At 47.9% G+C, this 70,574-nt stretch overlaps 1 protein-coding gene across 2 annotated transcripts; it reads left to right on the top strand.

Annotated features, from left to right (window-relative positions):
- Positions 1–13,194: 13,194 nt before the first annotated feature.
- On the top strand, positions 13,195–56,053 carry IGF2BP1 (insulin like growth factor 2 mRNA binding protein 1). 2 transcript variants are annotated; one of them, XM_037491859.2, is made up of 15 exons: positions 13,195–13,694; positions 14,857–14,917; positions 35,955–36,003; positions 36,478–36,529; positions 38,576–38,639; positions 40,278–40,559; positions 41,368–41,502; positions 42,061–42,183; positions 43,201–43,336; positions 43,915–44,037; positions 44,410–44,526; positions 45,255–45,329; positions 46,059–46,190; positions 46,676–46,789; positions 49,287–56,053. In XM_037491859.2, the coding sequence occupies exons 1-15, from the start codon at positions 13,520–13,522 to the stop codon at positions 49,377–49,379; spliced, it is 1,731 nt and encodes a 576-aa protein (XP_037347756.1). In that variant the 5' UTR covers positions 13,195–13,519; the 3' UTR covers positions 49,380–56,053. The 2 variants fall into 2 exon arrangements, with proteins under 2 accessions (XP_037347756.1, XP_037347755.1); XM_037491858.2 differs by having other exon boundaries at positions 44,407–44,526.
- Positions 56,054–70,574: the final 14,521 nt, after the last annotated feature.

Here is a 70,574-nt window from a genome sequence, read left to right as displayed (position 1 = left end):
GCAACTGTGGGTGATTCTTGCTTGAACCTATCTTTACTGTGGTGATGGAAAAGGGTCATTTTCCAACTCCCCATTCCCTCTACAGTGCTGGGATTCTATTTTTCTTCTTTTTTTTTATGTTTCTTTTTTTTAAGATTTATTTATTTTTATGCATACAAAAGCTGGGGTACAGGACAGAGGTGCAGGGGACTATTCCTTATTTGACTTATAAAAGGTAATTTATCTAAATATTCATTAGACTTTTAAAAAAATTGTTATTAAAATATGATAGTCTAGAATAAACTTGAAAAATATTGAAGAAATCAAAAGGTTATATCAATTCCTTTTAGACCCAGCCTCTTGCTTATATGGTGTCTTCTCTTGGAGTTGTACTTTATTTCATTCCCAGTTTCATCACCAGAAAACAGAACAATTCTGCTTTTGCTGTTTTGGTCAAGGACTGCTTGATCCTGAAGGTCTTGTAAGACATGAGGAGGAGCATGAACCATAATCACATGAACCACAGCGGTGGAGAGAGGAAGAGAAGTTAGCAGTGGAATTTTGAAAAACATCATCATTGAGGTATAATTGACCCATTATTAATAGAATACATTTAATTTTAAAGTCTACAACTTGGTATTTTATTATTTTATTTTTTTTATAGAGGCATGTTCTCTCTCTCTCTCTCTCTCTCTCTCTCTCTCTCTTTTGTTTATACATGCACTGGGTACAGTCAGAAGCGTGGGAGGGTGAGAGAATTCACCAGAGCCAGAGCGGGGAGCAGAGCAGGCAGAAGGACCGAAGTACACTGCTGAGGGGAGCAGCGGGCGGCAGGAGAGGTCTGCGCGCCATGTGGGACCCTCCTCTGGTGGCCGGGGAGCAGCCGGGGATCGAACCGGCGCCGCAGAGGCTGCTGGCAGCTTCGCAACCCAGCGCTCAACCGCTGCGCCACCGGGGAGGCCCATTTTATTATTTTTCAAAGGTTTATTTATTTATGCACACAAGAGATGGGGTGTAGGCAGGTGAGAGGATTCACCAGAGACAGTGGAGAGCAGAGCAGGCTGATCTACTGAATGTACTGCTAAGGGGAACAGCGGGTGAGACAGGAGAGGTCTGCTGCGCCATGTGGGTCAGCTCCCTGGCAGGGATCAAACTCCTGCTGCAGTGGCTGCCCATAGCTTGATAGCACTGAGATTTAACCCCTTGTGCCCCTGCATATTTAACATTTTTTTTTTTTTTAATAGAGGCATGTTTTTATTTATTTATTTATTATATTTGTTTGTTTGTTTTGTTTATACATGCACTGGGTACAGTCAGAAGCGCGGAAGGGTGAGAGAATTCACCAGAGCCAGAGTGGGGAGCAGAGCAGGCAGAAGGACTGAAGTACACTCCTGAGGGGAGCAGCGGGTGGCAGGACAGGTCTGTGCACCATGTGGGATCCTCCTCCGGTGGCTGGGGAGCAGCCGGGGGTCGAACCGGCGCCGTAGAGGCCGCGGGCAGCTTCGCAACCCAGCGCTCAACCGCTGCGCCACCGGGGAGGCCCTGCATATTTAACTTTTAAAGAAACTGCCAGACTATTTTCCAAAGTGGTTGTAATGTTTTTGCATGCTGACTAACTGTAGCAGAGTTCCAGTTCCTCCAGTCTTCCCAGTGATTAATCTTTTAAATTTTAGTCATTGTAATAAACATAATGATATTTCACTGTGACTTAAATTTACATTTCTCAGCTGATTAATGATACTGACTATCTTTTAATGGTGTTATTTGCCAAATATATATCTTCTTTGGTGAAGTGTCTGCTCAAATTTTCTGCCTTTTTTTTTTCTAGTGGGGGGGGCGATGAGGTTATTTTATTATTATTAAGATTTGCGAGGTCTTTATCAGATATATGATTTACAAATATATCCTTCTGGTCTGTGGTTTGTCTTTTCATTCTTTTAACAGAATCTTTTGAAAAGCAGAAGTTCAAATTTTTTCAATGAAGTCCAATTTATTGATTCAGCTTTTTAATGAATCAATATCTATCTTTGCCAAGCCAAGGTCACAAAAGTTTTCTCCTAGTAGAAATTTTATAGTTTGTTTTTTTTTTTCCCCAAAGATTTATTTATTTATTTATACAAGCACTGGGTACAGTCAGAGGTGCGGGAGGGTGAGAGAATTCACCAGAGCCAGAGCGGAGAGTAGAACAGAGAGAATGACGAAGTACACTGCTGAGGGGAGCAGCGGGCGGCAGGAGAGGTCTGTGTGCGATGTGGGACCCTCGCCTGGTGGCCGGGGATCAAACTGGCGCTGCAGAGGCTGCGGGCAGCTTCGCAACCCAGCGCTCAACCGCTGCGCCACCGGGGAGGCCCCTTATAGTTTTTGTAGTAGTAATTTCACAGTTTTTCATTTTACTTTTAGTATTATGTCCTAAACAATTACATTTAGATATTTGATTGAGTAAATTTTTGTATGTAGTATAGGAAGGAAAATTTTTATATGTGTGGGCTGCTTTGAGATTTTAAAAGGTCCTATTGGTGTAAAGACAAGAGTGAAGACTTGGACTCCAGATACCCTTGGGTTAGGTGCCTGGTCATGCCACCTCTCTGTAGTATAGTTGATGTAGAAGGTAAAAACAATGATACTACCTCAGGGTGCTTATCATGTTTTCCAGTATTCTTTCTACAGCTCTTTTACCTATTCTTCCAAACAAGGTGCTAGAAAGTTGGTTCTGAATAATGTTTCTAAAACCTTAGGGTGTCCAGATCCAGGGCTCTTAGAAGGAAGGTGGGTGCAGTGATATGCTTAGGATATTCTCAACCTGTTATGACATCTAATTCAAACTAGACATTTGCTCCAGGAGAGGCCATATGGGTAAATTTCAATTCTAAGTCCCCTTGCTTTTGCTGGAATTAATATAACCTCTTGCCACTTGTATATAACAGAAGCTCTACTTAGCCACTCAATAGGGAACAATTTTTTTTTATTATTTTACCAATGCATTTTTTTATTTTGTTTTATCCCAGTTTCTATTTTTAATGGAATTTTTTGATAGACAATTTTTTTTTAAAACGTTGGGCTTGTAGAGAAATAAATACAGGCGATCTTATGTGGTGAAAATAATGGCAACCACTCACATATAGAAAGAAAGCAACATGGAGCCTGCCCTGTGGTTTCTAGTGTGTCGAAAGACATGATCCCACAGCAAGAAAATATCAGATTGATGAGGGAGAAATGGGTTTCACCGTTAGAGGTTTCTAGTGAAGGCAAATGAAAACGAAAATGACTCAAGCATGGGAGCTGAAAGGAACAATGTTTCTGCAAAACTCAGGACAGACAGGGCAGGTGTGAATCTCAGTGCTTGCTTCCTCTTGTTTACTATGCTGGTCCTGCGTTTCAGCACATACCATCTCAGTTTATTATGAATACATATATAATTAATCAGACCTTTAGCTAAAGTCAAGCCACATCCGTGATTGATCAGGGTGAGCTGCAGTTAACCCTCAACCCTGGTTGCTAATGGAAGGAGAATAGCGGATGATCCAAAACTACTCCCTATTTGACTTATAAAGAGATGATTTATTTAAATATTCATTAGACTTTAAAAATTTTTTGTTATTAAAATGTGATAGTCTAGAATAAGAATCTTGGAAAAAAACAAAGAATTAAGAGGGAGAGAAATAGAGTCACTAATTCCTCAAAAACCAAAGAGGTACTGTTAATTTTTTTCAGACTTTCAATCATTTCAGTTAAATTTGATTATGAAATATTCATACTTAACAAAGAGTATAAAATTTTCACAAATAGTTTTAAAAATAATACACTACGTAACCATCACTCAGGTTAAGAACTAGAACATCCCCAGAATCTTTAAAGGGCTCCCTGAGCCTCTCCACAACCATCCTGTGCTACTTCCCAGGATGAACCACATCTGGAAATTTATTTATCATTCTTTTTCTTCTCTTTAAAGTTTTGCCTCTTCTGGATGCACCCCTAAATAATATTGTTTAGTTTCTCCTGTTTTTTGAACTTACATACCCAGAACCATGAAGTGAATATTCCTGTCTCTGAGTTTCTTCTTTTTTTTTTTTAAGATTTATTTACTTTTTTATTTATGCATACAAGAACTGGGGTGCAGTCCAGAAGAGAGAGAGTGTGTGTGTGCATATTCACTAGAGACAGAGTGGGGAACAGAACAGGAAGATCTACTGAAATACACTGCTGAGGGGAGCAGCGGTGGGCAAGACAAGGAGAGGGCTGCTGTGCCTTGTGGGTCAGCTCCCTGGCTGAGGATGGAATTCATGCTGCAGTGGCTGGGGAAAGCTTGATAGCGCTGAGACTTAATCCCTGTGCCACCAGGGAGGTCCTCTCTGAGTTTCTCTGATGTGCATCGTGAGAATCACCCCTGTTGGTACCCACTCCTGTACCCCGTAACTGTACTGTCATTGCTCACTAGTAGTCCCTTGCATGATTATCTCAGGCTTTCTTTATCCTTTCTCCTGCCAAGACTTTTGTATGGTTTCTGGGCTTTGCTATTATAAATGATGCTGCATGAACATTCCTGTATGTGTCTCCAGGTGTCCGTGTGCAATAGTTTCTGCAGGGCAATTTCTACTTTTTCCACATTTTTTTTTTTTTTTTTTAGATGTTTCTAAGCATTTGGGGTATATGAGACCAAATACTCAGTTATGTTTTTTTTTTTGAAAGATTGATTTATTTATACATACAAGAGCTGGGGTACAGACCAGAGATGTGGGGGGCGGGTGAGAGGATTCACCAGAGACAGAGAGGGGAACAGAACAGGCAGATTGACCAAAGTTCACTGCTGAGGGGAGCAGCGGGTGAGTCAGGAGAGGTCTGCTGTGCCACGTGGGTTGTTCCCTGGCCGGCTGGGGATCAAACTCATGCTGCAGAGGTTGCGGATTGCTATATAGGTTGCATCTTAACCCCTTGTGCCACCAGGGAGGCCTCCGAATACTCAATTTTGAGATGTACATTTTTTGAAAACATCCTCAAAGTTTTTCTAAATCCTTAATTTTAATGGTTACGTAATATTTCACCTAGTGGTTGTTAAAACTTACTCAAATATTCCCCTATTTTTAAACACTTAAATAGTTAACAGTTTTTTCTTCTAGACAGTTTTTTCTTCTAGATTTTGAAAAAGCTCATTTGTTTTTGCCTTTTAAAAATCATGGTGAAATATGCAGAATATGAACTTTATAATTTTATCCCTTTCAAGTGTAAAATTCAGTGGCGATAAATACATTCACAATGTCTTGCAACCATCTCACCATCCATCTTGAGAACCTCCTTGGGCCTCCCCTGGTGGTGCAGCAGTTGAGCTCTGGGCTGTGAAGCTGCCCACAGCCTCTGCAGCGCTGGTTCGATCCCCGGCCACCGGTGAGGGTCCCACATGGCGCACAGACCTCTCCTGTTGCGCCCACTGCTCCCCGAGCAGTTTATTTTGTCAGTCTGCCTGCTCTGTTCCCTGCTCTGGCTCTGGTGAATCCTCTCACCCTCCCGTGCTTCTGACTGTACCCAGTGCTTGTATAAATAAATAAATAAATATATATATATTTTTTAAAGAACCTCCTCATTATCCCAAGTGGAAACTTCACACAGACTCCCCAAGCCTTCCCCATCCCTGGTAACCATCATTCTACTTTCTCTATGAATTTGGCTGTTCCAGTTATCTCATGTATGTGGAATCATATTAGCTGTCCTCTTGTACCTGGTCTGTTCTACCTAACAGAAATATTTTCAAGGTTCTTATATGTTGTATCACAATTTCCTTCCTTTTAAGACTGAATAAAAAATTTCATATACTAGATTTTTGGTAGAAAAGTTACTCAAAATTACACTTTCTATGTCAAACAGCATGAATTTTTAAAGGTTTTTGTTGTCTTAACATTGTTCCCCCACACAGCCATCTGACGTGTTTTCTTTCACTATATTCTTGCTAGTAACAAGTATTATACATTAAAAACAAAACAAACCGTTTGCTATTTTCATGATCTCCTTAATTTTTAATTTAGCCTGCTATAAAAATTGGTTTGTTCTCCTTGAGTGTTACACTTTAATGGCATAACTGTGTTTGCTAGCTGGGACATGCAAGAAACATGTGCTATGGACAAAAGGCTGTCCCAGGCATCCTGGAACTACTGGGATGGAAGGTTATCTTCTGGTGGCATACAAAGTAACAGATCTCTACATGGATAATGGAGGGCTAGTTCCCAGAAGGGAGATCTTGAGAGCTCCTGGCAGGGGTACATTGGGGCTTGCAGCTGGAGATGGTCACCCTGGTTGTGTGGCATCAAGAGAGATGGCAAAGGGATGTGCCAACTAACTCTGGTGGATGCTTTAAGTCCTGAGTTGCGAAGAATATGAGGCTGTTTGATCAGATACAAGGGATAGACTAGGATGCTCATCTGTGGATATTGAGCACAGAACATTCACAGGCACAAGCCAAGGGAGTGACAAACGCAGAGCTACCCACTTTGGTTGCTATTCTTGACATAGACCAGTCTGCCTTATGAATGACTGCATTTACCCAGATTTCACTGATGACTGTGCTGTAGCATATTTACAAAAAGAAAAAAATAAAGAAGAAACACAGGCTGAGCAAGATGTTTCATCTGATCACACTAACCATTTCTTCTTTTCAGGTACCCTCAGAAATTAGGAGAGCTACTTACTTAATCTATATTTTTGGACACCTATCAGTACTGTGTCTGTGTTGGACTCCCTGCTAGATATTCTTTGCCCTCAAGGATTTAATGCATAAAATGCTAATAAAAATCAGTTATAAGCAAAATGAGACCCAGAAAAATGACACAAAGAAGCAAAGATGTCTGGTAAATATTCAGACAATAAATGTTGGAAGCACAGTGGGGAGATGTAGGGGCTGAATCACCTTGGGGTTCTCCTAAAAATGTAACAATTTTTTCATTTTGGTGTATAAAAGAATTCAAGCATCTCTGCATCCTTCCCTTCTAGCCGAAAGAAAAGAACAGTTTGAATGATAACAAACTAGTGATAAAGGAAGAGGGAGAAGAAAAAGGGCAGGAATGAAGAAAAGGATAGAAAGTTTGGATAGGTGTATTGATTAAAACGAGGGAAGAAATGGGTTGAGGGACAGAGGAGCCAGAGGATGATAAAAAGGGGAAGACGAGTAACAAAGAAAAAGAAAAATTGAAAAGAGGGTAAAGGTAAAGGGGGAGGAGGAAAGGAATTGACAGTGTCGGGAGAAGGAAGAAAAATGGAGGAACAAAAGGAGGGGGCAAGCGAAAGGGGGAGGGGGAGGGGCAGGGAGGAAGAGGAAGATAGGGAAAGACCATGAGTCTCTTTTCAAAGCAATTTAGAAATCACTCTACTACTATTTGTTTACTACACACTTTATAAACACATTTTAGAAAGAAAAGAAAATCATACAATTTTATTCAATAATTTATCATATAAATGCTGATCAAATACTTTCAGGAAATGTTTAAGAATGTAAGTTGCCTTAACAGTAATTCTTCAAAAAATTGAGGGGGTTTGTGGAAGAGGTGGGTGGACCCAAAGTCTGTCTAACTTGTTAACCCATGAAAATCAAATATCACTTTTAGAATTATATGTTTAGTCAGCCAGTTTTGAAAAAAATAACACAATTAGGCTGGGTCCCTTTTCTTTGTAAAACTAGTTTGTTTTACAAAGGCAGACTGAAGTGGTTTTAGTGTTATGAAATATTAGTGAAATGGTATATATATTAATTTTTTAAACTTAAATATATATATTTATAAAGAACTCTTAGTGGCACCACCTCTGAAGCACTCAGAAATATTTGAGACAGCTCCTGAAAAAAAAAAATCCTAAGTAGAAACAGGAGTAAAATCAATTAATCTTATCAAGGGTAAAATGTTTAGCCAAGTAGACAAAAATAATTTACTTTTCAGCTCGAAAAATTCTCTTAGTCTTAAAAAGCATAGATGTTTTGTAATGAAAATCAAATGAATTCCATGCAGTTTGATTTTGTAACTGATTCATTTTGAATTAATATCATTTAAATACTTAAAAAGGATATGTAGATTTCAAGTACAAAATTGTCTTAGTATTGATATCTCCACTGTAAATAATATTTGGGTGTGGAGTCCCTCTTTTTGTTGCTTTACAATTTGTTTTATTTTGAAAAATAACATTTACATCCTTGTCTTTTCTTGAAGTATACAATTTTCCCCCAAATGAATGAGTGATTCATTTTGCATTTTGTATAAACTAGGGACAAAACAAAGTTGTTCATTATCTTTTAACCAAATGATTTTGGAGTGAAAAATGCAAAAGACAGGAATAGTATAGTGTGAGGAATGTCATTGACTACTTCTTTTACATGTGTTAATAGGGGCTAGTGTAGTGTAGCTTAATTTACGAACACATTGAATTTGGAAACATCCATTTTATAAAAGTGGATTAAATAAACAATTCCCTTCCTAATCTGAAAGTTTCTAGACTGCAAATCTGAGTCAAAACAAAAAAATTGAACAGTTTTGTCACAGTGTAACCCATAGAAAAACAAATGCTTTTTCTAAAAGTTCTTTTTTCTTCTTTAGTCTCTTCTATCTCTGGAATAAACACTTTTCCTGTTAAGGTTTTAAGCAGTGAACATTTTTGAGTGATAATTTGAAGGAAATTTTCCTTTTCTGCTTACAATTGTCTTATATATTACAAGTTATCTTAAACACATAATTATCCTTATTTATTTGACAGTAGAAAATGCTGCATGTGTTTTAAAATGGGACTAGTTCACACTTTTTCAAAGTTTATAGGCACTTAAAGGACTACACTAAAACTTTAAGTTGCAGGAAGAAACAAAATATCCCAATTAATAACAACAACAAACAAACAACAAAACAAACAAAACCAAGCAAATAAAAGCAAATTCCTCCAAAAACTTTGAAGTCAAAGAAGCTAAATGTTAGGAAATATGAAGTTTCCTTTTTCTATATTTCATAGAAATCACACTCTTATTTTAAAATTTGATTCATTAGAAAATAAATAGAAAAATTTCATGTAAATATATTTTCCTCTTACTTGACTTCCAATTTTTGTGTTCTCTTCTGTAAAACAGGCTAAACTTTTAAAATAGCAATTCATCGATAAATATTAGATTTAAAAGGCAATATGTATTCTGGGGATTTATCCAAAGGTACTAATTTAAAAGGGAAAACAGTTATATGTCCCAGAATATCTACTCAGCACTACTGACAAAAGTAAAAAAAAAATTTTTTAATGTAACCTACATATCTAAAAAAACAAGTAATTATTCGTTTATATCTACTGGACTAAATATTAACACTTTTGCTAAGAAATGATGGTTATGAAAACTTAGGCAGCTTGGGAAAACAACATCAAGTTAAAAACTGAGATATAAAAATAAGATGATAAAATACAGAACTATAATAAATGGACAAAAATGGAATGAAATACCTAAAAATAAAATTAACTTTGTGTGACAATGATGGAATTGATATTTTCACTTTGTTTCCAATTTTTAAAAATTGTGTTTTATTTAAAAGGAAAATGGATCAGAATTCCATCTTTAAAATGGAGTAAGCTTTCAGTGTTTCTGAATTCAGAGAATTGAATTCTGTAACCAGACCAAACACTTCACCAGGAAAAATGAGGGAGGAAGAGGAAGAACAAGTATAACAACAATAAAAGTAATCATTATTTAAGTAAGCAAACAATTTATCCTTCGGCTATTTTACTCTCACAAACTAAATTTAACTCTGCACTGAAGACTTATATTTTCCAAAAAAGTTGTGTAGGAAAAAAAAATACAATGTTTATTAGCTGTCTTTAATATTAAAACAACAACAAAGAAAAGGAAGATGCTAAATTCTGGCATCTCCAAACTGCCCATTCCTCTCCCTAACCTAGGAATGTGGGTCTTGACAAGACATAAAACTTCTCAAGTTAATTTTAGTGCTGGGCTGGCTCAGAGGGAAGAGATGAAGCACCAGCCACATCATTCAGTTCCCCAGCCCCAGCCTAAAATAGCCAGGTCACTGAGGCAAACTGATTTGGGGGCTACAAAGGTCTGCATATCACCCCAGCTGTCTCCTCTCTCTTGTGTTCTTGCAGCCTCTAACTATGCATAGAAGCCCTGGGGGTGAGGGGCAACAAGAATTCACTGAAACAGCTGATTTTTAAAAAGAACTAATCAGTTGCAACTTACCAATAGTTGGTACATTTTTAATTTAATAAATTTGTATTTTTTCTCTACTATCATTGTAAAACAGAAAAAACAAACCCAAAAAAAAAAAAAATCCAAACAAAAACAAAAACCAAAACTGCCTTGATTCATTTCAAGTAACATTTGTATCTATTATATTTTTAAATGGAAAAATTCATCCTAAAAATGAACTGAATTCGATTATTATTAAAATTTTTGTTTCCCTTTGACCAGGGTAGGAAAAAGATACAGCCATTTAGAGATCTGGATGGACTTTTATTTGGTGGTGTGTAACTTGCTTTTGTTTTAGGAATAAAGAGATAGTGTAGTGGATATATTTCCCCAGGGAAAAAAAACCTGAGAGATGCTTCTATTAATTCCTAAAGATTTCAATGAAATGAACAGAATTCAAAGTTTCTGGGAAATGGAATGCCCTAGTACTCTCTTCCTTGGACCCCAATATGACAGAAAAGATTTGAGGAGATTGGGGCTCCTGTTTAGCAAGGGCCAAGGCACACAACAGCCTTTCTGAGACCTTCTTTTTGCTCTTTCAGTAAAGTCCGTACAGATCACCCAGAGAAGTCCCTGGGCAACAGACCCACACATTCTGGCCAAGATATCCCCCGCCCCCACCCGCGACTCTTCATTTTCCTCTGAATTCTCTGTGCTCTGCAGTTTATGTTAGCTTGTTGCTCTTTTCAAAAATGTTTACTGAAGGCCTACTATGTGGCAGGCTCCGTTTCCAACGCTTCGGTTTGTTTTAAAATTATGTTTATGGTCAGGAGCTGACTAGGGATTAAGAGTCAGGACCGGGGGAGGGCTGGAGGAGCCGTGGGGGTGGGATGCAGATGTCTTCCTCCTTGGATAGAAAACATTTTTTTTTCTACCCAGCACTTAATAGCTTATAGTATTTAAATTTGTCGCCCCTCGGGAAGGACAAAATTCACGAAAACAAAAATCCGACAAACACGTGGCTGCTTAGAACAAAACGCGGATCTGGAGGGTGGGTTTTGAAGGTGGTGGAGATGAAGAAAGGGAGTTGGAAGCCCTCCCCCGCCCCCCATTTCTTTTCTGCGCGCGGGGAACACGGGGAGGGGGACAAAGGTGCTGCGTGGAGTCTGCAAGTCCCGACTTTGGGGACGGTCTGAAACAGCCCGGCGGAGGAGCGGTGCGCCCAGGGCGCAGTCAGTGGGCTGACTCTGCAAACAAAAAATAATACTACGGGAAAAAAAAATCCAAGGCATTCATATCGGTGTAGCCAACACGTGTTGCGGAGTCTGTCCGGGCCGCAGGCGACTGAGACAATGGGTCGGGGCCCGGGAAAGGGAGAGTGACCCCCTTCCTCACCTGCCCTCGCAGCACACGTGCCCCCCGACACAATTATTTCTCTTTCCCGAAGAACCTGGAGCCAAACTGAGCTTCCGCCCAGCTCAGGTAGCCGGGCATTACGGGGGGTCCACCCCACTCGCTCCCCGGCTCGCCGGGCGGGACGGCCCCGGGCCGCGCTCTCCGCCCCCCACCCCCCGGCGCGGCCCGGGCCCGGCCCCCGCCGCGGGAAACTCGTCGGCCTCGCCCGCCACGGCGCCGGGATCCCGGCTGCGCGCGGTCCGCGCGTCCCGCTCCGCGCCGCGTATCCGGGACTCCGAGGCGCGCGGCGAGCCGCCCCCTCCCCCACCGCCGAGACGGGGTGCGACCGCCCACGTGTCGCCCCTCGCCCAGTCTGGTCCGTCCCTGGGGTTCCCGGGGCCGGGGGATCCGGAGCGAGTTGGTCAAAGGCGAGGGAAGGGACCAGGGCGGATCCGCTTCCCCCTCCCCAGGAGCGGACGGGGGAGGGGCTCGCCCCCTCCCCGCCGCTCCCGCCCCTCGCTTCCCCGAGCGCGGAGCGGAAATTACCCCCTCCCCCCGCGGGTCTGACCTGGGGACGGGGGCGGGGCCTGGCGCGCGGTCCCCCGCCCTCGGCCCCTCTCGCGCCTTCCCGCCCGGATCCGAATCCTGCACCCCAAACAAAGTTCCGGGGCCCGAACCCCGCGCCGGGAAAGCGGCCGTCCACGCCCTGGGTGGGGCGGGCGCCGGGACTCCACCTGTCCGCCCCCGCCCGGAGGAGCGGGCTCTCCGCGCGGCCACTCCCTGCCGGAGACCTCCCCTCTCGGGCGCCCGGGGCTGCTCGCGCGACCCCTCCTCTTCCTTCTCCCCCGCCCTGCCCCTGGGGTCATCTTGGGCCGGAGCCGCGCGTCCCCCCCCGGGCCCCCGAGACATTTTCTCGTAACAGCCGGACCCCGGGTGGGAGCCACCCTGGCTCCCGTGGGAACCCCGAAACAGGCTTTCCTGCGGATCTCGCGTTCCCAAACGCGACCCCCAAGGCTCCCCGTTTCCCAGTCCCGCGCGCGCGGGGCCCCTGGGTCCCGGCTACCAGGGGCGAGGGAGTCTCACGGGGTTGGGGCCGGAAAGGCTGGGGACCCTCCCCACCGCCGTCGCCCCGTCACAACCGAGGGAAAAGGCGCCTTTCTTTTTAAATCCCTGGCTCGCGCGACCACCTCCTGAAGACCCCAGAGTCCTCGGCTTCTCTTTGTCTATCTTGGCGGTCCCCCGCCTGTCAGTCGCTAGCGGGGAACCGGGGTGGGCAAATCCCCCCTCCTACCACACGATTAAAAAATCACCGTGCATTTCACCCCTGAAGAGACGGGAGAGTCTGGCCCCGACCACCCTCCCCCAGCCGGGGCGGGGGCCGCCGGGCGGGCGGGTGGGGGCGGGGCGCCCTCCCGGGGGCCAGATTCTCGCCGAGGGGGAGGGGGCAGGTAGCGCTCCGGGACGGCGCTCCGGGCTGGGGCGGTTCACCCCGAGGGTGCGTTGCGCGCCCCCCTCCCCCGCGGCGGGAGCTTGGTGGGCCCGGATTAGGCTGCGGGGCGGACGGGACCGGCGGCGTCAGGGGTCTTCCCCTGCAGGGTGGGTGGGGGCTTTCACCACGTGGCTTCGTCCTTTTTTTTTTTTTTTTCCGCTCCATTTTTTTTTTTTCCAAGTCGATTTTATTTAGAGGCGGCGCCAGGGCGGCCGCGGAGAAACGTGACACACCAGCCCGCTCGGAGGGGTTTCGGACTGAAGGGAAGGAGCTGCGCCGCGTCCTCAGCCTCCCGCGCGCCGCGGCCACTTCTCCGGCCTCCCCAACTCCCCCGAGACCGCCGCGCGCCCGCCGGCCGCCCTTCCCGCCCCGGGCTCCGGACAACTTCAGGGGTGGGGTGGAAAGAAAGTTTGCGGCGCCTGCTGACGGCCTCCCGCCTCTCGGCCTAGGAGGCTCGCCGCGCGCACCCGCCCGCTCGGCCTTGCCAGGGACGCGTCCTGCCCGAGACCGCCACCATGAACAAGCTGTACATCGGCAACCTCAACGAGAGCGTGACCCCCGCGGACTTGGAGAAAGTGTTCGCGGAGCACAAGATCTCCTACAGCGGCCAGTTCCTGGTCAAGTCCGGCTACGCCTTCGTGGACTGCCCCGACGAGCACTGGGCGATGAAGGCCATCGAAACTTTCTCCGGTAAGAGCGCGCCCACCTCCCGAACAAAACACCGCGGAGCCCGCGAGCGGCGCGCGGAGCCCCGCGTCCCCGAGCCCGCCCGCCAACTCCGCTCCCCCAGACTCGGGGGGCCCAGCCTCCGTGCCCACCCTCCCTCGACGCCTCCGCACCCCGTGCAGAGACACTGGAGAATCCCTCGCCCCCTTCCAGCGCCCAGGAGCTGGCGCTTTAGTAAGGTGACCCTCTTGTTCCCCCCCACTCGCCCCCCGACGGGGCGGGAACCCCCTTGGGCAGTGGTGGGGGGTCTCGACTGTGGGTCCGGCGCCTGGGCGTTATTCCCACGTCAGCCCCTCCCTATCCGCGGCTGGACGCCCCCCTCCCTTCCAGGGCAGCTGGGACACCCCCGGCTCCCCTTCCTCCGCCCTAGGCCTTTCCAGGCCCGGTAGGGCGACCCAGCTGCGTTTCCCATTTCCTGGGTTTCCGTGGGTGCTGCGGCCTTCGGGGAGGATTGGGGGTCCCGCCTCCCGCCCAGGGCCTGGGTCTTGAGCCATTTTGATTTGAAAGTGGGGCGTGAGCCGGGTGGCGCGGCGGCGCGGCGCAGGGTCGCCATGCTGCTTCCCGAGACGCCCGGGCTGGGCCGAAAGGAGCGCGCCGCGGCCGCGAGGGTCCCTCCCTGCGGGGCCCCCCGCCGCTCCCCCAGGACCCCTCCTCCCTGCCGGCCCCGACAGGTGACCACCCCGCCGCCCCCAAGTCCCTTACCCTGGCTCGACGGAAAAAAATAAAAGTTTCATTCTGCACCCCCCACCCCTGGTACACACTTTCGGAGACATGGGGCCCCCTTTTTCTCGCGGCCCCTTCTCCAGATATCTGGGAGCCTGTAGGCGGCCGGCTCACACAAACGCCCCCGCACCTCTCCCTAATCAGGCTCCCAGCGCGATCCACAATTCATATAGCCTCGGTGAGAAAACAAAAAAATTAAGGTATAATAATGAATTTATAGATTTCCACCTTTCCGGTAGCGACCTTTTTCCCTGCCGGCTTCGGAACCCGTTGCCTGGATTCCCAGGAAAGGTCTCAAACCCCAGGAACTCCTGAATTACCCTAATATACCGTCTTTTTCCTTCTTTCCTCCCACCCCCTTCAAGCTCTCATATTGTCTTTTTTTTTTCTTTTTAATTTTTAGGGAAAGTGGAATTGCAAGGAAAACGCCTAGAGATTGAACACTCGGTCCCCAAAAAACAAAGGTAGGAAAGAGCTCTTGGGGGGGGCAGGGGACGCTGAGGGCCAGTCTTAGGGGTCCATAGAGTCTCCAGTGGAAGAAACCCTTTGCTGGCCTTCCTACCCCCAACTCCGGATGTTGGGGGCAGGGAGGGAAGGTTGGCTAAGATCTTGTAATGGGTGGTTTACAGCTTGTAAAAAAATAAGCTAGTGCTGGGGGGGGGGTGTGCTAAGAGATGTGACTTGGAGAAGTGTAGGAAAAAATCAATAGGGGAGAAACCTTGTGGAGTTTGTTCAAGGTGTGTGGGGCCATTTTTGTACGGCAGTATGTAAATCTTTGAAGAGTTCAAACTCCTGGACATTTCTGCAACTTCCTAGCAGTCTTCCTTTTCTTTTTTCTTTTTTTCCTCATCCATCCCTCATAATTCTTACATGGACTTGGGGAGTGTCTTTCTAGACTCCCTAGAGGAAATGGAATGAGTTCCTACCTCCCAAAGAATCCTCTCACACTTGTGCTTTATTTATATTCCTGCAACCCGCAAGGACATTATTATTATTTTTTTTCCATCCCTACCCCAAGCCCTCACATGGCCTGGTTCCCCACAAATAGATTTTCCAAAGAATATGCTTTGGCTGTACTATTCTTTCTGAGCCCCCAAGCCCCCACTCCTTCAGTCCATTGTTAGAAGGGGACCATCTGGGGTGAGAGCTTTGTGTTCAGGCTGTGAGCTGGGGCTCTTTGGAGGGTCTACAACTCTTTGGATGAATGGTGTGTGTGTGTGTGTGTGTGTGTGTGTGTGTGTGTTTTCATGTTTCAGTACCTTTCTGGTACCTCTATCATGTTATCTACAAATCTGATTTCATGTTGTATTTCAAATCTTTAATTGAACTCTGGCAGGGAAGAATAATGGCAGAGTCTTTCTGATTTTTCAAGTGGTATTTTAAACATATTGACAGTGCAGAGTTTTCTCTCCTGTTCAACCTCCAGTAAATCTTTGATCTTATCCCACCCCCCTTCCTTCATTTCAACTGGTAACTTGCTACATGCATTTCAGAATAGTCTTTGGCTTTTTCTGGGGGGAAGGATTGGGGTGGGTGGTTGTGCTCTTTTGGGGAGTAAAGATCTGGAAAGTTTCATGGGAGAAAAATCTGTGCAGTGGTTTAGCTTGAGATAGTTCAGTAACTTGGAACTATTGTATCTATAGATGATCAATATGGCTTGTAACTATGTTTATAGAGCTTGTGATTTAATCTCAAGGGTTTGAAATACTCTTATTGGAAAGGCAATTAGAGTTAGGAGTCAAGCAGCAGTAAAATTGGAAGGAAGGACAGAAGTCTTATTATTTTGAAACATTTTCTAGAGATGGGGATAACAGAATCATACAAACGTATACTGACACCACAGTAGATTTAATGAGAAGATTGTAGAGACTTGAATCGAAAACTTCAGTGTTTGAAACATATTGATGAGAAATAACCCAGAGTGGAATTCTGAAATATGTGGAAATTTTTTCTTGTGCTCTTCTGGATGGTTTAAATTTTAAAGGGAAGGAGGGAAAATGTAAGAGAAAAAGCAAAATGTGATGAAATGGAACCCCAAACATTTGTATTTTAATTTTCATGGTGCTCTGTATTTATGGATCTTTTTTAAAGCCATCTGCTTGCTTTCAAGTCATTTCTAGGCTTCTTGTTCCCTCCAAAATGCATTACCGAGGGCTCTTTTGAGTTGGGAAGGGGTGGGGTTTGTGAGAAGAGTGGGTACAAAATCTTCCTTTACACACCCATATTAAATTAGATCTTTTGTGTTCTCTCCCTTCCTGAAATCATTTTGGAGCACAAACATTGAGTCAGTTGTGCTCAGTTTTATTTTATTTTTGGGGTGGTGGTGGTGGTAAGGCACTTCATTTTTCTAGAATGAATCAATTTTTGAAGTTTTAGAATTTAAAAAAAAGTTTGTTTTCATGAAGTTAGTTTGCTCTATCATTTTGTGTTCTTTGAGGCAGCCTGTTGTGGTATGTGTTTTTAGTTATGTCTGAAAAATACTTATTCAGTTGGTTCGTTACTGGCTTTTCAATCTTTTGACTATAGATTAGGGACAAGTTTATTAACTGATATATTTTAAGCAAAATGAACAGATTATATATATTGTGTATGTGTACTCTCCTGTGTTTTCACTCTTTAAAATAGGACTCTGATTCACTAGGTTTCATTCAAGTGAATTAAGATTTTAAAGATTTCTAAAAGATTCATAAAAATAGGACAATCTCAGTGTTTCCTGGAATGTGGTGTTTTTGTTTTTAAGAGGGGGAAATCTCAAAAGAGAAAATTATCAGTTACCTGAGCAACCCTGATTTTGGAAGTATTATATTTTGTTTTAACTTTGTATCTACTTCAGACATATAATTTAATTTGTACCTTACTAAGTACCCAAGAAATCTGAACAGTGTATAAATGGAAAACAAATTAATTTTAATTTTTCAAATGAATGACACTAATTCCTGAGGTCACCTTCCCTAGCCCCCTCACTAAGTGTTGGAATTTTGGTTAATATTTTGGACTTTTTTTTTGTTTTGAGAATTTGTGTATATTCATTATCAAATAGTGGGACAAAGGAGAAAAACTAAAAGCTTTTAAAAAACAGTGGGAGCAAGGATTTGAATATATGTTTTATTTTGAGAGACTTAAGGGTAGTTAAGGTAAAAGGTGTACGTCTTAAGACTTGTTTACTTTAGGAAATGACTTGCTTTTTAAGAGAATTAAACTTTTGTTTCATTTGCCACTGTATGCCTTTTTTCTAGAGGAATGTGACCTAAAGATAGCATACCTACTGTCAAACTGGTGTCATCAGAATAAAAGTTGTTTGCTGTTAAAAAAATGAAGAGATATATTGCATTTCTCTAAGTGAAATGTGTTCAAGTTAAAGACTTGGGTTTTTTAGGCTGGCTTATGGTTGTTTCTTAAGTTCACTTAAAATGATGTGGACTAATAATTTTTTTCCTTAAATTTCCAAGTATTAAAAACCAAACCAATGTGTGAGAACTCTCAGGACAAAGTGTTCAAACTATATTAAAGTTGCAGTTTAATATTCTAAAGCCAGCAACTTTCAAAATCTTTGCAAAGGGATGTCCTGTAAATAGCAAAAATATTTCTAATTTTAAATGATTCCTGGAGGCTCTAAAATAACTAGATCACTAAATGTCAAAAGAAGCAAAAAGTTTGCTTTCAGGAATTGGTTTGCTTTTAGTGAAAATTGTTCTAAGGCACTGAAAATGAATTGGGTGTACTACAAAAAAAACAAGGAGTGGGTGTCTTGAACAGCCAAGGAGTATAATAAATATTGGAGAATTTTTAGGCACTTTCAGTGGTTGTGATTGAAAGAGAAAACTGACTTGTAGTCAATAAATAAGTCTGAAGTAGAAACAGCTTATGACATTTGGAGTAAAAGGCTTTTTATTATAGTTTTTGACTTTAAATAAGTAAAAATGTTGATTCTTAAATGTTTCTGTACTGTTTGGAGGAGGATAGGAAATCAGGATTCCTTCTCTTCATTTTAATTTCCACCTAGAAATTAAACTTCATAGACTCATAAATTAAGTTTTCTTTGTTGCTAGACAAATCCTTAACTTGATGTCACTAGTGTTTCAAGATGACTTTCGTAAGCCCTGTGGTGTTTGTGCCTTGCAAGAGTGGTGGGTTACCACAGCCCCTTATTTTCTGACCCACAGTAGAAAGATATTTGCTCCAGTGGTTTCCCAGATGGGGAACTTTTTAGTAAAGAGGGGAAGAATTATAATTTTCATCACTAATTTATTCAAAGTATAGTTAACTGTTCCAAATGTAAAGTTTTAATGGCACCATTTTTGGTGGGAAAAGAGCAAAACATTCTTGTAATTATGTTTGGAGATGAAATGCATGACATTAGTAATTGGAAGATACTTGATTCAAAGGTTCTGGGCTTCTAATCTTTTAAAATTACCTTAATGTATGTTATTTGGATCTACTTTGTGTGTTTGGATATTTTTAAGACTTTTTATTTTGGGGGTTTATTTTATACTTTAATGTGTAGCAGCCAGTTGACAAAGATATCATTGAGATGGACTGATGAGTATACAATTTAAGACTTTAAAAAAGTTCAGATCTGGTTTAGTTGAGTGAAAAGGGGGAGAGCACGTGCTAGTTGTAGGGGTTTAAGAATTTTTCGTTGAAGGGATCTGTATTGGATTATACCTGTGTTGGTTTTTGGAGTGGTAGTAATGATGTTGGCCTTAGAATCAGTGTATAAACCGAAGGCTTTTGAAGAACAGGCATTTTTGCCAGCTGTTAAAATTTAAACGTAGTCTTGTTCGCTCCCCATCCTATTAAAAGATTTTTAAAATATGGCTAATGTCTTCCAGAAAGTGCAGCTTAGATTTTGGGGATGGGGGTGTTAGGGAGAGAAAAGGGGAGGAAAAAAGCAGCAGGGGAGACTGGAGAAATCAGACGAGTTAGTCCTGGATTGGAAATTCCAGACAGGGAAAGAGAGAGAGAGAGAGAGAGAGAGAGAGAGAGATGGGGGTTGGGGTGGATTTCCCGCTTCGCTTTTAAAGAGGAGAGCGGCTGGAGGCGCACAGCGACCCACGGAGAGGAGGGGGTGGCAGACGCCGTTTCCTAGACGGATGGTAGATTCGGCAGATTCGACGAAGGACAGGCTATTTTTGCTTTCCTTCCCTTCCCCTTTTCAAAAAACAGAGAAAGTCGCCGGGCGCTGGAGGCGCTTCCTGGAGAGCCCGCGCCGGCCCTGCTGCCCCAGCCCCTCCCCGCCCGCCGCCCCCCACCCCGGCCGCGCAACCTCCGCGCCCGCTCCGCGCCGGGCCCCCCCCCGCCTTCTTCCTTTGAACAAGCCCCTGCCCGAGAACATCCGCAGGCCTGGGTCTCTGAGGAAGGCTTCCTTTCCCAGAGTCCAAGACCCCAGGCTGGGGCGCCCCTGCAAACAGCTTCACCTTAGCTCTGGGAACCCCCAGGCCCCAAATCTCCCTGCGGCTTCCCCACGTGGAGAGTCCCCCTCCTGCGCCTGCTGGGGCGCAGACCTCTGCAGAAGCCCCCCCCCCCCCCCCCCCCCCCCGCTGTCTTAAGAACTCTCCATTCATTCTAAGGCAGAAGCAGAAAAGCCGGTGGGGGCAAATAAAGTGAAGAGGCTGAGAGAGGAAGGGTGGGTAAGGGAAATGAGGGTGAGAGAGGTGGAGAGAAAATGGAGGTGCAGGTCGTCCTTGCCTTTTCCCAGGGGCTGAGGCACCTTGGCCATAGGGCAGAGACTTGAAGAGTCAACAGTGTGAGATCATCTGTAATCTTGAGAAATGGACTGTCCCTATGTCCCCAAGGCTGGCTGAAACAAAAACAAGGGGAGTAAGAGTAACCAGAGGGTCTGCGGTGGGTTTTGTGCATGCTGTAAAAAATTAAACAAGTGTTCCAGTTAGCCAATGGCTAGACTTTGAAGCCTTCCTCAGGGTAGCTCCAGGGTTTGAGTCCATGTTAATATCACATTTGCACCCATTTCCACTGTGCAGAGCACATTTCTTCCCCTTCCCACACCTTTTTAAATGCTCATCCAAACAAAAGCAAGCAAAGATTTTGTTCTCACAGAATCATGCACCAGAGAAAGTCCATGCTCATTAGCTTTTTGACAAAAATTTGATTTGGCTAGAAAATGGTGGTCCAGGAGAGGAAGTGCCTGTGATAACTCACTCCATTGCAAGGACACACAACAGGGGCGTTCAGCTCCCTGTTTGGTAACTTCACTCAAATAAAACTTGGAGAGCGGCTCAGATTTTGTTCAGAGGGGGACAGTTTTTTAGTGGGTGGGAAGGAATCATCCTACTATTGGAAAAGCAGAGTCAGCTTTGTAAGCCCTTCTTGTATTTGCAGCACAGTAGGTGTACAAGAAATTGCTGAGGTATGAAGGGACAGCCAGCTTGAACAAGCTTTCACCCTACACACAGACAGCTTGAAATAAATGTGTTGGTTATGGGTAAAACCCTCAGGAGAAAAGTAGGTCCTGATGTCATGGCTTTAAAATCCGATTGCAAAACACCTAAATGGAATTGCGTACAGAACAAATGCCACCAGACGGCCCCCTGTTCCGGGGGCCCAGGGTTTGATGTGCTTGTCTCAATGGCAGGGCCATGGAGCACGCTAGCCATCATTGAGCTGCTTTTTGAATGAAGTAAAAAACAGCTGGGTGATTAAAAGGTGTTGGGGACTGGATTGTCCAGATATTTTCAAGATCCCTCAGCACAAGTCTGACTCTTAGTGCCATCTCGGTGGCATATAAAGGACCTGGCAGGATGGGTGGGAATTATGCTCACACTTCAGAAAAGGGATGTGGAGAAAATCTTAGAAGGCAGTCATGGAGGCTTCCTCTTCATTTTCTCTCTCCATGTCTCTCCACCATGTCTGTTCCTTGGAGTGTAGTCAATCCTCACATCTTTTCTTACGGAAAGAGGATTAAGGAAAACTTCAGTGTTTCAGTTAAAAAATTAGCCCTTCATTCAGATGTTTTGGCCACTTGAAATGGAAAATGTTAAGTCTGAGTGAAATTTGATTGGATAGTTTAGTTTAGTTGATTGGATTTAGTTAGAATCTTTACGAGGAGAAATCAGAGAATCCGAAATAAAAAAAAAATGTTGTGTATAAAGGTTGTTTACGGGGTCTGAGTTCTTTGGCAATAGGAGCTGAAGATGAATCATTTGGAATTCTTGAGTCTCAAGGAGGGAGGAAGCTCTGTAGGTGACGTCTCAGGACCTATCCTGGGTCACTCCTACCCTCCAGCAGAGAGTGGAGGAAAGGTCTCGCCAGTAAAAAGTTCAGTGTTTAAACAAGAAACTTTGAAGTCAGGCACTCACTGGGGAACTGGAAAAGTTCCTTAACCTCCATAAGCCTCAGTTTCTGTTACTGTAAACTGATGCTGTTACCCATCAGTTGTCGTTAATTATTTGTTTAAGGTATGTGCCTCTTGCTGCCTGTCTTTGGGCGGTTGAGTGGCAGTCGGGGACATCTATCTAGGGCAGTAGGTTAGGGGTTTTAAGTACCTTAGTGAGTTGGGTTTGTGTTTTATGTGGACAGCGATGGTGAGCCATACCAGGGGGCTTTGTGTGTAGGCTGCCTTGATAACTATTTGCATCCTGAAAGGAAAAGGTCACCTTTTGGGTGGGGGGAGGGACATGAAACTCACCAGGGTGACCTCCCAGAGTCCCTAGTATGTTGTAACCACCACCGCATCTCTTATCCTCTGAGCCAAAGGCTTGGAGAGATGGGGAAAGCACAGTGGAGACTGAGGACTGTCCTGAGAATGCCAGCTTCTGAGCTTAAATTTCACATTTCAGGGCTGCTGTCATAGTTTACATAGGGTAGTAACACGAGTGGGGGAACCACCCAAATCCTAGAGATGGGGGAAGGTGTAAGGATTCAGAATGAAGGGGACGGGGACATTGTGAGCCCTCTTGGGTCTCAGGAAGGAAGAAACAAGAGCGCTTTCCTATCTGATGGGGAATGGGCAGGTTTTCCTTAACATCCTGCTCTTGGGAAGCTAACCCCGTGGACCTTCGGGGTCTCTGGACGCCTGGGAAGTAGGTGCATCCACTGCCCTCTTCCAGTGCCCTCTTGGAGGGCAGAGCCGCTGTGGCTTCCCTTTTTCTTCCTGGTCCCCTGGTCTGGAAACAGTCCGCAGAGATGTGCTCAGAACTTACCTACTGGTCCACTTCCTCCCTTCAGCCCTCCCTGTTAAAGGGTGCTCAGGCACATCTGCTCAGCCCCTCAGCCCCTTCCAACATCTCAGTCCAGGAAGTGAAGAGTGAACTTTTTCTTAGTGGGGTGAGGAGGGGAAGGGCTTCCAATCCGGAGGTGGTTTTAGCCATTTAACAGGCTTGTGACTTTAATCAGTTACTATAAAGGGTTTTACAATTACTTTATGCGGAATGATGTGTGTTTGCCTCTTTTCTGGAGTAGCATTTGGGATTGCTTGGGGCTTGTCAACTTTCCATTTAGGTACTCTGAGGAGGAGAAAATGAGGGGAGACAGGAACTAAAGTGGGGGCTGTTGGATGGAGTAAACTTGTTAAGGATATCTACTCAGTTAGAAATATTTATTCTACTTCCTCCTCCAGGTCTTTAAATGGCTTGGGAGGAGAAGTCCAACTGTAACAGAGAACAGTTGCTTTGGCAGGATTTAGAGACAGAGCCTTAAATTAAAGGGCAAAGATGATCCTACACAGACATGGCTTTTGGTGACTGCAACCAGTGTTGGGAGCAGGGACTAGACATAATGGGATGTTGGCTGAGAAGGCCCCAGGGCTCGAACAGGAGAGTACTTTATTCATTCCTCTTATAGAGTGTCCCATCCAGCAACTTCTTACTTAATGTAAAAAAAGGGGAAATTTGTTGCCTGCAGAGGTTTTTCCTCTGCTTATTACTGAGACAGATGCTGACTTTTAGAATAAGGTGGAATGGTATCTGTCCAGAATAAACTGGGGGTCAGCAGGGGTGGAATAAACTGATCTTCACAAGTATCCTCTTATCTCTGTGAGATCATTTTTCTTTCCTATCCTTGGCTCTCACTGATTTGATGGAGTAGTTTCCTTATAAACCAACAAGAAAAAGGAATGCAGTCTGTCCAGGTCCTTGTATAACGCCCCATGGTCAGCGATTTCATAGAGTATGAGTATGTGTGTGTGTGTGTGTGTGTGTGTGTGTGTGTGTTCTTTGCCATTCAATCATTTAGCCATTTCTAGGGGGATGGGGATGTTAAAGATATATGTTTATAACCAAAAATTCCACACAAGAAAATATTTAACAAGAATGGTTTGCTGCAAATTTAGTACCTCTAATCGTGCATTCATTCCTGTGTGTGTGCATTCATCCACTCATTTTATTTAGTCAGTTTATTATGGCATGGCATGTCTTTTGTGAGGTACTAGAAATACAATGAGGGAGAAAATGTAATTTATCAGGTAGTTTTTCTCCAGCAGCTTGTAGATTTTTCACTTTATCTCTTACCTTGGCATTGGAAAAAATTATTTTCAATGTGGTAAAACACATGTGAAATTTACTATTGTAACCATCTCCAAGAGTGCATACAGTTCAGTGGTACTGAGAACACAACATGCACTTTGTTGTGCAACCATCTTTATTTTGCAAGACTGAAACTCTACCCATTAAACAGTAACCTCCCAGTCCCACCCCCACCCCATATTTAAGCCACTGACAGTGGGGCTTTTTCCTTGGTGGTCACTTCCTCCACTATAAAATGATAGTCTTTGCCTGGCTATGGAATGTAAATTTTTATTGTTTTTATTTAGTATTATTGGGTCTTTTAAGGGTGGGGAAGGGAGACATAGGGGCTGAGAGGGAGCTGCCCTAAAGGGGTAGAAAGTAAGATCCCTGCCCTGTGCCTGCAGCATTTTCACTTTATATCCTGGAAGGGCTGGGGGAGGTCACGAGATAATGTGCTGAAGTGGGAGGCACACAACCTCAGGAATTAAACAGGATGGAGGCTTTGAGCTAAGCTGTAGTTTGGAGCCTAGGCAGAAACAGGAGTGGATTAAGGAGAGCATTGTGGACTGACAGATGTTTGTGGGAAGGCAAGTCATCTTAAAGAGGGGTGGCATTCCACTGGGGAGAGCTCTCAGGTCTACAGGACCGAAGTGCCTGCTTATTGCGTCTTTGCTCCAGAACACTGTGCAAGGCGATGAGGGTCCTCTCTACATTATTTGGGGGAAGCATTCGTTGAGTTTCTTGTTCAGAGCTTTAGGCCATCAGGCCCCTGATCTCCTAAGAACCCTGCGAATATTACCTTCTACAGAAGAAGAAACTGAACCTCTGAGTGGGTCAAGTAACTTCGCTAAGCTCACACATTGGATCAACAGTAATGCTGTGATTCAGACCCAGACCTTGCTACCCCAAGTCTGAGATTTCTTAGAGGAAACAGGCCATTCTCTAACAGAAGTTGAGTCATACCTTGAGCTTTTTTGGGGGGTGGGGGTGGGGGATGGGAGGTGAGCAAATAAAAACATGCCCAACATTAATTTCTTCCTACTCTGAGCCTTCTTCCCAGGTGTTTCAAACCTGCTGTGCATTTTGTTTTCCTCTCACCATGGAGAGTGTTCAAGCAATTGTTGAGTGCTTAAGAAACAAAATTCTCCACTTGTTTGGGCAACTTAAATGAGAGAAGGGAATTCTCTGGGAAGGAAACTCATGGAGAGGGAGGTGCATGTGAGGAAGGACTTGAGCTGGGTGAGAATTCAGGCGTTGCTCTCAGCCTGTCCTTTCTTCAGATGTGGAAACCGTAGGACCTGGGCTCAGTTTCTTTTCCTGGGCTTTGTTTCCTCCTCTCCAGAAACCCCATGAAATTAGCTGGATAAGTGTTTTTGTGTTCTAAGATCTTCCATCCTTTGGCACTCTGGTAGGCACCCAGACTGGAAGCCTTTGGCTGATTCTCCCCCAACCCCCCCTTCCTTTTGTTTGGGTTCAACCCTGGGGAAAATGGGAGCTTGGGGGGAAGGGCAAGAATTGAGTCGCTTCCCTTCCCATCCCCCCTCCTGGCTGGAAGGCACAAAGAGTTGACCTTTGTTACATGCCTACCAGAATCATAATTCATAGTACATACATGTTTTGGCGGAGGGAGAACCCGGTTACCCTTTATTCCTGTCAAGCAGGAGCAGGCTTGGGGCATCGTGACCCTTCTGGCTGGCGTCACCTTGGGCTAGTCACTTAATCTCTGAGCCTGGTTTTTGAACTACAGAATGAAATGAAAATCTTCTCAATTGGCTCTGGTTGTTTAGAGGCTCAAATCAACCTAATGTTACTCTAGGTTCATGGGCGAGTGTGAGAAGTACTTCGTAAACTCTATAAAGTGCTGTAAAAATATGAGTTATTAATAAGATTGTTATTTGATAACACCCCAAAAGGGCAGACAAAGAAGGTTGTTCTCGCCCCCAGACAAATGCCCTGGTGTGACTCTTGAGTTCTAACTTGAATGTAGAGACTCCCGGAGTGACGTGGGGACCTGCCCTGGGAGGAGGGTCTTTTCTCTGCAGGCCCGGAAGGCCCCTTAGTTCCATGCCCCACTCCATCCCACTCCCAGGCCTCAGTTCCTGCCTTCTCAGTGGGAGGCCTCCCCAGCCCTGTCCTGCCTCCTCCCGCAGCCCAGCCGAGGTCTCTAAGGAATGCCGCCTCCCGGGCCATTTTCTCCCCTCCAGCTTCTGCGGCCCCACTTCCAGCCCCCTCCCGGCCCCCTACCCCCAACTGGCTCCCACTTAAATGCTTGCAGGCCTGTTTGCAGGCGGGAAGCCCCCTCCCCCACAGGACCACCTCAGTCACAGCCCTGACCACAGGGAGGTCGGGTCTGGATTTACTAAAGGACCCGGGGGGGGGGGGGGGAGCCTGCCCCTCGCTGGTTGCCTGGCTCGCGGATGGGGTCGGGTTTCGGCCGGTGGATCTGGAGAGGGAGACAAAGGGCAAAGTCCTGGTCCCCACCCCCACCCGGCAGCCCCCGGCACGGGTCCCCTCCTCCTCCGGGCCCTGTGCGGGTAGCTGAGGGCCCCTTGGGCTGGGTGGGACCCGGACAGAGCAGTAGGGGTACACAGAGGCTCCTGGCCGCAGAACATTCTAGACTGTGCCGAGTCCTGCTGAAGAGGAGAGCCTCAGGGCATTCCCTGACCTCCTGCTTGGCTCTTCCACCGTGGCCCACCCAGGGGCAGGGGTGGGAGGTTGAGGGCTCCATTTTCCCCGGGTTAGGTGAGGGACTGGGAAAAGGGGTCGCCATGTGGGACATAGGCCCGGCCGACGCCACCCGGCCGCTCAGCTGCTCAGATCTTCTCAATTGCTGGTTCTTGAGGACTCCCCTCCTCCCCCCAGCTGCTGCCAGCCCTCCCCCACCCTCAGCTGCTGCCGCCCTTCCCAGGCACCTCTTTTTCTCCTCAGTTGCCCTGCCTGCTCTGCTTCCCACTGCCCTCCACAGTGAAAGGCCCTGCGGTTGGTCTAGGTCTCCTTGACTGCTAGAGACCTGGCCCCCATGCTGCTGGCCAGGGGTGCCCCAGCTGTCCTGGAAGGCGCTTTTCCATCTTCAGGACAGAATACCAGGACTTAGGAGCAAGACCTCTACAGAGAGGGTGTTTTGCTTCTGCCCCAAAGCTAGGGCAGAGCTCAGGATGGGCATCCAGGTTGAGGACAGAGCTGGTGTGATTAAGAACCATCCCATTAGGAAGAAACAAACTCGGGTTTCCTGAAGTTTCTGACCTCCAACAGGTCTTTGTTGGCAACTGGAGGGGGATCCGCTGAATCCCTCGAGGTCTCTAACCTCAAGTTAGAGACACTCAACCCGGACTTCTATTTATAATAGTATAAATTTGTTTTTTCAGTGAATACTGGGGTAAATTATCATCCTTTCATAGGAAACAATAACAATTTCAAGAATTTCTCCAACTCTCAGTGTAAGGGAGTGCAGAAGGCTGATTTCTTTTTGGGGGTGTTTGCTTTTATTTTGCTCCTGAGACCTTGGCCTCAAAATCTTTGCACCACATTGGGCATTCCTTCCTGAGGACTCTCCATTTCTGAGGCATGCCTTTTCCATTGAGAGGCAGCTCCATCCTCAGCCAGTCCTCTGGGCCCCAGAGTGCTAGAGCTTTGGCTCTTAAGCTTTCTGGAAGGATGCCGCCATCTCCACTGGGGGGTAAGAGCTACCCACCATCTCCAGTGAGGCTGGGGCAGAAAATGGTATTTCTAGAGTGTGCCCCCCCCCCCGCCCCGCCCCGCCCCGGAGAACTACCACTGTGAGCCTGAGGAGGGTGGTGAGCAATGTCGTCCCCCCCTTAATCTCTTCCCCACACCATTTCTACCTCCACTGATAAGGCTGCACTGCTCATATAAGTCATCTCTTTTCCATTTGTCCCCACATTTTAGGTTTTGTCTTTACACTCCCCAATCCTCAGATACTTTCTTCCCATTTTTCTCTGTGTAGTTCACATGGCCGGGCTCAGTTCCAGGAACCCCTCAGGTGACAGAGCCAGATTCCAGGCAGAGAAAGCAAGGTGCAGTGAGGGAGTGGCAGCTGGCCCGAGCCTACTTGGAATTGTCTGGAAACAAAGTCAGCTCCAACTCCTCTGTCTAAAAATCTCCTGTTTCGGTTTCCTCTGGCCCTGCCCAAATGAGCAAGAAAAAGACGAGCACTCTCTTGTCAAACCATTCATTTCTGTGATGAGGAAAACCGGCAGTGAGTTCATCCTTGAGGCTTACTTGCTCTGTAATGCTAGTTAGTACCACCCCCCATCACTTATTTGCTTCCCTGCCTACCCCAAATTTAGGTGAAATTTTGCAAGACAAAAATTTTGGGTGACTGCCCTTCTAGCCTGCTAACAAATCTCTCTGACAGTCATTCAGCCGTATTATAGTGCAGTTAGCTCTTCTGCAAGTTAAATCTTATGCCCAAATTGGAGCCGCATGCAGTGAGAGCCAGTTGGCGTGCACTTAACCATACAGAATATGGGCATTTTTCCTGCTGCTGACATCGGGGCTCTACAAGCTTCCGTGTTAACACTTGTCAGAGTGAAAGCAGTGAGCTTTGGTGAAATGAGCGTAAACATGCCTAGGAGGGGAATTCTATTCCTACCTCAAGTTGTCAAGCCTTTATCCTTTCTCTGAGCCTCAGTTTCTCCAATTTAGAATGTGGGTGACTGTTTAGGACCCTCTTTGGCTAGGGGCTTACCCCTCTCCTGCCTCAACCCCTTTCATCCCTCCGCATGGGAATCTGATTTCCTTCATTCGGACTTTTAGCATGTGTATGTCTGTCGCTGTGCGTGTGTCCTTGTCATGTGAGAAGCCTAGCAATGCCCTTCCTCCTCCTTGACTCCAGGTAGGCCAGGAAGCTTATTCACAGGTACAAGAACAAATAGGGCTCAGACCAGAATCTGTCCTGGAGGACTCCCTCCCTCCTGCTGGTCCCCAGTGCTAGCGCATGAGTCAGCACACGTGTGAACGTGTGCGTGTGCCACATGGATTTCAGAGACCTTGTTCGCCGGACCGCGGATCCTTCCCAAGGGTGTCCCCTGCCTTCCAGTCCCCTCTGCACTCAGGATTCTCATTAGTGGTGATGTCTGCTCTGCCTGGTCCTGCACCTCCCAGTAGGGCAGTGTTTCCTTTGGACGGACCTTAACCCTGCCCATCAGCCCGCCCGCCTGCCTGTCTGACTGCCTTGCCTCTGGATCAGCCTGGCACGGTGCCCAGGGCACTGAGCCAGCTCCTGCTCCCCTCCCCGGCCCCGCCCCTTTTCTCAGCTACTACCCTGCCAGGAGCGTGCCAGGCCCGCCCCCTTCAGAAGCTTTCCTGGACAATTATTTTTTTCTCCACCTCTCTATCCTAGAGGGATGAGGAGGCAGGGTGGGGAAGAAGGACCATGGAAAGGCAGAGGTTGGCACTTGAAGAATATCTTTTTTTAAAAAAGATTTATTTATTTATGCATACAAGAGCTGGGGTACAGGCCAGAGATGTATGGGGTGAGAGGACTCACCAGAGACAGAGTGGGGAGCAGAACAGGCAGACTGACTGAAACACACTGCTGAGGGGAGCAGCAGGCAAGACAGGAGAGGTCCGCTTCGCCATGTGGGTTGCTCCCTGGCCAGCTGGGGATCGAACTTGTGCTGTAGAGGCTGCGGATTGCCCCATAGTGTGGTGCTTAACTCCTGGTGCCACCAGGGAGGCCCTGGAGGATATCTTTTACGTGTGACTTCCAGCTAGGAGAAAACAACTAGGAAGTGGGCCTATAAGCTTTGGGAGGTTGAGGGTGCTTCTACTCCAGTGTCCGCTGCATGGGGTCTTGCTGGAGCCCATTAGGATCACCCACTGCTGAGGGGAGGGAGGCCCTCCACCACTCCTGTTAACATTCTCATCACTTTCTCCCACCCCAAACCAAACTGGAATCCCTTGCTGGCCTGTGAGCTCCATGAGACAGGAGGCATGCCTGCCTTCTCCATAGCCCTTCACATGGCACAGTGCCAGCCTTGACAGCAGATTCCATGGAGCAACATACAAGTTTATACTTTTTAATAGCCACATTTTAAAAAATGAGTGAAATTAATTAAAAATTAACCCAAAAGATTGTCAGTTCAACATGCAGCCAATATGAACAATTAGTGGGAGATTTTAGTTGGGGGTGTGGGTGGGTGCGTGGGCACACACACACAGGATTGTGCACATGCACACTAATAAGTCTCAGAAACTTGGTGTGTGGTTTATTTAACACATAGGGCCTCTTATTCAGAGGCAGTTTTCATTGGGAACATTTGATTTGTATTTAGAGTTTACAAAATTTACAGATGAAAATTTAGATTATGTAAACACTGACAATTTAAAAATTCACTTCCCATTATTAGTAGCCACTTACTTTTCAAGTGATCAGTGGCTACTGTGGTGTGGACAGCATAGGCCAGTGCGTAACAAGTGGCAAAATCTGGAACCAGTGGCTGGTGGCAGCGGTACTCCAGAAACTTAGAGAAGAGTCATGGTAACCAGCCTCTTCATGCTGATTAAAAATTGGGTATAATGTCTCTCTGCAGTCTGGAAACTCCTTTGTTGCTCACTCTTTCCAACATCAAGTATTCACCCCAATCTCATTCCCCAGGCAGCCTCACTTTTTCTAATGTCCTTGGGCTAGTTTCTTCAAAGCTTTGAGGAGATGCCTGCGGGCTTGAGTGAAGATTGGGGCCTGCCTTAATGGGATGAAGTTATATGTGTAGATGTAGGGGGGGAGGTGTCTTAACTTTGAGCTCGTGGATGGATTCCAGAGTCTTGGTTAATTCCTGAAATCTTGAAATGTTTGCATTTTCTGGAGTAGAGTTTTCTTGCTTTCATCATGTTCCAAAAAAAAAAAAAAAAAAAGTTAACACTTATTTAGTCCATTAAGGCAAAAAAAAAGTCTTTAAGAAAGTGTTTCCCTTGAGATAGACAGGGTGGTCTCTATCTGGGGACAGAGACTGTAACTTGGACTGATCCTAATTCTTGTTTCCCAGATGTGAAAAACTGAGGTTCAGACAGTTGAAAGCTTGACCTGCCAAAGACCACACAGTGAGCCTGCTGGTCAGAGAAGCGTAACCTGGGGGAGGGGGAGGTGAAGCCTCTAATCTGGAGATCCGTTGTTTAATCCTAGTTCTCTGCTGGAGTTGAAAGTCCAGGTTTGACTTGACTCACAGAGGGGGCCTCTGGGGATTGGGGCCCCAGTTTGACAAGGTTTCCTAGACCCACTGCTGTGGCCTCCCCACCGTGCCCCACCTGCTTTAAAGGAACGCCCTCTTCTAGAGAGGGGTGGGGTCATCTACGAGATTGAAGATTAAGGCACCCTCCCCTCTGGCTATAGGGGTGGAAGGAGGAAGGAACGGGTTTGCAGAAGATTGGAAAAAACCTTCCCCAGGGTTCCGATGTTCCGCCTCCTTTCACTCTTCCCTGTGTACGTTCTGCCCTCCAAGGCCAGTCCCCCTTCTGAGAAGGGTCCTCCCTCTGTCGGACCCAGGCCTGTATTTCCTGCCTTCCCCCTCACAAGGCCTGGACTCTTGCCAGTAAAACACCAGTAGGAAAGGAAAACCTCATTAGTTTTGAGACCCAATAATTTGGAACCTGAGATGACTCCAAAGTCTGGGTGAAGTAGAATTTTTTTTTTTTATGGTTAAGTATCTCAGTGGATTACCCTCCCCATGCCTGTCCCTCGTTGCCCCCCCCTTCTCTCTTCCTCTTAATCTCTGAGTCTTCACACCTTGTTTGTTGAATTTATGGAATTATCATAGAATTTAAAAAACATAATCACTTGAAAAAATTTTATTATGGAAAAACTATAAAATGGAGTGAATAATTTCATAAACCCGCATACACATTACCTAGCTTTAACCTTCATTCCTACCCCTTCCTAATTATTTGAAGCAAATCCTAGACATGTCGTTTTTACTCAACGTTCTTAGTGTTTCTAAAACAGAAGAACTTAATGAAATCACTAAGTTATAGAAATGAACAATAATAACTGTCTCTAGTCAATGTTCAGCAGCCGTGGGATCACTTTTCAACTATGGAAAAAGAAGTTACCAGCATAGAACGTTTGAGGTGGGATACATGGACTTTCTGAGAGCAGAGCCCACACAGCGGGCTCACTGTTCACTAGGTTATGTGAGTTCTAAATATTTAATTTGTCCTCAAGCCCAACTTGACTATATTTTGGCAAAGGTCTTTTGTCTTCTTTATGTCATCAAAAAGAAAGTTCCAGGGACAGGGCAAAGAGCCTGGAGTCTGACAAGCTTGGGGTCAAATCCTGACTTTGACTCTCAGTGTTTGTGTGACTCTGGGAAGATGCTCCTACCCACCTCCCCTCGCCCCCCCCTCCCCCCATAAAGCTGCTGTGGAGTTATCTGGTCCTAGTCCCAGGAGGCTTCCAGTAGGGCCTGGATCTCAGTTTGGGGCCCTTCTTCAATGGTGGTGGGCTACTTTCCCATTCTGTCTTAAGTCAGTGACACTGCTCTGAAAAGGTGAAAAGTACAAGAGCTTCCTGCCCAGGGATACCTCCCAGCCACCCCCGCTCCCAGCGTCTCCCCATCCGGGTGCCCATTCCTGTGCTTCCTGACTCTCTGGTTTGCCTGTTTAACTCCTTAGGCGATTGCAGGAATGCTTCTCTCTGGTCTCTCCTGGAATCCACCTTCCCCAAGTTTGGGAAGAAGGGTCACTTGGGTCCTGTGGTCCTCATGCCCGCTGCTGGTCCCCGGCAGTGCTAGAGATGGGGGCTCCAGTCCCCATCAAGCCTGGGTACAGGCTTGATAACTTGTTACAGGCTTGGTAACTGTGGGTTGGGGCAGGGGGAGAGGTCAGAAGCCTCGGGGATGTTGGCACCCAGGGAAGTAATTTGGTTGGTGCAACCATTGCCTTTATTGCCTGAGGCTGTGAGCTTCTTTCACTTAACAGGTTTATCTGCTACAGAGCCTGGGTGGGTGGCGGTTCCTGAACCCTTAGGAATCCTCTTGCCTTTTCTGAACAATGGGTATTAGCGTTTAGTGCTCCAGGCTCTGCTTATGTTGCCCTATTGCCTGCAGGGCAAAGGCACTGTTGAACTTAACAGTGGAAGCTGATCCTGGGGGTGGAAGTGGGCCTGGTCTCCATACTGGACCATAACCCCTGTGTTGTCCTGGGAGGTTGGGTAAGGGAAGCGGGCCTGCCTCTGGGCAGTGGTTCTGCCCTCTACTTGCCCCAGCGGTGTGGACGTTGCAACATTGTCAGCATGGTACTGAGCTGCTCATTGTCAGTCTGCCTCTTCCCATGCTTGTCAGGACCCCAGTAGGCTTCCGGGGAACCTGGATCAGCCATCATTACTTCCTCCAATAGCAGGTACACCCTGACTCATGCTATCAGTTTTCCAAGGAGGGAACTAAGGTACAGAGATGCAATGCAGTCAGGCTGCTCTTGGCTTCCATGTGGATCCCCCAAGCATCAGCACATGTCCCTAGCCCAGCCTTCACTGGCCTTCCATAAATACTTGTGGGGTGAATGAGCAACCCAGGCGTCCTAGGAAGGGAGTACTGGGTACACACCCCAACATTGCCCCATGTACTTTGGGCCTGAGCTAAATTAGGTAGCACCATACTTAATAGAAACCAGACCAGGCGCTAAAACACAAAGATTCTTCCTGGCTTCTGTTGTGTTTCTGTCAGGGTTGGGGGCTTTGCAGAAAAGGGGTTTGGAGGCCTGGAGGGGCCTGGAGAGGGTTCCCAGGATTGGGTGTGTGCTTACTAGAGGGGTGAATGCGTCTCTGCCTGTTGGGTGGGGGAGGGCAGCCGGGAGGCCTTTTCTTTCATTGGTTGGGTGGCCCTGCCCTCCCCCCTCCCACTCCTGGAACATTCCAGACATTCCAGACTGCCATTGCTTTCAGGATATGGATTAACATCCCTAGTAGAGATTTGATTTCACCACTGCTATGGCCCCCTCCCCTACCCTCCCAATCCTGAAAAGAAAGCCCCTCAAGCCTTCCTCAGACTGAGAGTTTGGGGTAGGAGGAGGGTGATTTTGACCTTTGACTTGACTGGAGATTATACCAAAGACCATCTTGAAAGCTCTTCTGATCAAGCCTCTCCTGCATTGGGGCTGGGTTGCTTTAGGCCCTTACTGGTTTGAATACTCAGGCAGGCAGTCTCCACCTCCCTGCCCTTCACAAGTGTTGGCTTGATGGAGGGCCTTAGCTTGGGCCAGCCTTTCTATTTGAATTAAGCTAGATCAGTGTTTCTAGTCTTAGAGAGTGCAGTCACCTTTTCAACTCTCCATTAGTTTGACTTTTATTCCATGAGGTTCTTGTATTTCCTCCACTCATTTGGTCACCGTATGAGTTGTACGGGGACTCTCTCACGCAAGGCCAGGTGCAGTGGGGCACCCTCTTGACCATAATTTCTCTTCACGAGAAGGTGGCATGGTTTGGGGTCAGGACCCAGAACTGGCCTCCCGCTTCTAATCCCTCCCGCTGTGTCTGACACCTTAGATCAGGTCGACAAGGCGACCAGAGAACCATGGGCAAACATTCTGTTTAGCAGCCATCCTCTTCCCTAAGTTATTTCATCTCAGGAAAAGATTTCCTTTCCTGAAAAATTAGCATTCCTTCCCTGGCGCCCACATGTTTTCAACACCCCTGTCCTTTAGCTTGGCAAGAGCTAATCTGGGCCCCATGACCTAGGAATACTGAGGGCGGGTGAGACACGAGAGGTCTGCTGTGCCATGTGGGTAGCTCCCTGACCAGGGATCGAACTTGTGCTGCAGTGGCTGCCTATAGCTTCATAATGCTCAGGATTAACCCCTTGTGCCACCAGGTTGGTCCTTTAAAAGCTTTTTAAACCCAGGGATTAGGTCATTGATTTAGGTGAGCAGCTACCTGGGAATCAGCCTGGAACCTGAAAGATTACCCGTGGAAGATTATGTTTTTAAGAGGCTTTTGAAAGATGGGAAGGAGAAAGTATCGATAACTGGGAGGAGTGAAGGAGATCATGGTGTGTGAATCAACCCCAATTTAGCATTCCCTTACGTTGTGTTTTAGTGTCATTAAACTCTTAAGTACTTACTCCAAGCCCTTTTCTGCTAAGCTCTTTATAATAATGTCTAACATCACCTTATGCTACCCTGTGAATAGCTATTACCACTGTTTTTACAAAGTTGGAAACTGAGCTTCAAAGAAGTTAAATAATCTTTTTAAGATCAGTGCTAGTAAGTGGAGCCCAGGATTAAATACAGATCTGTACAAAGCCCTCACTGATGTTCTGCCATCCTGCTGTAACTTGTTTTCATGTCTCCCCAAGCAGACAGTGAGCACCTTGAGGCCAGGCACTTTTTCTGTTTATCTGCTGTGTGTCCTGTCCCCCCCACCCCCCAATCTCGAGCAAAGTCCAGAAAGAAGTAGGCAGTAGGTGAATTGATAATGTCTTGTTTAGCTTTGTATCCCAGTGCTTGCCATATAGCGGGTGGTAATAGGTGATTTCTTTTTCTTTTCTTTTTTTTTTAAGATTTATTTATTTATTTATACAAGCACTGGGAGGGTGAGAGAATTCACCAGAGCCAAAGCGGGAAGCAGAGCAGGCAGAAGGACTGAAGTACACTGCTGAGGGGAGCAGCGGGTGGCAGGAGAGGTCTGTGCGCCATGTGGGACCCTGCTCCGGTGGCCGGGAGGATAGAACAGGCGCTGCAGAGGCTGGGGGCAGCTTCGCAACCCAGAGCTCAAACCGCTACGCCACCGGGGAGGCCCCAATAGGTGATTTCTGATTCAAAGAAATAGTGAGAAACCTAAGTGGTGAGACAAACAGATGTGATTTTTAGGGATTTAGGTTACCTTAGTGCTTAGGGTATCTGATTCTTGGTCCTGTGACAGCTGCAGCAGTAATTTTGCTCTCTCAAGTGGGACACCCCTACTCTGACCTTTAGACTTGGGTGTTGGGCCGGAAGGTAAGGAGCGACACATTGGGACAAGGGCTAGAAACAGCGACTACACAGGGTCCTAAAGCGTCCACAACTGTCACTAATCCTATCCCTCTAATTTCAGGAGTCGGAAAATTCAGATTCGAAATATTCCACCACAGCTTCGATGGGAAGTAAGTGATTGGGGGAAACTGAATGACTTGGGGTAGTGAAGACTGCAAAGTTGGGACTCCCCAGTTGGGAGAGGTAGTTGACCCTGGAAGACCCTGGAGATTGGGGACTAGGTGAGGGGAGGTGGGTGGGTGAGGGCTCATTCTTTACCCAGGACGCTACTAGTGTTAGCCCTTGTGTTCTCTCTATGATGAGAGATACCAGGGAGATGGGAAGGATATTCCCTGAGCCCCAAACTTAGTGCTGGCAGAAGATGATTTAGTTGACTCATTCTGCTTCTAAAAGGTCCCTTAAATGCAGAGCTTAAATATTTCTGCAGAGATAACCCCAGCAGCTTGTCATCAGCATTAATACCCCAGAAAGGGCAAACAGAACCAGTAATAACACAAGGTCCGCACCTAAGGGTTCCGAGGATGGCCTTGTGATGGTTCCTGGGATGCTCATTATAGCCTCCCTTGTTCTCCGTGCTCCCTTAGGTACTGGACAGCCTGCTTGCTCAGTATGGTACAGTAGAGAACTGCGAGCAAGGTAAGACTGGGAGGAGGTGGAGGGGTGGCTATGGAGAGGTCAGGGGTCAGCTTCATCTTTCATTACCACATCTCCCTGGCATATCAAAAGAAGACAGAATGGTATTATGATGGGGGAGATATATTGGAATGGGACCTAGACATGGAGTCCGAGTTAGCCTTGCTGTCTAGCAGGAGACTTGAACAAAGTCACCCATTCCTAATCCTGGGTCTCCAGGCTCTGAGGGACCAACCAAGGTAGAAAGAGAGATCTGGAAGTTCTGGAGTCAGGAATGGAAATTGTTCATTTAGTCTGATTCTTCATTCTGGTCTTGAGTACCTACCTAGCACATTAGAAGCACTAATGGTCAGCTATATGTTTTTGGTCAATTTTAAAAACAAAGGAATTACTGCTTAGTTACTCCAGATTGAAGGGCAGATTCAAGAGTGGGCCCTTAAAAAGAAATAATCAGAAAGAAATGGTGCATCACAAGAAGTTTGCTATGATTTTTGAAATTTCTCCATTGCTTTATAGATTATTTTTAGAGGAAATGAGATTAAGATAGGGAGTAATTTTGGTTGGATGCCTATAGAACTTGGTTATTCGGTGGACAAAACACTACTTTGAGTTTGTAAACCTTCAAGAAACCCTGTAGCTAGCCTTTTATCGTAAATGCCAGGACACAAGTGGACGTGCTGATAACCATTGCCCAGTACTGACCCGCTCACATCTTACAAATGACTCAGTCACTCCTGGACAAACAGAGCAAGATTTAAGATGTGGCTTGTGGAGCTCTGCTGGGAGGCCCAGCAGGAGTCGGCACTGGTTTAAATCTGTCTCAGGCTCATTGGGGCGCCACCACACCGTGTCTGCAGGGCTGTCTGCTACCTGGAGCAAACAGAACCTTTTGTTGCACAATAGAGAAAATTTTCAAGTCTTCCCAAATGTTCACTTTCTCAGTAAAGTGCCTTCTAATGTTCTGTAGCATTTGCTTGTTTTTTATGCTCAGTTTTGTCTCTCCTAGTAATACTAGAGTGTAAGCTCTGTGAAGGTAGTGGTGTTGCCGATTTCATCACTGCTATATTTCCATTTCACTGGAAGATTATTCTTGCAGAATCTTCCTCATCATTGAGCAGGAAGAAGGTGCTGCTGGAGGCCAGAAGGGGGGCACCGAGTGATTTGCACTGAGCTCTTGGGCCAGGTGGCTTCTCCATGTTGTGGGAACAGAGACTTGTTCTTTGTTATCTTTCACCCTAGGGCTGAGCAGGCCCAGGGGCCCCTCAGTCACTAGAGAGTGATGCATAGGAGATGGTTAATTTTATTAATTTAAAGTGAGAAGTAGGTGCCCAGTTGGCAATTCTAATGTCCAACCCAGTCTCCTCCCTGTAGGAAAGACTGAGTGTCAAATGGAAATCAAAAGTTCGATCATAATCAGAGCTGGGGACCTCCATGGGCTCAAGTTGGTGTCATGAACCTGTGATGTACAGTCAGGAAATCCTCTCCTTCAAAACCTGGACGCTCTGTTCCCCAGCCTCTGCCCCTCTGCCCCCAAGACTCCACAGCCACGATCCATTTAGCCAGATCACAGTCTGCTTTATAACCACTTGGTTAGTATACTGAGGATACCCGAAAAAAATGAATTTGGGTGTCCCCACACCTACACACCATCTCATAGAATGTTTGCTTTCTATAAATTGGTAACCTCACTCAGTGTGTGATTTTTAACACGTTTAACTTTCCAAGTGTAAATTTGCCTTCCAGTGGGGTGTGTATGTTAGCCTTGCTGAATAACTGCTGATAAGTTGACTGTACCTTCTGTATACTCAGCTCTTGGGGCAGGGGCTGGGTGAGGAAATCAAAGGGAGACATAAAGGGAAAATGCAAAGAGGTTAATTTGGATTTTAAAGGAATTCTGGTGAAAGGGGTCTAAAAGGAAATGTTTTGCCCAGGATTCCTTTCTGGATGTCATAACATCACGGAAGGATAGGCTTTTTTTAACACTCGGATTTGTTGTGGCATCTCCAAACCTTAACCACTCTGACCCCGCCCTCTGTTTTGCTTCCCCAGTGAACACGGAAAGCGAGACTGCAGTGGTGAATGTGACCTATTCCAACAGGGAACAGACCAGGCAGTGAGTGGGCAGGGAAGGGAAGTGGGCTGGGAAGGGTGTGTGTGTCGGAGGGGGCTGGGCGCTGGGAGTTGGGGTCTCTTTTCCAAAGCTGTGAGGCCCCCCTGGTTCCGCTATTGTCTAGTCGGCCTCAGACTTGGTTCAGGGGTCTCAGAAACTCCTTGGGATGGATGGCAAATACCCTGAAGGGGCAGAACTCCTGAGGGAAGGTGGGAAATCCTGAGCAGGAGAAAAGTTGAGTTTCTGATAGATTTCTAGTGGCCGGGGACTTGCTGGCCACTTCGCTATGTTTATGGCGCCATCTAGTGATAGTGAGGAGGAGCCACAAGACTTTTAACAAGCAAGTGGGTGTTAGGATGCGACTGGGGCAGGCCAGGTTCTCTGCAGCCGGCTCTTTGAGTCTATCACATCCATCACTCCTTGCCGCTTAATCCTTTGGTGGCACAGTTACACTTCTCACCTGTTGGTACCAACTGACTGTACATTTAAATGCATTTTACGCATTTCTTCTATATCCATTTGACCATGTTCATAGACTTGCCACATTTTCTTTTCATGACTTTCATGCTTCTTCCATGTGCTTCCACTGTCCTGTTTGTTTCCTCCCATCTAGGGGTGCAATATACACAATTCTACCACTTAGTTTTCTTGTAGATGTCTCCGGAGCTCAGAGTTGTCTGGAGGTTTCTACTGCCCCTTGTGGTCACACTTACCCTTTTTCAGCCCAGCTGAAAAAGCTTGCTCACCCCACAACTTGCTGCTGTTGCCCAATTTGTTGCCCAATTAGTGTTTCCAACCTGAGTCAGCCTTGGGAGTCCGTGGCCCTGCCCCTCCCTCCGGCTCACTCACACTGCTCTCCCCGCCCCAGGGCACCCAGGGCACTTAAATCCACTTGGAGTGGTAAGCAGACTGCAATGTCTCCCATTCTCACTTCTTTTACATACTTTTCCTTAACAAGATGTCAGACTCTAGGTGTAAAAACCACAACTCTTACCGCCTGCCTCCATGTGCTTTCCATACGAATCCTTTAAGGCAAGTGGTTTGGCTGAAACTGATAGGCTGGTCCCCAAATCTCCCCAATCCTCACAGATCATTTATATTTACATCATTACATTTGCATTTTTTGATATCTTGGAAATAAAGGTGTTTTTAGTTTCTTTTTTTAAAGGATTTTAAAAAAAGATTTATGCATACAAGAACTGGGGTACAGGCCAGAGATGTGGGGGTTGAAAGGATTCACCAGAGACAGAGTGGGGAACAGAACAGGCAGACTAAGTGAAATACACTGCTGAGGGGAGTAGCAGGCAGACAGGAGAGGTCTGCTGCACCATGTGGGTCAACTCCCTGGCTGGGGATCGAACTTGTGCTGTAGTGGCTGGCAATAGCTTGGTAGTGCTGAGACTTAACCCCTGCGCCACCAGGGAGGCTCTGTTTTTAGTTTAAGTCCTTTATTTTGGTGGTCTTGAGGGTTTTGGTCAAACCCAGTGACTGTTCTTGGAAGTGTGGTCCCGCCCTCACCCCACTGCTGGGGCCATTCTCAGAGCCCTTTCGTGTTGTAGCCCAGTGGAGCCTGTCCCTTGCAGAGTGTTGGGTGTGATGGGCGTAGATTGGAGTGACCAGTAGCCTCTTCTTCTATCCCAGAGCCATCATGAAGCTGAACGGTCATCAGCTAGAGAACCATGCCTTGAAGGTCTCCTACATTCCCGACGAGCAGATAGCACAGGGGCCTGAGAATGGACGCCGAGGAGGCTTTGGCTCTCGGGGTCAGCCCCGCCAGGGCTCACCCGTGGCAGCGGGGGCCCCAGCCAAGCAGCAGCAAGTGGACATTCCTCTACGGCTCCTTGTGCCCACACAGTATGTGGGCGCCATCATTGGCAAGGAGGGCGCCACCATCCGCAACATCACAAAACAGACCCAGTCCAAGTGAGCTTGGCTGCTGGGGAAGGGAGGCAGGAGCTTGGAGGCAGCAATTGGTGCTGGGAGGCGGGTGATTTAGAAGCACACCAAGGGGCATAGACATGTCCCTCTTGGGGACATGCTGCCAGGAACGGGTTCCTTCCCCTGTCCACTCAGGGAGCATTAGTGCTAGTGGCAGCTCCTGGTTTGGAGGTGGGCAGGCTGGGAGTAGAATGGGCCTGGGCTGCCCTCTGCAGTGGCAGCGGCTGGGCCTTGTCAGTAAGAAGGGGCCTGAGATTTCTCATAGAAAGTCTCGCTGAGCAGCTCCGGTCTTGGTGAATCAGCTGCTGCTCAGTGCTCTTGATTTCAGCACTGCTGTTGGTTGCTCAAGCCTGGCCAGCCTGGCCCAAGACTGGCCGAGGAACGGGGCATGGTCACTCACCATCCCAATTCCATCACAGCCACTGCTGCTCCAGTCTCAATGGCTGATCAGTGTACTCTGTCGGAAAGAAAAGAGTCATTATATCGTTATTAATTTGGGACATTGCATTTTCCCTTTTATTGCCCCTTCAAGGGGGAAATACAGAATTTGAGGGGGAATGCAGCTTCCAAGCATCTGATCTGCAGCCCTGTATTCCCGCCTTTCTCAACCACTGCCGATAGAGGCAGGAAGCTGGTCGTATTTCCCAGCCCTTTATCAGCTTTTGCCAATTCTGCGTTGAACCTTTTCCAAGGAGACCAGACTCTGCATTTGGTTGAGGAGAGGTGGGGGAAGCCAGAATTTGCGTCTCGTTCTGGAAGAATAACCACCCCGTCCTTGTCCTGGGGTTCTTAGGATAGATGTGCACAGGAAGGAGAATGCCGGTGCGGCCGAGAAGGCCATCAGTGTCCATTCTACCCCCGAGGGCTGCTCTTCCGCCTGCAAGATGATCCTGGAGATTATGCATAAGGAGGCAAAGGACACCAAAACGTAAGGCTTCAGCTGTTTTGGGGGACTTACCTCTCCCACACCAGCACATGTTTTTTAATGACACTGTAGGAGACATTGGCGTACAAAAGCTTATAAACGGAATCAAAACCCTCCTTACTCCCCTTTCCTTGTATGCTCCCCTAGAAATTCTGTGCACTCACAGGTGTGTGCGTGTGTGTGTGTGCGCGTACATGCGTTCATGTACACTTTAGCACAAATAAGATCACAGGGAATTTTTTTTTTTTAACCTTCATTCATTAATACATACCGACCTACTTCATTCTTTCCCTGGATGCGTAGAATTCTACATTGAAGTATGTAGTTGGGAATACAATGTGCATCTATCTGTAAAACCACAATTAAGATAGCAAGCAAATCCATAGCTCTCATTACCCGAGCCCCTTGGCACCCATCCCCACTTGCTATTGAAACAAACACCCGTTGATTTCCTTAGTCTTTCAAAACACACCTGTCTTGTGGTCTGTCCTGGAACCCCCACCCTCTCGTGGCCCACTGCTAAGGAGCTTAGTCCTTCACGCCTTCCCCTGTCTTCCTAAGGGCTGACGAGGTCCCCCTGAAGATCCTGGCCCACAATAACTTTGTGGGGCGTCTCATTGGCAAGGAAGGACGCAACTTGAAGAAGGTGGAGCAGGACACTGAGACGAAAATCACCATCTCCTCGTAAGGGACTCTCCAAGTCTCTCTGTTACTGAGTGAGGTGCCCAGGGGCCCAGCACCAATAGCGTTTGTTTATTTATTTATTTATTTTTGAGATTTCTTTATTTATACAAGCACTGGGTACAGTCAGAAGCGTGGGAGGGTGAGAGAATTCACCAGAGCCAGAGCGGGGAGCAGAGCAGGCAGAAGGACTGAGGTACACTGCTGAGGGGAGCAGCAGGCGGCAGGAGAGGTCTGCGCGCCATGTGGGACCCTCCTCTGGTGGCCGGGGAGCAGCCGGGGATCGAACCAGCGCCGCAGAGGCCGTGGGCAGCTTCGCAACCCAGCGCTCAACCTCTGCGCCACCGGGGAGGCCCCCGCCAATAGTATTTAATCCCTGCACCTTAACACCTGCTGGCTGCACTCTCTCCCCATTGAAGGGGCATAATAACAGAAGCAGTAAAGAGCATTTGACCCACTCAGTGAGGCCTGGCCCTCCCTTCCCCACTGCCATGCAGGTGGGAGGGCTGCTGTGCCCTTAGTCCTCTGCCCTCCACATAGCACCATGGCATCTCAGGAGAGCTTGCAGCGGTGCCAGGACATTGGGGTTTTACTTGCTGAGAAGTGGAAGAACCTCTGTCCGTTTCTGAGGACAGAGCATGTGCTCTCTGTGGTGGGCAGCCTCTCTGGGAGGGACTAGATAAGGGTGGGCTTGTGCCTCTGAGCCTGGTGTGGTGCCACTTCATTTCACAGCGACTGGCTGTGGCTCGTTCCATAAAAGCCCAGGAGATGGAGTGTCCTTGGGAAATGGCCAGTCACAGACTTCCTTGCTTGGCTGGTCACAAAACCCTCTTTGGGTTTGTCGCTAATAGAAGGGTTTCAGTAGGCTGTTCCTGTCTGCCTGCTCTTCACTCCCTGCCTGATATAAACTAAAGCTCAGGAACAGGGAGCTGTTCACCGAAACAGCCTGCAGAATGTGGGGCCGCTGGGCCCCGGTCCAGGACTGTCAGTGAAAGGTTGGCATGCCCCTCTGTCCCCCAGGCTACAGGACCTCACTCTCTACAACCCCGAGAGGACCATCACTGTGAAGGGGGCCATCGAAAACTGCTGCAGGGCTGAGCAGGAGATCATGAAGAAAGTTCGTGAAGCCTATGAGAATGACGTGGCTGCCATGAGTGTGAGTGCCAGCACCCCCGTGGTCCCCGCTCTGTTTCTGAGCCGGGCACCCCCTGCACCATGGGGCCTTGGGGTTCGACTTTGCTCTTGGCCCTAAACTCATCGGAAAAGGGTCATTGAATTAGTGGTTTTTGGTCTGATTCTTGGGGTAGGTCTAATTCATGGGCTTCAAAGGTCTGTGGTCCTTTTTATTTTGATCTGATTGTTAAAGGGTATGAGGGTGTGGAATCTGTGACCAGAAAGGTGAGTCCCAGAAGTCAAATGGGGTGGGGGTCTGACCCACTAGGCCTTTTCTTAAGACTGTTGTGCTGTAGGGTTATACACAAGATTGTTAAGAGTCTGTCGCCGTGTCTTCCATAGTGGGCTGAACAGTTGGGGAGGGAAGGACCTGTGAAGGTTTAAACTGGTTCGCTTCTGTGGTTGGAGTTCCTTATGTTTAGTTCTGTGAGAATGTTGCGTGAAGGGCAACTCTACATCATAAGACCAAAGGGTTCTGTAAAAGTGCTTTCCTGGGGCCACGCATGAGGAACCAGCAGGCCTATCAGGTGAACTGACCACCTCCTTACCTTCCTTCCACAGCTGCAGTCTCATCTCATCCCTGGCCTGAATTTGGCCGCAGTGGGCCTTTTCCCAGCCTCATCCAGTGCAGTCCCGCCGCCTCCCAGCAGCGTCACGGGAGCTGCTCCCTACAGCTCCTTTATGGTAGGTGCAAGATCTTAACTGCTGGTGGCCCCTGGGCCCTGCAATGGCCCCCGTAGGGTCCAACTCTGCGGGAGCCTGCTGCTTGGGGGCTTGCAGAAAGGGAAGAGGGAGGCCTGTAAATGCCCCACCAGTTCCCAGCCACCAGTGCCCACACTTCAGAACCTCTGCCCTGTGGCCCGGGCTGCAGGCACAGTCTTCTCTTGCTCTGTGCTGCAGGGGGATAGGGGTTGCGTGGGAGTACATAGAAATCCCCGCTCCCCTTAACCCTACTGGGAAGTAAGAGAGCTTGTAGCCCTTTTGAAGATTCATGGCAGGGGAGCAGGGGTCTGTGCCATTGACCCATGGTGATAACACTTCTTGCCCTGGCAGCAGGCTCCGGAGCAGGAGATGGTGCAGGTCTTCATTCCTGCCCAGGCGGTGGGTGCCATTATCGGCAAGAAGGGGCAGCACATCAAACAGCTCTCCCGTTTCGCCAGTGCCTCCATCAAGGTATCTGCTCTGTCTCCTTCCAGTTCCCGAATGGGACAACACTCTGCTTCTGCCCTACTGCTCTTGTTTTGTTCCCAGATGGCTAATGTTGGAGCCTTTCCTCCTGTGGAACCAGCCCTTGCTTTTGACCTGGTCTTTGTGGCATGCCTTGCATGTTTCTGGACTAGGGAGCTTGGTTCCGGCACAGACTGACTTGGTCCAAATTCAGCCCCTCAGCTGTGGGACCCGACCTCAGTGTCTTGACAGCAGAGTGGCTGTGACACTATGAAGTGGTGCAGCACAAGCCCCTGGCTCTGTCTGCTGGGCACAGCGCTTGCTCACAAACGTTAGATGTTCTTTGATCTTCCTGGCCGGGGACCAGTGGGGGAGGAGGGAGAATCTGTCTTGCCCTTTAAACCTCCCAAGTCCAAATGCCTATGTTTTGGTGGTCTTGAGGGTTTTGGTCACACACAGGACTGTTCTTTAAGTGTGTCACTGCCCTAAGCCCGTTGGTCATCTCATCTGTCTCCCCTCCCTCAGCAGGACTGCACTGAAACCTCCCCAGGGACTTGGTGGGGGGGGTCTACTTAGAAAATGTCCCATCATGGTGGGGGGCAGTGACCCTAAGGTGCAGGGAGTTTGGTTTTCCCTTGCCGGTTCCCCAGAGTTTTGTGGTGGAAGTGAGGGTGGTCTGCAGGCCGTCCAGGAGACCCAGCCTCCTCTCTGACCAGCTCTTTGCTCTGTTATAGATCGCTCCCCCAGAAACTCCTGATTCCAAAGTTCGTATGGTCATCATCACTGGACCCCCAGAAGCCCAATTCAAGGTTCTGATCTCTATTGTTTGTCCCCAGTGGATAACAGAGGATAAAGGTTGGGTGGGCATGCAAATCCATGCTGCATGTGAAAACTTGCCTGCGGGGTAGGGACTGCTGACTGCTTCCAGCTGCACCGAATGTCATTGCTGTTGACACCCCTTCCCTCTTCATTTTCTGAGGGTCAACAGGAATACGGGAAAGAAGGAAGTCTAAGGGCTTCTCCCTCAGTTTTTAACCAAGACCTTTGATGCCAAATTTCCGACTCTCCTTTATATCCCTACAGCATCCCTGGGTTCTGGAACTTCTGGTCACACAGCCAAAGAGCTAGTAATGCAGTCTGACCAAGGATGGGGTGGACAGTAGGGACCACACTCCTAACTGCCATGCAGGGGCTTGCATTGCTGGTCACTGCCATCTGCAGAGAGATGTAGTCACCTTGTGCCCCACAGGTCAGGCTTGTAGCTAACAGATTATACACCGGGGAAGTTTAGGTCATTGATTCTACCCAGTATTACAAAGGAGGAGAAGAGAGGTGATTGTCAGGTTAACTCTGTTGACTTTTTTATACCCCCTGTCCCCCCAGCTTAGATGGTTGAGCCTTCTTGGGTGGGGCTGCCTGGGAGACAGAAGAGCACAGGGAGTTTGGGGCCCACAGTTGTGTTTGCTTTGATTCCTTTATGTTTCACATACATAGATGTGCGTGTGAGCTTCTAGTTAGCAATGACCTTCTCTTTTCAGGCACAGGGAAGAATTTATGGAAAGCTCAAGGAGGAGAATTTCTTTGGACCTAAGGAAGAAGTGAAGCTAGAGACCCATATCCGGGTACCAGCCTCAGCAGCTGGCCGGGTCATTGGCAAAGGTGGCAAAACAGTGAGTCACGAAGGCCAGGTTGAAGTTCTAGACCTCAGTCCTCCCAACAGCACTGTCCTGGCCCCTCCTCCCCTGCCCTTCTCAAACATGGGACTCTCAGGTGGCCCACTGGCTTGATTCTGCTCCCTAGAGCAGAATCAGCTCCTGGCTCCTCTAGTTTCTACCTGCTAGTCACCTGCCTCCTTCCAACCAGTCCCACCCGTGTTTTCTTTTTAATTTTTGCATAGAAGAGCTGGGGTGTAGGCCAGAGGTGTGGGTGGTGAGAGGATTCACCAGAGACAGAGTGGGGAGCAGAACAGGCGATTTACTGAAATACACTGCTGAGGGGAGCAGCAGGTAAGGAAGGAGAGGTCTGCTCTGCCATGTGCGTTAGCCCGCCTGGCTGGGGATTGGATTCAGGTTGCGGTGATAGCACTGAGCCTTAACTCCTTGGCCACCCATGATTTCTTGACAGCACCCTGAAATCCCCCTCTTTCACCCCCCAGGTGAATGAGTTGCAGAATTTGACAGCCGCTGAGGTGGTAGTGCCAAGAGACCAGACTCCTGATGAGAACGACCAGGTCATCGTCAAGATCATCGGGCATTTCTATGCCAGCCAGGTACACAGGGACTCCCCTGAGCATGGGAAGGTGATAGGAGCTCAGCCATCGGAGAAGCAAGACTGCAGAGGTGTAACTTTCATGACCTTGCCCTCTGCCTGGCTCGGGCAGGGTGGCACTGCCAGGTGTAGGAGTGGGACACGTGTTCTTGATTCCCCCCTAGCCCGTGTCAGGGAAGTGATGTGACAGCTTGGATTATAGCACACATCATGTATGACAGCAGGGACATACATTCACAGTCTGCTCTGGTGTCTTACCTTAGCCCTTCCCTAGCCCTTTTGCACTGGATAAGGAAGGAAATGGGTATCGCCCACCACCCAGCCTTGTTCATGGACTAATAACAGTAACACCCTAGATTGCCTTTTTCTTTTATCTTTTTTTAAAGATTTATTTATGCATGTATGCAAGAACTGGGATACAGACCAGAGGTGTGGCGGGTGAGAGGATTCACTGGAGACAAGATGGGGAGTAGAACAGGCAGATTGAGACACACTGGTGAGGGGAGCAGCGGGCAAGTCAGGATAGGTCTGCTGCGTCATGTGGGTAGCTGGGGAATGAATTCGTGCTGCAGTGGCTGCAGACAGCTTCAAAGGTTGCGTCTTAACCACTTGTGCCACCAGGGAGGCCCCCTAGATTGCCTTTTTCTAAGACAGTCCCTTTCCAAGAATGATGCTCCATCGGGTTCCTGTTCTTCCACCCTGTCGTTTCCCATTCCTTGCCCCGCAGGCCTGTGCTGCCCCCAGCGAGCCTGTCTGCACTGCCCAGCATTGGCACTGATCCAGAGCCTGCCAAGAGGAAGGGCATCAGGCTCAAATTTTCTGATCCCTCACACATCGGAGAAAAGATGATTGAATGCTCGGGGGGTTTTCCTAAAATCCCTCTGTGTTGGCACAGAAGGTGCCGACTGATTTAAGTCCCTTCCATCCACGGCAGATCAGCAGTCACAGCCGACTTAACGGTCCTTTGGGGCTGCTCAGGTAGTCAAGGGCAAAACAGGAATGCAGGATCCTGGCTTTTGGCTCCATGTGTATTGACACCAAGAAAATGGGTGTGGGAACTGAACTGAACCCCATGGCCTTTCTGCTCCGTGACTTTGCAAACAACTTTATCAACCTTTTGAGAAGCGATCAAAAGTCCCAGTAACAGCTAAGATTTTTTTTTTAAGATTTACTTGTTTGTTTGTTTATTTATACATACAAGCACTAGGTACAGTCAGAAGTGCGGGAGGGTGAGAGAATTCACCTGAGCCAGAGCCGGGAACAGAACAGGCAGACTGACGAAATACACTGCTGAGGGGAGCAGCAGGCGCCGCAGGCGAGGTCTGTGCGCCATGTGGGACCCTCGCCAGTGGCTGGGGATCAAGCTGGCGCTGTAGAGGCTGCGGGCAGCTTCGCAGCCCAGCGCTCAACTGCTGCACCACCAGGGGAGGCCCAGCTAAGATTTATGAGTGTCTCTGAGACACTAGTGCTGTTCTGTGAGGCTTACCTTTCCTAGTTCATTTAATCCCCACGACAACTGCATGTTACAGACGAGGAACGTGAAGATTAAGAGGTAAATGATATACTCAAAGATGCAAAAGCAGGATGTATTCAGTGCTGCAGTGGGGCAATTTTAATGGACCAGAACAAGGAATTAAAAGAAAACTACATAAAACATCAAGTATGAGACTAACAGTAGGAGCTCATATTTATTCTACATTCTTCCCCAGCCTAGAAGCTCCTTTTGCACTTGATTTTGCTTATAAAGCAAGATCATCTTAGGGAAGTAAACTAAGAAGAAGTAAAGACACTGATTCTTCAGTGGCACTTTGTCAGACGTCACAGTGGAGCGAGCAGTACTGTTTCCCCATCTCCGGGCACTTTATCTCTCCCCTCTCCTGCCACTGGAGGAGGGTCCCACATGGTGCGCAGACCTCTCCTGCCGCCCGCTGCTCCCCTCAGCAGTGTACTTTGTCAGTCTGCCTGTTCTGTTTCCCGCTCTGGCTCTGGTGAATTCTCTCACCCTCCCACGCTTCTAACTGTACCCAGTGCTTGTATACATAAATAAGAAAGAAAGAAAGAAAGAAAGACACCGCTGAGGGGAGCAGCCGGTGAGACAGGAGAGCTCTGCTGGGCGATGTGGGTCATCTTTCTGGCTGGGGATTGAATTCAGGCCGCGGTGATAGGGCTGAGACTTAACCTGGGCCAGCAGGGAGATCCAGAGTTCCTTTTTTGTATCAGTAGCGTGTCAGCTTGGTCCAGTTGACTTTCTGAATTCAGAGTTCATACTGCTGTTTCTTCCTTCTCTCCTCCCACACTAGCTTTGTAACCTAGTGGGTGCAGAAGGCAGAGAAAATTAAGGCACTTCTGGCCCTCAGTCTGCCCCTGGTCTCTCTTCTAAGTTCCAGGTGACCTGCTCTTTTGGTTGCCAGTCTGGGTCCTGGTGGCCTCCCACTCGGTGTTCAGGCTTTCCTTGCCTTTGGAGTCCTCACTCTCCCTCTTGCTTGTTCTTTCCACAGATGGCTCAGAGGAAGATCCGAGACATCCTAGCTCAAGTCAAACAGCTGCACCAAAAGGGACAGAGTAACCAGGCCCAGGCGCGGAGGAAGTGACCGGCCCCTTCCCATCGAGTTGATTCAAGGACAACGGGCTGAAATTGAGAGCGCGTTCTCCCCAGCAGGCCTGAGAATGAGTGGGAATCAGGGACGCGGGCCGAGATGCAGATCAGGTTTGCCCACTTGCTTGAGAAAGATGTTCCAGTGAGGAACCCTGATCTCTTGGCCTCAAACACCCAACCAATTGGCTCAACACTGCCTCCCCCTCAGGGCATCACCTTGGAAATTCTAGCTCAGGGTGCTTTTAAACGTGGATTGTTAAAATAAGTGAGTTCTACAGGTCCCATTGAGAGAGGGTGGGTCAGACCCCCATTGGGAAGAGAAATAAAATTTCCTTCAGGTTTTTAAAACATGCAGAAGGTGTTTTAATCAGCCTCAAAGGATGGTTTGCTTCTTGACCCTAAATTTCTTCCAGCCTTCTATTGGTTTATTGGTTAAATACCTTCATTCTCTTGCCCCAACATAACCTTTTCGTAGTCACACTAATTATTTTCTCTTTACTGTTAACCAGAAAAAGTGGGAACCAATGCATGGCTTTGCTTGATATTAACTCAAAGGGAGAAGACACATCAGTATTTGTAATTCAATTCCAATCCCTCCCTCACCAACCAATAGGACTATCAAGAGTAAAGAATAGGGAAGAAATGGGGAGATGATTAAAATTCTAGTAATCCACGTTTAAAAGAAGTGCCCTCGTGGCTGATCTGTCTCAGATCACCATTTGAAAAATTGGCACGAGAAATTTCCCCCACTCTGTTGGGGCTTTCCCACCAAGATTCCCCTGCCTCCTTCACATCCCTTGAACCATGTAGGTCCCATGTCATGTTCAGGCGCACATGGGTGGTACTGAATGCTCAGCGGGATAGGGGCTCACCACTGTACTGTCCCTGATTCCCATCATTCTCAGGCAGATTTTATATTTTTTTAAAGTCTATTTTAATGATTGGATATGAGCACTGGGAAGGGGGCATAACTCCCCTTGATAAAGTCTCTGTTCCATGGAGGACTTGAGTGGCCCCAAAGGCTGCCACTATGCCCTCAACCCAGCCCATGTGCTCCCCAAAGGGCTGGTTTCCCAGAGGCAGAGGTTGCGGGGCGCTCCCCCCCCACGGCACTGTTCCCTTGGTGGTGGTGGGATGTGGAACCCAACCCTGAGCTCTCTGTAAAGCTGAAGCCCACCATCTGGCATTTATTATGAATATTCAGTAAATTAGAGAGTATATGCGTCTATGTGTATCTAAAGGCATATTTAACTGATGGCTTCTGCCTCCATGAATTATTGGCATGATGAAAGGTGTGCCTAGAAAACAAAATTCAAAATACCAGCAATATTATGCACAAAGGAGTACACTTAATTTATTAATTTACCAGGCTCAACAAGTGCAGGCCTTGGGGAAGACGGTGGCCATTAGTTAGAGGCTAGCCCTCCCCTCCTAACGCCCTGATGGCCGATGCATATTACCAGGTGGTGCACTTTAGCTCCCTTGGACAATGCTATCAAGTGTGCTGGGAAGGAAGGGAGGCCTCCCTGCATGCAGAGGAGCCGGTGCTGAGCCCCTTCCTCCCAACATTGCAACAACAACTAGATAACCATGACGTGTGGGCGGAGCCAGTCAGGTGATGCTGTGCGCCAAGTAAACTACCTCAAGGTATGAAGTTACCTCAGCAATTACTTTCCTTTTGTTCCCCCCACCTTTTTTTTTTAAAAAATCTTTTTTTTTTTCTTTGCGGCTTGCTGATATTTTATATAAAAAAGAAGAGAAGTAAGAGAAGCTGATAGTCTTGAATATTTTATTTTTTTAATGAAAAGAAAAAAATGAGAAAGTTATGTTGCATAATTTCTTACAGCATGAGCCAGTGTAACCCTTTAAATGCTTTATGGAGAACAGACCCCGTGGGACTGGGCTGGGAGGCTGGGGTGGAGAGGGAAGGTCCGATTTTGAGAGAGCCTGGACAAGGCTCTGAGCTGATTTTCAGATTCCTGAGCCTCCCCTGAAAACTCCTGCCTAGGGGGATTAGCAGGTCTAGGGCTGCTGAGGGTCCCCACGGCAAAACAATTCTCTAACAACCAGCCAGGGGTCCCCCCCCCTCTGGTTAAAGGGCATTCCACTCAGTTTCCCTCACCAGTGGTGCTGTTGAGATATTTAAAGTATTGCCTCCGTTTTATCGAGGAGAGAAATAATAACTTAAAAATATACCCTTAAAAAAAAAAAACTTTTCTTTCTCTGTCTAAAAAATATGGGAGCCAAGATTCTGTTCGTGGAAGAGACAAAGCCACCTTCTCACCCTCAGAGAGTCCACCAAGTTTGGTACTGCAATGCCTCTTTTTTTGATTGTTTCCTTTCAGTTCTGTCTTGGTGTTCTTTTCGGTCTGTATCAGCAGACCAGGGGCAAGAGGTCCTCAGCTGACCCGCCCCCCTCCTGTCTGCAGATTGATCTGATGGATTCTGAGAGTGGGCCCAAACTTAGGGAATTATTGGTTTAGGGTGGTGGGTGGCAAGGAGGGCCAGGGGATATGGGAGCATGACTGAGGACAGATGGACTCTTACCTGGTTCATGTCTTATCCCTTTCTTACCATGATGTTCCTTTGTGGCCCCAGAACTGTCTGCCCAAGAAAGGAGGAAGCAGGAAAGCTTTTAGGGGTCATATCAGGCCACTGTAATTCAGCTTCCCACCTGATCTCACCACAAAAAAAGGGTCTCCCAACTTCCAGCTCTGGCTCTATATGCTTTGTCCCTAAATGAAGCAGGTAACATTCAGACATTGGCCATTTAGTGATTGAATGAAGGTGAATTTCCAGCAGCAAGCATGCTTTGAAAACTGGTTCAAACTACCATCAAAAAAACCCCACAGTACCTGAAAGGTGATTGTTGCAGTGTTCGGTTTCCTTGGGATCCTGCTCCTTTCACACCTTAAGCCCACATCCTTTTCCTTTGGCTGATGCAGCTCCCGAGGAGACCAGGAGGTGTGGTGAGGGATTTTACTTGGATTAGGCACGGCTCTTTCATCCGATGTGCCCAGCAGGAGAATCGGGAGAGTTGTGCTAGCAGAGCGCAGAAGGAATATGGTTTGATGGTTAAAGTTTAGCGGAGAAAAGGACCTGCCTTGGTGGGTCCGTCTTCGGCCGGAGGCTGGGTCGCTGGGCAGTTTCTTGCCCTCTGCTAGATACCTCCATTTCCCCATCCTTGATGAGATGAGAAACTAATGTCAAAAGCACTTGGGAGATACGAAGTGAGAAAAGTGACGTTTCAGAAACCACATCTGTGCTCTGAGATGTGTGTGTGCTGCATTTATATTTTTAAGAAAGGACCATCTCTTAGGATATATTTTTTAATTCTGTGGAAAACATAAAAAGCCAAAATGGTTGATTCACTGACTTTGAAGCTGCATCTGACAGTTACACCCCAGTGGCTTTAATCCCCTCTAGGGTCTGGTGGCCTTTTGCAGTTGGGGCTGTGGACTCAGCTCCTATAAAGGGCTTCTGGGTAGGAGCGAGCCATTATTAGGAACAGGGAGTTTTTGTCACCCTCTGCTCTTCTCTCCTCCTCCGGTCCTTATCAGTCTTCTCCTTTCCCTTAGCTCCACTCCTGGGGGAAGTTGGGAGCTATTTTCTTAGATATGCCTCACCAATGGCAGGAAAGGCCCCACGAAGAACCCAGAGAAAACTGGAGGAGAACCCTCCAGCTGGTTCTCTGCGGATGTTTTCCTCTGTGCCAAAGACAGAGGATGAGAGGCCGTTTTTCTGAAGCAAAGCAATAGCCATCTTTCTCCACACACTTGGGCTGTCTGAGAGGAGGCCCCTGGGGAAAGCGTGAGCTTAAAGACAAGTCCCCTTCCTTTCCAGGCTCCTGGGGGACTTGGGGTGTACTTGGCCAGGGGATAGGGAGCTGAGAAAGGGGTCTGTTGGCTCCTGGTTGCACTTTGGGGAAGGAGGGGAAGTTTGGGGCTCCTCCCTGTGGGACTGGTCCCCTGCTCCCACTGCAGAGATAGCGCGCGAGTTCCCTTCAGGCCTGGCAGACCGGCAGCGAGGAGGGGCCTCAGTTAACTCTCAAGGGTGCCTTCCCCTCCTCCCACCTCAGACATACCCTCTGCCAAACCGGGAACCACAGTGCTGTGTAACTACCTCACAGAGCCCCGAGGGACTGCTGAGCTTCTGAGCTTGTAGGAAGCTGGCTCCTCTCGTCAACCCTTTCCTCCCTTCGCTCATCCAGGGGTGGGGGTCTCCCTTCTCTCCCCTCCCCCCAGTGTTCATGGGGAGATCCTAGTGGCTTTGACATTCGCACCGCGCAACTGTTTTACCTGTTTGTTGGGAGAAGGAAAATAGCACAGCCTGACATAGTAATTGCAGAAAGATGGAAGAAGATTCCTCATCAGTGCCGGGGGATGGAAAGCCTTTCCCTTCCAGCATGACTTAGATGCAGAACATTTCTCTTGTATTCAGACTTAGAGTAACACCAGCTGAATTCTTTCCTTTGGATACGCAAGGCTTCTCTGTCGGTACAGGACTGGGAGGAGGCCTGATAACCGAAGGTGTATCTCGAGGGTGAGGGCCAGAGCCCGGCCTTGGCCCTCAGCCCTGTGCACCTCCTTGGGCACAGTTAGATGGCGCCATACCCGGCGCTTTGGTGTGGTTGAATCCGGACTGACAAGACAAAAGAGGTTTTTTTTTTCTGAAATGAAATAGCAGGAAGCTCCTTGGGAGTATGCATTTTGAGTAACCACAGTGATGGATGCTACGAGTATAGATGGATTAACTACCTCAGTCCTTACAGTAAGATTGGAACCAAGGGCCCGGGACTCGTGCATGCGGGTGTGAACCCGGCCAGGAGAAGTGAGTTGAGGCTTGTGCCACAGAAGGTTTGTCTTTGAGGAACAGGCAGGCCTGATCCCCCACTCATACTGATTGGGTTGGGAGGGCTGGCCATTAGGTCTCCCCCCTTTCTGCCTTCCTTGCCGTGGGATCCCTTGTTTCACTTCTTCCCCTCCAGCGTGCCCCCCTCTCTCCTGCTCTATCGTTGTTGGACCAGAGGCTGAAGAGGGGGCTGGCTGGAGGTGAATCTGGGGGTTGGCTTGGAATCCATCACTCAGCCCCCAAGTCAAATCTTAGGAAGCAAGATCTAAGACCTCTTCAACAGGGTTTTGAGGTGCTCTGCCTCCCCTGTACCCCTTTTTCAGTCTTCATGGGCACAGTTGGCTGTAGAAGAGGTGGAGCAGGAACCTTTGTCCTGGGAGAGTCGGTCCTCCGCCTCTCAGGCTGTCTTTGTAGTTGGGGAGTTCCACTGGGCGGTCCCAGCCCCTCCCCACCCTCTATTGGACCTCCTCATAGACGCCCCATTTCACTTTTGTTTTATCTACCTCTTAGCAAGACAATAGAGATAAATTAGGTAGTGGCAACTCCACTTGCTTAGGTTAGGGGGGGGAAAAAGATTTCTTTTTCCAAAGGAAAAAAAAAAAAAATATTACCTTAAAAATACTTTCCAAAAAATTTTAAAAACCAAAAAAAAAAAAATTAAAAAAAAGAGACATTTTCCAGTGACCACTGGATTGTTTTAATTCCCCAAACTTTTCTTTTTTTCCCCCATAAATAAGTCTCACTTTTGGGCGATTTTTTCCACTTGTTGAAGATAATGGGCTGTTCAGACAGGTACAGCTTTCACAGTCTGCCCCAGCCTTGTCCCCACCCTCGCCCCATTCAGGCCCCGCTACCTTCCAGCCAGGGGACTTCAGTCACCCTTACCAAGAAGTAAGGCTTTGTGTCGGGATGTTAAGTCTTGACTCACTGTTCCCCTTTTTAGGGAGCTGGGGGCCACCTATAACGTTCCTGTGTTCGTTTTATATAACCCTCATCTGTGTAAAGGTGTTCAAAATGAATTTCAGCAGATAATGAGTTAGCCTAAGGAATAAATTAACTCTACCACCATTTGCATTCTCCCCTTTCTCCAGCATCTTGATCCTGGTCTCAGAAGCCAGCACAAGTCAAATGCATTCCCCTCCCCTGAGGCAAAGCAGGTGGTCTTCAGTCCTGAGTTGTCAAGTACTCTCAGGACAGGGAAAAATGTTATTTTTATGAACGGGAATTGTGGTGGGGGTGAGGGGCTTGTGATGATGCTATATGCCCCCTTCTGTAATTGCAGCCACTTTGAAAATTGTACTTTGCTGGAAATCCTCCAGCCGCCACCACTCGGTGTCAATGTCCCCTCACTCCAGTCTGCTGTCTGGGGGAGGCGGGCGGCTGGCTCCGACTTCGGGAGTTTCTTTTGCTGGATGAGCACTCCAGCTTTTTTTCCCGGGAAGGTTGTTTCAACCACAAACCACTTCATTTCTGTTTGAATTTCAAAATAAAAGGAAACTTCTATTGAAAGTCGAGTGTGTCTGTGTCTCGGGGTGTTCTGGGTCCGGGAGCTGGGATGCACAGACCTTCTGGGACTCAATCTCCATCATGAGAGCTCTAGCTCCCAGGGAGCTGAGTCACACAGGTGCAAAGGAGGCAATTTTTTACCCTTAGGGACAGAAACAAGGTGACACTTCAATGGGACCTTGCTCCTAATTTCCATGATGCATTAGGGCCTCCACTCTAAAAGACACAAGATGGCGGTGCAGGGGGTGGCAATTGGTACGGGAATGGTGAGGGTGAGTGGTTCTGGTGGATACCTGACCTGAGAAGAGCCCTGTAGATGGCACCTATTTCTGGGTTTCTTGAGAAGGTACCATTTTTTGTGAGCCTGTCCTTTCCTACTTAATTTTTTGAAGGCCAGATTGGCGGAGGCACAACTTCATGTGACACAACCTGGACTCCAGCTCTCCTGCCTCTTGGCCCAGCCCTGGCTGCTGTAGCATCCACCAGGTGACGTCGTGCTCCTGGCAGTGCCATGGTGACAGGAACACTCAGTTATCTACCAAGTGGATGGATATGCTCTTGCAAGTTACGTGTAAAAGGAACACACCAAGAACTGTCCCTCCCGCTCAGGCTTTGTGATGGCCCTGGATGCTGAGCAGATGAGTGCCATCTTTACTTACACAGGGGATGGTGGAGAATTTTGCGGACGATGATCTCTCCTTCCCCACCCTGTCTACATCCTCTGCCACGTCCCCCTCTCCCCCAGTCCAGTCTTGTTAGAGAAAGTTCAAAAGTGAAACTGAATTAAGGCAATTAAGCTAGATTTGGGGCTGCTGTTAATTTGTGCCTACCCAAATAGGCAAATATTGGTATGTGAATTTCAAGTCTTGGAAGCTTCATAGAAACGAGGGCTATCTATTTGCTCCCTGCTTTGTTAAAGAAAGAATTAAGGTGACTGAAAGACGGGAATGAAACCCTATGGCTATTTTACTAATAGTGGCCATTTATGCAGTTAACATACGCTGCTTATGTTTAAGCCTTAAAGACCTTAACGTGATAGGTTATAATTATTATTATTATTTTTTTATTTATTTGTTTGTTTGTTTTTGTTTATACATGCACTGGGTACAGTCAGAAGCACGGGAGGGTGAGAGAATTCACCAGAGCCAGAGCGGGGAGCAGAGCAGGCAGAAGGACCGAAGCACACCGCTGAGGGGAGCAGCGGGCGGCAGGAGAGGTCTGCGCGCCATGTGGGACCCTCCTCCGGTGGCTGGGGAGCAGCCGGGGATCGAACCGGCGCCGCAGAGGCCGCGGGCAGCTTCGCAACCCAGTGCTCAACCGCTGCGCCACCGGGGAGGCCCTAGGTTATAATTATTTAACCCTGAAAGTCTCATTTTGTAGATGGAGAAACTGAAGATCAGAGGGGCTATGTTAACTGAAATCACGATAGACATTTAATTCTAGAACAGCTAACCAATATTTCTGCAAGCAATGTCTTGAATGGTACCTGTGAAGCAAGAGTGATGCTCCCATTTTGGCTACAGGTTTGTTAACACATTCTCTCCCCCACCCTTCCTTATAGCTTAGTAAAGATAGTTAACACCCCAGTTATTTGGTTTTTTAAAAAGACTTATGTATGCATACAAGAACTGGGGAAAAGATCAAAGGTGGGGTGGGGGATGAGAGGATTCACCCCCCCCCCCCAGTCTTAGATTGAAATTATGCGGCAGTGGCTGCAGATAGCTTCATTAGTGCTGCGTCTTAACTAACCCTTGCGCCACCAGGGAAGCTCCAAAATCCCAGTTATTTGTGCTTCTGTCTGGGGTTGTGAGATAATTCTTGGTGAGCATGATCAAAACCAATTCTAGTCTATTCACTTATGATAATGGCTGGGTCTGGTCAATGGAAAGGTGGAGGTGATAGTTCCAAGCCCTGGCTTCTGGCACCTGGCCAGAATTCTAGTGGTGAGGGACCGGGGAAAAGGCTTGATGGATGCCAAAAGCCTTTCTGACTTGGCACACCTGTCCGGCCACCGCTGTCCTCCTAAGGAGCTGACCTTTTGGCATGTCTTGCTCATAAAAGCTCCTTTCCTCTGGCAAAAGCTATGATCCTGCCCTTGCTTGCCCCACTCATCACTTATCCTTCTAAATCTGTTACTGAAGGACTCCCTGATCTGGAATCTGGCAGTCACTGATAGTGGGACCTCCCCATAGCCGTCCCTTGTGATGTGTGTGGCTTTCCTCCAGGGCCCGCTGTCTGATAGCCAAATTCCAGTTGTAATTGATTATACTAACATCGACTCCTTTTCCATTGCATTGAATCTGGTCTATATTGCCATCTCCTGGAAGATGTGTTTTTCATTATCTCATGCATAACTCAACCATTCCAAATTGCCCGGGTGTGTCTTTGGTGTATTTCCCATTGTGAATTGGCCTGTTTTCCCAGCCCAGGCCAATACTTTGCTGTTCTGCACACTGCCAAATTTATAAAAATTATTTTCTTACATCATGGGTATCTTGCCATAGTTATTGCTCCCCTTAGGTGTGGCCCTCCCACCAATAATGCACCTGCACATCACCCCAGTGTCTCTTCCCCCTCTCCGATTACCCCTACTCCTCCCTGCTGCAAGATGTAGATCAATGGTTGGCCCACTGGCCTTGTTTTTTTCCTGGAATCTTGTTATTTTCCTGGGCAAGGACTATAGCAGACCAGGTTGCTCTAATCCCCAGGTGCAGCTGTGAGGCAGGTAGCAAGGCAGAGTAGTTCAGGAAACTCTTGTAGGGCAGGTGTGTGGAATGGTTCTCTGGACTCCTTGATCCGGGAGCTTTCTGTGGTGTGGGAGACTGTCCTGTTTTGTCCAGGCCAATGTGGTCTCTGGGTTCCTTGCCTCCTCCTCCGCATTGGTTGTACCATCCATTCCAGTGACTGTGATGATACTGCTTCTGAGTCTTAAAATTCTGGCATTGAGAATTCTGCTCCACGCCAATGTCCACACACTGCTGTTTTTTTTGGGGGGGGTTTATTTATTTATTTATTTGATAGAGGCATGTTTTATTTGTTTGTTTGTTTGTTTTGTTTATACATGCATTGGGTACAGTCAGAAGCGTGGGAGGGTGAGAGAATTCACCAGAGCCAGAGCGGGGAGCAGAGCAGGCAGAAGGACTGAAGTACACTGCTGAGGGGAGCAGCGGGCAGCAGGAGAGGTCTGCGCTCCATGTGGGACCCTCCTTTAGTGGCCGGGGAGCAGCCAGGGATTGAACCGGCACTGCAGAGACTGCGGGCAGCTCAACCGCTGCGCCACCGGGGAGGCCCGGTTTTTGTTTTTTTTTTAAAGATCTGTTTGTTTACGCATACAAGAGCTGGAGTACAGGCCAGAGTTGGGGGTGGGGGGGTGGGGATGAGAGGATTCATCAGAGACAGAGTGGGAAACAGAACAGGCAGACTGAAATACACTGCTGAGAGGAGCAGCGGGCGAGGCAGGAGAGGTCTACTGGACCATGTGGATTGCTCCCTGGCCAGCCGGGGATAGAACTCATGCTGCAGAGGCTGCAGATTGCTTCATAGTGTGGTACTTAACCCCTTGTGCCACTTGGGAGATCCCTGCCTTTTTTTTTTTAAGATTTATTTATTTATGCATATAAGAACTGGGGTACAGGGCCTCCCCGGTTGAGTGCTGGGTTGTGAAGCTGCCCGAAGCCTCTGCAGTGCCGGTTTGATCCCTGGCCACCGGGTGAGGGTCCCACATGGCGAGCGGACCTCACCTGCCGCCCGCTGCTCCCCTCAGCAGTGTACGTCAGTCTGCCTGCTCTGCTCTCCGCTCTGACTTTGGTGAATTCTCTCACCCTCCCGTGCTTCTATAAATAAATAATTAAAAAAAACTGGGGTACAAGTCAGAGGTGTGGGGGATGAGAGGACTCACCAGAGACAGAGTGGGGAGCAGAACAGGCAGATTGAATGAAATACACTGCTGAGGGGAGCAGCGGGCAAGACAGGAGAGGTCTGCTGCACCATGTGTGTCAACTCCCTGGCCGGTGATCGAACTTGGGCTGCCGTGACTGCGGATAGCTTCATAGGTTGCATCTTAATCCCTTGCACCACCAGGGAGGTCCTACACTCCAGCTTCTGTATGCATAAAACAAAAACAAAAGGCTTGCAGTGGAGAGAAAAAAAAAAAAGATAAAAATAACTTTGCAAGTTTGCAAGTGAAGTTTCCCATCTATTCATTGTATGAGTTGTCGCCAAAAAAAAAGTAACTAGTATTGAAGTGTGTCACACCTTTTAATTGTGAATGTGCATAAGTGTTTCACTCTAATGCTGTTCCATTGTTTGGCAAGTTAAAGGCCTCATTCTTAGAGGCCTTAGGTGCCTGCCTGCTCAAGTAACCAGAACAGATAAGCCCCAACAAAACTCAGAGACTTAGTCAAGTGTCCTGAAACAATGAATTTCTCTCCCAGACAAGAAATAATTTACATTCTTTTAAGTAATAAACTCTATGTTCTTAATCTGATATGTGTTAACTCTTGGTCAGAGTTGGACAAAGTTGATCTATTCATTTTACTGTAAATGTGGTCATATTAATTTCCAGGGCGGCCATAGAAATGAGGCCTGAAATTCAAGAGCATAATGACCTTATGACCCACAATTCGGACCTGGAGGGGAGCCTCACACACTGATTGGGGTGTTAATGAATCAGTTACCATGGGTGAGAATTAGAGCCCAGCAAGAGAGTACGAGAGGGTAGCCCACCATCAAATCTGTGTGGCTTCTCACTGCAGTGAGGGCCAGGCCACGGAGCTATATGTCAGGAAGAGAACACTGACACTGGACCTCCCTGACCTAGGGGTTAAGTCTCAGCACAATCACCATTTCGGTCTAAGTTCGATCCACGGCCAGGGAGCTACCCACATGGCGCAGCAGACCTCTCCTGTCTCCCCCGCTGCTCCCCTCAGCAGTGTATTTCAGTCAATCAGCCTTTTCTGCTCCCCGCTCTGTCTGGTGAGTCCTCTCACCCCCCCCCTGCACCTCTGGCCTGTACCCCAGTTCTTGTATGCACAAATAAAATTAAATCTAAAAAATAAAAGAACATTGATACTGATGAGCGCTGTGGTCTCTGACACAGGGATCTTAGCTCCAGGTGGCATGTCATCTCTCCATCTGGAGTGGCAGGCCTCTTTATAGCCAGTAATTCAAGTTCATGTCTGTAAAGGGTAGTTAGTTCGGGAGTTATCTTAGTTCTCCCTCACACTTTTTTTTTTTCAAGTTTGACTTTATTTATTTATGCATACACGAACTGGGGTGTAGACAGATGTGCAGGGGGTGAGAGGATTCACCAGAGTCAGAGTGGGGAACAGAACAGGCAGACTGACTAAAATACACTGCTGAGGGGAGCAGTGGGTGAGACAGGAGAGGTCTGCTGCGCCACGTGGGTAGCTCCCTGGCCGGGGATCAAATTCATGCCGCAGTGGCTGGTGATACCTTAAAGGTGCTGAGACTTTAACCCCTGCGCCACCAGGGAGGCCCCTCCTTCATACTTTTTCATGGACGGGTCACACAAATTAGAAAAATATCAGTAACAAACTACATTAGCTTGGAATCATAAAGATGGAATAATTTAGAAATAAAATATAGATGACATAGCTATGAAAAAGGGCTAAAACCACTGCTGTGGATGGAACTATGGGGTCAGTGCCAGAAGGGAACGTAACTCAGAAAATAGAAATTGTTAGAAGGGGTTTCAAAATGTAATAATGAGCATTTTATTGTTTGAGAGGTATAGGAGTCTGAGTTAATATTTATGGTCATAAATACTGACTGACCACTGAGAATTTATGATCATAGATATCAACTAAGTCACAGGATTATTGATGACTTTCCTTGAACAGTCTTTCTCTTCTGCTTTATCAGTTTAAAATGACCCAGCGTATTCATCAGCTATGAAGGCACCGATGCTATCAGCAGCCTCAGGAGACTACGGCAAACTCTCAGGAAGGAGTCCTGCCACTATTCTTGGCTCAGGCCCCACCACATACCCCTCTGGGTTCTTCTAGATGACAAATAATCAGAAAAGCATCAGACAGATTGATAAGGGAAAAAGCCAAAATAAAGTTTAATAATATGGATATCTCCTTCGTATATGGGAATAACTTGCCCGTGTGACTTGAGATGCCATCCTAAATAACTTAGCTAACAGAAGGAATTGGGGGGTGGGGGGAGTGAAGGAAGGGAAGGTTAGGGAGGTGATCAAGAAGGTAGGTAGACAAAGTTATGCAGAATAAGTTTTGCCTTCCCAGCAAAAGGTGATAAGGAGATTAGGTCTTCCCCTACAAACCCTCACAGAAGTTTACAGGTAAACTTTTTTATTTTTTTTGCATTGGAGAACTGGGTTGTAAGCCAGAGGTGCGAGGGGGTGGTGGTGGTGGTAAGAGGATTCACCAGAGAAAGAGTGGGATATTCAGGGATAACACCCTGAAATACACTGCTGAGGGGAGCAGCAGGGAGATAGGAGAGGTCTGCTGCACCATGTGGGTAGCTCCCTGGCCGGGGATCCAACTCAGGCCATATTGGTGATAGTGCTGAGACTTAACCCCTAGGCCACCAGAGAGACCCTAAACTTTTCCTTTCAAAGGCAACGTCCAGCCTTCAGAGTTCCCTCCATGAAATCAATCTTTTTTCTTTTTGCCAAAAAACAAAAACAATACCAAACATATTTTGAGGTGGTAGTTTTGCTTCCATGTCCTGTGCCTCCCCGCCTCCCCAAATTGTACTTCTTTTGTTAGGGGAAAAGGATGTCCTGAGCTAATCCCATACAGGCTTTGTGGACCCCACCCCCACTCCAGACCAAAGCCATCAAGACATTGGGAAAGACAAATCCCATCACCACCAAAGGGAAGGTTGCTGGGACCTGAGGGTGGACTTAAGCAGCCAGGTTTGTTATAAAAACCAGACACGTGGGCCTTGGAGGGGGGGGCTTGCTCGCCTCCTGGCTTCCCGGCTGGTGGCTCGCGGCCAGCTCTCAGAGTGCCATTTGGGAGTCCAGATCGGTGGATCGGGTAGGACGCATTTAAGACTTTATCTCCCACTTTTCTCCCTGAGTTGTGCATTTCCTCATTTCCCCTTCCCTTGCAAATAAACTTTTTATTAACCTTTCGTGTGTGTGTGCCTGCAGTAGAGTATTAATAAGTCCTTTTAAGCGCGTGGGTGAGGACCCACAGTCAGGCAAGCCATTTTGTATCGGGGCTTCCTTGTAACACTTTGATCCCAGGTGAACACACTTTGCCTTTTAATTGCCTCCTGATATTTAGATAACAAATGCTCACAACAAGCATTTGTTTTCAAGCTCTTGGGTCAAAGATCAACTCTAGCCCAGAAGACCTACCTGGGCGCAGCTGGGTGACTGCTACGGATTGCTCATCAAGACACAGGTTTAGTTGAGTTTACTTCTCGGGTTTTCTCCTGGCCCCAAGGCTTGAAGGCACAACAGCTTCCTGGGCACGTTCTTTTGTGACAGGGCCTCTTGGATGTGCTTCCTTCTTTTTTGTTGCATGTAGTCTTGCAAACAAAAACATTAACAATAGTGCACATAAATCATTGCTTAGTGAATTATAAGTCATTACTTGACTCTCTGTCCCTAGTAACTTCTTTTAGTCTCAGTCCAGTGACCACAAAGTTTTAGCCTCAGTCCAGTTGCTTACCCAGATATAGCAGTTGGATACAGTTGGTGGTGCACCTTGTGAGTGATCCCAGCTCGCTCCATCCTTTTCATTATCATACCAAGATCTTCGCCTCTGAGTGGGATTTGTTCTCCTTTTTCTGACATGGAACACACCAAGAAGCATGTTCTGCTGTGTCTGTGTGAGGCTGCTCCAGAACCTCCTCCATTTCCCCCCAGTATAAAATAACATCAGCTCTTGTGTTGGATTCCTTGGATTCCTTTATAAGGAGGCTGCTGTCCAGTGGGGAAACACTCCCCCTGGAAATCCCCCTGGAACTCTCTGCTGCTCTATTGTTTCAATAAATCTCAGCTTCAAGATCAGCTGCCTTGGCTAGAGCCCTCATTTCATTCTTGAGTAAGGAACTGGGCTTCGCTTAATTCATGAAAATGCAACACAGAAGGACTGAGATGGTTGTAGGGTAAAGAAAATGTCAGGCTTTTCTGCCCTCCCACCATCAGGATAGATGATGGATCCTTGAGGTCCTGAATGCATGCCTGATGGCGGGCACCTGGAATAGGGTGTGGGCATAGGTAGATGGGATTCAGCTGAGCTAAGACTGTGCTTTTAAGGGCGGCGTCACGGGGACGCCAGCAGAAGCCCAAAGAAGAAGCCGAGAACGAACAGAAGCTGAGAGAGAAGCAGAGGATGCCGGAGAGCCCAGATAGAGTGAAGACTTGCTGGGGGCTGGGAGGACTGCCAGCCTTCCGGCCCCCCAGCACCCCTGCCTGCTGTGTACTGGGTAAATCCCAATAAAAGACTTGCAAAAACCACTGAGGAGTCTGACTCCTCCTTTATCCGGTCTGCTGGATCAGAAAATCTGCCCTGTGCCCATTCCTGCCCTTACAATGGTTCTGAGCATCAAATGGTAAACAAAATTATTCATATCTTTCTCTATCTCTTGGTTTTTGAATTCAACTCTGAGCCAGCATCTATTTGGGGTCACACCATGGAGAGAACCAGAAGTGGGAACAGGCGGTGAACACGCACACCTCCCCACCCCCATTAATATACAGATACAAATGCAAAGTAGGACCATGGCTAGAAAGTGTAACGTGCTATAAGCACACACTGACCTGGTCTGGAAAATGTCTCTTTGAGGAAGTGGCATTTAACCAGAATCAAAAAGTAAAGGCCAGCCAAAAGAAATGGTGCGGCAGCTCTCCTGACTGCCTGTGACTATGCAGGTAACTTTCTTTTTCTTTCTCCTTTTCTTAATAAACCTGTCCTTTAAAATGTAAAACAGGGACTCCCTAGTGGCACAGCAGGTTGAGGGCAATCCTGTGAAGCTGTCCGCAGCCTCTGCAGCATGGGTTTGATTCCTGGCCGGCCAGAGAGAAACCCACACAGCGTGGCAGACCTCTCTTGCCTTGCCCGCTGCTCCCCTCAAGAGTGTCTTTGGACTGTCTGCCTGTTCTGCTCCCCGCTCTGTCTCTGGTGAATTCTCTCACCCTTCTGCGCCTCTGACCTGTACCCCAGTTCTTGTATAAGTAAATAAATAAATAAAATGTAAAATAAACCCAAGGTCAAATTCCCCGGCCACCAGAAAATCCACATTTCTATGAAGTGGGGCTTTACCAAGTTTAACACAGACGGATTTGAAGACATATGATAGCTGAAAAGTGGCTTATCCCAGACAGCTACGGGGTCAAGCACATCCAGAACTGCGGCCCCCTGGACAAATGGCAGGCCCTGCACTCATGTGAGCATAAGAACTGCCCCCTTGTTAGTCATGCAAATAAAATCCACATTCTTATCCAAAAAAAAAAAAAGGTGCATTTGGCGGTGGGTATGGTGACTTAGATCTCAAGAGGTGTGAAACCTGTTCCCCTAACCCATGTATAGTATCGTAAACCAATATCTCAATTAAAAGAAAAAAAAAGGCATGATGTGGAGGTATCTTTCAGGAGAGGGAGGGCACGTAAGAACTTGAGCAACCTTTGTGGGTCATTGAAAGTTCTGTAGGATTCACCCTCCTGTTACAGGGCAACCCCGATACAAAATGGCTTGCCTGACTGTGGGTCCTCACCCACGCGCTTAAAAGGGCTTATCAATACTCTACTGCAGGCATACACGAAAGGTTAATAAAAGGCTTATTTACAAGGGAAAGGTAAATGAGGAAATGTACAACTCAGGGAGAAAAGTGGGAGACAAAGTCTTAAATGCGTCCTACCCGATCCGCCGATCTGGACTCCCAAATGGCACTCTGAGAGCTGGCCGCGAGCCACCAGCCGTGAAGCCAGGAGGCGAGTGAGAGAGAGACCCCAAGGCCCACGTGTCTGGTTTTTATAACAAACTTGGCTGCTTAAGTCCACCCTCAGGTCCCAGCCACCTTCCCTTTGGTGGTGATGGGATTTGTCTTTCCCAATGTCCTGATGGCTTTGGTCTGGACTGGGAGTGGAGTCCACAAAGCCTGTATGGGATTAGCTCAGGACATCCTTTCCCCCTAACACTCCTACAGGGCCTACCCCCACTCACCCACAGATTAAATCTTAAGCAAAAACAACTATTTTTTGTTGGGGTACCATCTAGTAAGGTTAAAAATTAAGGCCCCACTCTTGACCAAGCAGGCAGTTTTGGGAGTCTTGACTAGATAAGGGAATGGATAAGGCCGCCTTGGGGACAAGATCATGGGCCCACCCCCATGACCAGAAAACCAGCCTAGGTCCGGGAATGCAAAAGAGAGGCCAGAATATATTTCTGTGCTAAAGGCTAGTGTTGGAAACGAGACATCCCAACAGATAACTGGTGCAAACTGATGCCCCAAGTTAGAAAGCCCAAGCAAACAAGAGTTTAAAAGAAAGCCTCAAATCTTCCTCAGCACACAGACTTCTTCCCTCTGGCCCACTGCTTCTCTTAGAAGTGTATTTCAATAAATTCACCTGTTCTGTTTACTCTGTCTCCAGTGAATTCTTACACACACACACACACACATACACACACCACCCCTCACCCAGACCTGTCCTCACCCTGATTTTTGCAAAATACTTTTGTTTTCCTTAAAATCATGGCTCACCTGGGCCTCCCTGGTGGCACAACTGGTTAAGATGCACTATGAAACTATGAAACTATCCTCACTATGAAACTATGAAACTATTCTCACTATGAAACTATCCTCAGCCACATCCCCAGCCAGGGAGCTACCCACATGGCGCAGCAGACCTCTCCTGTCTCGCCCACTGCTCCCCACAGCAGTGTATTTCAGTCAATCTGCCTGTTCTGTTCCCCACTCTGTCTCTGGTGAATCCTCTCACCCCCTGCACATCTGGCCTGTACCCCAGCTCTTGTACGCATACATAAATTTTTTTTAAAGATTGATTTATTTATTTGTATAAGCACTGGGTACAATCAGAAGCACGGGAGGGTGAGAGAATTCACCAAGCCAGAGTGGGGAGCAGAGCAGGCAAAAGGACCAAAGTACACTGCTGAGGGGAGCAGCGGGTGGCAGGGGAGGTCTCCGCGCCATGTGGGACCCTCTCGCCCGGCGGCCGGGGATCGAACCGGCGCCGCAGAGGCTGCGGGCAGCTTCGCAACCCAGTGCTCAACCGCTCTGCCACCAGGGAGGCCCCATAAATAAATCTTTAAAAAAAAAATCATCAGGCCTCCCCTGGTGGCACAGCGGTTGAGCGCTGGGCTGCGAAGCTGCCCGCAGCCTCTGCAGCGCCGGTTTGATCCCCGGCCGAGGGTCCCACATGGCACAACAGACCTCTCCTGCCGTGCCCGCTGCTCCCCTCAGCAGTGCATTTCGTCAGTCTGCCTGTTCTGTTCCCCTCTCTAGCTCTGGTGAATTCTCTCACCCTCCCGCGCTCTGACTGTGCCCAGTGCTTGTATAAATAAATAAATAAATCTTAAAAAAAAAAGAAAAAGCATGGCTTGCCAGGGTGTTCTGCCCCTACTCCTTCAGTCCACTGAAAAGCTGGCCACCCCCCTCCCCATTCTTTATCAGTTCAACATACATTTACTGAGCCTTAGTCAGGACAGGATTTGTGGGGGAGGAAGGACTGGTGACTATGTGGTGAGAAAACTACCCCCTCATTGAAGGCAAGTATTTGTCTGTCCAAGGACTTGCCTGTTCTATGCAGCCCTGCTCCAGGCAGGGAATGGCAGGCAGCCTCCACTGCATTCCAGTGGAACACAGAAGCCGCTTCTCAGGCAATGTCATTGGACAGACTATCAGAATCACCTGACTTCCTTCTTTCCTGCCCCTCCTCATCAACCGCCCCTCCTCATCAACCCTCCTCCTGGGTGAAAGCTTTAATTGGACCAGGATGCAGAGCTGGCTTGATCAACCAACCTTACAGGACCATCTTTCAGAAGGCGGAGCTATGGCAGCTATGGCACCAGGAGCTGCTGGATTGCAACATAATGCCTTGCGGGGGCCCAATTGTCAGAGGTCAAGAGTTTGGCTTTTGGCCCCAAGGACGGGTGGCAGATGGGGGTTCACTGGATGCTGGGCTGGAAACACCTAGGACAGAAATTCAAATTTTACTCACTTAAAAAGTTGCCTCCTTGTTTAAGGTAACAGCCAGAAGTGGGCTCACACCAGGTGAATTTAGGAACGACCTGCACCTGGAGTAGCTCCCGCTGGCATTTCTCTCTATTCTCTTTCCAATATTATGGTTTGATTGTCTTCCTTTTTTCACACGACTTTGTATTTTTTTTTTAAAGGAGAACTCTTGTTTTTTTGTTTATTTATTTATTTATTTATTTATTTATTTATTTATTTATTTATGCAAGCACTGGGTACAGTCAGAAGCACGGGAGGGTGAGAGAATTCACCAGAGCCAGAGCGGGGAGCAGAACAGGCAGAAGGACCGAAGTACACTGCTGAGGGGAGCAGCGGGTGACAGGAGAGGTCTGCGGGCCATGTGGGACCCTCTCGCCTGGCCGCCGGGGATTGAACCAGAGGCTGCAGAGGCTGCGGACAGCTTCCCAACCCAGCACTCAACCCTGCACCACCGGGGAGGTCCGACTTTGTATTTTTTTACTTCTGTAGTAAAATTTTTTGGGACATGGTTGGACACAATTAAATGTATACTGTATACATGCAAAACACTGTTCATTTGTAAGCATTTTGCATGCCAATGTTTTGCCTATTTAAAAAAAAGTGGGGCCTCCCTGGTGGCGCAAGGGGTTAAGTTGCAGCACTATGAAGCTATCCGCAGCCACTGCAGCATGAGTTTGAGAGTTTGATCTCTGGCCGGGGAGCTAACTCACATGGTGCAGGAGACCTCTCCTATCTTGCCTGCTACTCCCCTCAGCAGTGTATTTCAGTCAGTCTGCCTGTTCTGCTCCTCACTCTGTCTCTGGTGAACCCTCACAACCACCATGTCTCTGGCCTGCACCCCAGCTCTTATATGCATAAATAAATAAATCTTTAAAAAAAAAAAAAAAAAAAAGGAGGGTCTCCCCGGTGGCGCAGCGGTTGAGCGCTGGGTTGCGAAGCTGCCCGCGGCCTCTGTGGCGCCGGTTCGATCCCCGGCTGCTCCCCGGCCACCGGAGGAGGGTCCCACAAGGCGCGCAGACCTCTCCTGCCGCCCGCTGCTCCCCTCAGCAGTGTACTTCGGTCCTTCTGCCTGCTCTGCTCCCCGCTCTGGCTCTGGTGAGTTCTCTCACCCTCCCGTGCTTCTGACTGTGCCCAGTGCATGTATAAACAAAAAAAAGGAAAAGGGGAAAAAAAAAAAAAAAAGAACCGTCAGGCAAGTCTGGGAAACCAGCAGACAAGTCTGGGAGGAAAAGAGCAAAATCAAAAGCAAAATAAAAGCTGCCATTGCTAACCTCCCCAGAGGTGTCTCAACCCACATCTGTTTCAACCAGTCCAGGACCAGGAAGCAAGCGCATTTTCTTCAACTGTCTCTCTGTTCCATGTGCCTCCTCCTAGTCTCCATCCTTCTTCCTTCCTTCCCCAGTCTCCTCTCCAGCTTCTCCTTCTCCCTCCTCAGCTCCACCCTCCCTTGGGTGGGCCAGGGACCCTGGCATCTCCTCTTTTCCTGGAGACCACGTTGTTACTGTAGGAGCCAGGATTTGATGTTCTTTAAGGGAGAGAGAAAAATCCTATTCCGACTTAGGAAAAGAGTTGCTTCCCCACCTAGCTGGCGTTTGGGAGGTCGTGGGGGTGTAACAGGGTGGTCCCCAGGAAAGGGGGAGGTTCCAGGTTCCCTGCCCCACCCAAATGGAGGGTGGAGCTGAGCAGGGAGAGAAGAAGCTGCAGAGGAGACTGAGGAAGGAAGCAGGATGGAGCCAGGAGACCTGGAGGAGGCGCATGGAGCCTAGAGACACGTGAAGAAACTGCGCTTGTCTTTTGGTCGTGGACGGGGTGACACAGATGTGGGTGAGACCCGTGGGGAGGTGACCATGGCAGCTTTTATCTTGATGTTGATTTTGCTCTTTTCCTTCCGGGCTTGTCTGGTTGTTTCTGACCCTTTTCTGTGGGTCCCCACTGGAAGATGCTTTGGACTTGTGGCAGGCTTTGGGGCCTTGCTCTGGGCCGATCCCAAATGGATGGAGTTTTACCCACGAGGGGACGGGTAACTTTGGGTGCTTCATTTAGAAACTAGATTCTTTGCCTTTCCTGCATTGTTTCCTAGTTTTGTTAAAGTTCCTTCCCATTAAAGTCTCATATGTTTTGTGTTGATGCGGCGGATGGCAGAACCCATTTAGAATAGGCGGGTTTGCAGGGTCTGGGGTGCCCCTCTCCCTGCCCTGTAACAGGGGAAGCGCGGGATTGCAGCCCTGGCTCTGCGCGCGCTAGGGGCCGAAAGCGCTATCCCCGTTTAATATCGGGGTTGCTCTATAACACCAGCACCCGCTCCAGCAGCCTGGAGAAGGGTGGGTGACGCGCGTGCTCCTGTCCCGGAGCAGGCACGTGACCGTACCCCCCTTTCAGCCGCTCCCAGCCCCTGGCTATTCCAAGTTTAGGTAAAACTGAGTCCACGCGGTCCTCAGCAGAGAGGCCTCCCTCCTTCCCCAGCCCCCCACGAACTCGGACCACCCACGCGGCAGGGTCTGGCTGTCTGGGGGGACTGCGCATCCGGGGGGCAGAAAATGCTTCATTTGCCGTGAGGCTTGGAGTCATGTAGACTCGATTCGAATCCCAGCTGCTCCACCTACTACCTGATCACCCCACTTTGATTCCGTTTCCCCGT

This window comes from Talpa occidentalis, unplaced genomic scaffold, assembly GCF_014898055.3.
Source record: "Talpa occidentalis isolate TD23 unplaced genomic scaffold, MPIMG_talOcc4v2.1 talOcc4.7, whole genome shotgun sequence".
Taxonomy (NCBI): domain Eukaryota; kingdom Metazoa; phylum Chordata; class Mammalia; order Eulipotyphla; family Talpidae; genus Talpa; species Talpa occidentalis.
The sequence above is the reverse complement of the archived record's forward strand: the minus strand, read 5'-3'. Positions and strand labels throughout refer to the sequence as shown.

What these genes read in the sequence shown, in the direction of transcription:
- IGF2BP1 (XM_037491858.2), top strand. Translation starts at nt 13,520, where the DNA reads ATGAACAAGCTGTACATCGGCAACCTCAACGAGAGCGTGACCCCCGCG. An exon ending in ACAAAACAGACCCAGTCCAA is followed by an intron (nt 40,560 to 41,367) that starts GTGAGCTTGGCT and finishes TGGGGTTCTTAG; the next exon opens with GATAGATGTGCACAGGAAGG. An exon ending in TTGGCAAAGGTGGCAAAACA is followed by an intron (nt 46,191 to 46,675) that starts GTGAGTCACGAA and finishes TTCACCCCCCAG; the next exon opens with GTGAATGAGTTGCAGAATTT.